We start from the raw sequence: 72,089 nt of genomic DNA, 5'->3' as shown, positions 1-72,089 counted from the left end.
TTGGCATTTGGTGGAGCCCATGAATGGACTATTGGACCCCAAGAAATGTTACCATTCTAAACTGAATGAATGAAAGAAAGAAGCTAAGGAAAATGGTTTAAGAGGGTGATTGAAGGGAGAATGACAGGTTCATTGCATTCATGGATTTGGGTTTTGGGATAGAGAGGATGACAGCTTGAATGGGCCACACAATGCCCACAAAACAAAGCACCAAACTTTCCTTTCCCACAAATCATTTTTACTGTCTTCAAACTGATTCATTTAAACTAATAAAAAATCAACTTAAAAAGTATAAGAAATTTTGATCTTTGACTCAACCCTGTAAAGATATCCCTATTTCAACTACTTCATGAGAAACGGTTTATTGTAGATTTTTTTTTTTAATGTCCACTGTCTTTTTGCAGATTAGAAGGGCAAGTTTGATGAATTGGTTGAGGACAAGGGTGTCAAGATTCTAATTGATCCAAAGGCACTCATGCATGTAATAGGGACTAAAATGGATTTTGTAGATGACAACCTAGCTAGACCAGATCTGGGCTGAATCCTCACATATTTGACCAACTTGCTATCCGGAATCTTCAGAGTTCAGACTTTATAGACTTTATAAGGTACCTTCAAATAAAAGCTAGAAACTTGTTACCTAGAAAATCTTCACTGGCAAACATTTAGCACTGGCACTTTGTCTGAATCTACCATTATGAACAACAAGGTCATTCAATAGACAAAACAAAATGAGCTTTATATTATACGCTAAACAAGTAATTCGATCTCCTCAAAATTTCAAATTTGTGCATACATATCCCAATAAGTAATTGAAATTTTCTTCACTTAAATGGCATTCATGATTTGAAACTGAGCATAAATATAAGAGTACAAGTCAAGCAAATGACAAGACGGCATCGATATCTTCATAAGTAGTTCGTAGATTGCTTTTGTTATTATTTATCAAAGAGATAAAATAATTAAAACATGTCATAAAATGCTAATTAATCAAATAAGAAATTCTAATATTCTATTCCTATGGTAGGCAGATGCCGAAGAAGAAGAAGAAGAAGAAGAAGAAGTGGCCTGAACTATAAAGTCAAACACTGTAGTGTAATACTTTATCACCAACCGGCGACAGCTCACGTCTCTCACGTCTAGAGAGACCTTACGTGATCCAACAACCATAGGATAATGGTGACAGCTCCATGCATTGGATAAGCATCGGAGGATGGTGGCTATCGGACGCTGGACATCAAAAGCAGTCTGAAGAAGATTTCGAAGATGTCTAGAAGTCCAGTTCCCAGTTGTTTTAGTTGTTTTACAAGTTTAAATCTCCTAGTTATTCTACAAGTCTACTAGATGTCTTATAAATAATCCTGTTCTGAGTTAATAGAGAACAATAAGAAATTTTCTTTCGCCACCTTTTCTCTCTCTATCAAGGCTACGCTTAGCCTCTTACGTGAGGCTTCACGAACGAAGCCGCTCTATCGTCCGGTGCTCGTGTTGTTCGCCCAGTCGAGTGCGTCACGCTGCGTCAGGTGGTATCAGAGCGGGAGTTCGCCCAGTCAAATGGCCAACCAAGATGGTAGCAGTCGCAACCCACCCGTGACGGAGATCAGGGGTTACAAGCTGTTTGGAGAGCAATCGAAGAGCAGCACACAGCCACGCGTAACATTGAGCAGCAGTTGGCAAAGATCGCTGGACAACTACGAACTTTGTTACGGAAGGATGTTCTAAGGAATAGGGATAACACGTTGTACCAAGCCGGAGGAGACGACCCCGGTAGACCAATCATCGATCCTATACCCAGGAACCCTATTCTTGATGATGATAGCGACGACGAACTAGAACTTGGCATTGCTCCAGTTATTCCCGGTGATGGCAAAAAGGGTAGGAATTGGCGAAATCCTGGCAATTTTAATCACCGTCGGAATAATGATGAATTTAAACTCAAGGTGGATATTTCTACTTTTAGTGGAGATCTGGATATAGAGGGCCTTCTAGATTGGATCACCGAGGTCGACCGTTTCTTCGAGTACATGGAGATCCCGGAAGAAAGAAGGGTGAAGTTAGTAGCTTTTCAACTTAAGGGAGGAGCATCTGTCTGGTGGAAACGAATGAGGAAGACTCATATCAGAGAAGGAAGAGGTCCAGTTCGAACATGGAGGCGTATGAAGCAATTAATAAGAGGTAGGTTTTTATCTCCTGATTATGAGCAGTATATGTTTAAGTCATATCAACGGTTTGCACAGGGCACAAGAAGCGTGAATGAGTACACCTCAAAATTTCTGAGATTGGCTGAACGGAACCAATTATCAGAAAGTGACAATCAACAGGCAGCCCGTTACCTGAGCAGTTTGAGACCTGCTATCCGAGACAAGATTGGCGTCCAGATGGTTCTGAGTGTGCAGGAAGCAAGGAACTTAGCTTTGAAGGCTGAGTTAATGTTCCAAGAAAGGACCCGAGCCGATTGTCCGTTTACATGGGGTACCTAAGACCATCACGTCGGACCGAGATACGAGGTTCCTAAGTCACTTCTGGATGACCTTGTGGAGACTATTTGACTCATCATTGAATTTCAGCAATACAGCTCATCCGCAGACAGATGGACAGATAGAAGTGGTAAATCGAACTGTAGGTAACTTGATCCGTAGTATTTGCAGAGAGAGGCCGAAGCAGTGGGACTTTGCCATAGCACAAGCAGAGTTTGCCTACAACAACGCAGTTCATAGCTCTATAGGTAGATCCCCGTTTTCTATTGTTTATATGAAGGTGCCTAACCATACGTTGGACTTGGTGAAGCTACCCAGGGTACCCGGCCTTAGTACTTCAGCAGAGCAGTTAGCAGGACAGATCCAGTCAGTACAGGAGGAAGTACAGCAGAAACTACAAAGGACCAATGCAAAGTATAAGCTTGCAGCTGACAAGCATCGCAGGTACCAGGTGTTCGACGTCGGTGATGAAGTCATGGTGTTCTTAAGGAAGGAACGCATACCCGTTGGGAAGCATAGCAAGTTACAGCCTCGGAAATACGGCCCATACAAGATCCTTAAGAAGATCAATGACAATGGTTACGTAGTGGACTTGCCAGATCACATGGGTATTTCCAAAACATTTAATGTTGTTGATCTTCATCGTTATTTACCGGAAGCGACACTTGCATATCCCGATCATGACTTGGGGTCGAGTTCTTTCCAAGTGGGGGAGAATGATGGAGGACCAGCTCACCAACCGGCGACAGCTCACGTCTCTCACGTCTAGAGAGACCTTACGTGATCCAACAACCATAGGATAATGGTGACAGCTCCATGCATTGGATAAGCATTGGAGGATGGTGGCTATCGGACGGTGGACATTAAAAGCAGCCTGAAGAAGATTTCGAAGATGTCTTGAAGTCCAATTCCCAGTTGTTTTAGTTGTTTTACAAGTTTAAATCTCCTAGTTATTCTACAAGTCTACCAAATGTATTATAAATAATCCTGTTCTGAGTTAATAGAGAACAACAAGAAATTTTCCTTCACCACCTTTTCTCTCTCTATCAAGGCTATGCTTAGCCTCTTACGTGAGGCTTCACAAACGAAGCCGCTCTATCGTCCGGTGCTCGTGTTGTTCGCCCGGTCGAGTGCGTCACGCTGCATCAATTAGAGGTTTCATGGTTTTGTATCCAGGAAAACTTTGCTTTACTACGAAATTAATCAAGAAACTTTAGCTGCTCTTTCCATACTACAACTAAGTGCAAGCAACACCTGCGTTCACAATTTAAATGAAGAGAAAGAACATCTATAAAGCAATAAGTACCTAGAGATGAAAGAATCAACACCTTCACAAGTTTGGAGTCAGCACCAAACATATTACTAGAGAAACACCATCTAAGGAAATAATCACTTCTATGGTACACTAAATGGTATCATAGAAGTGGTAACCAATCAACTGGCATTCATCTCAAGAAGAGAGCAACTCTGGAAATCCTATACTTGATATGCAACAATCTAGGCATGTGTCTTATTGTAGGACCCTCCAAGACATAGACAGACACAGAAGCTAGGTATTATGTGGACCACTTAATTCTGAACAGATCACCATAGCTTAGTTATCTAGTTTCCTAAAGATAAGCACAACTTGTTAGGTATGACCCATGTGATGTCTGAAATACATGGCATATCCTGCCAAACTTCTCATAAAGTCTGATTCAAGTTTGAATCTCAGTAACCTAAACTGTCCTAGGGGGTACAGCCAATGCAAAATCCACTGTTCCTAGAAGTTTGGAGTCAATGCAGTTCATATTATCAAAGAAAACTTCAAGTTTATTACATGCCTCTAGTATATAAACAGAAAAGCTTTAAATTATTCTTATAATATAATGCTTGGTAAAATCAAAAAGCTTCCTTGAATCATAGGCTGCTCTATGGTTCAAAAAGCTTTAAGAATGAGGAGAAGGCGTGTCCTAATAAGATGTAATCTTCTGCTTCCTTGAATCATAGGTTGCAGAACAAGGAGCCAAAAAACAAAAAATCTGAGAAGACAAAAACGGTGCCATCTAACAGAAGAAAACCAATAGAGAAAGACCATGTGAAATGTGTAGTTGGATCAAGATCTCGGGATTGGGCAAAATCTACCTCTATAAAGTTGATAAAGCCTGAAAGTGAGCTGACCATCACAAATGTTTGTTTATTGGTTATCAGGACTTGGAAAATGTTTGATTGCTAAATTTTCAAGGCTTTGAAAATTGATCCAATACCAATATTTGCAGTACATTAAGAGTGACTTCTAAAAAGAAGTATGACTGGGAAATTCTCTTTCAAATACAACAGAGTTATATAATGGTGCAGTTCCTGCCAAAACAATAATCTTGGCTTGGGATTATGGCTTTTAGGGAAATGCTCAAGCTTGTCTGGAGCCTACAGTGCCAAACTCATGTATAGCTTATTTAAAGCTCCACTTATGCTTGGTTCAGTTACCATTCAGCAGAACTTGTTTACTGAAGGGGAAAGGATATAAAACCATATCCTAATATATGGTTATATATATCCTTAATGAGATGAGGTTTGAATGAGCCCGTCCCACTCCAGCTCAACTCAGGCTCTTCTAGCAAAAAACTGCCAGGTCTTGGCAAAACATGAAGGAGCTGATCTGGCTAAGGTCATTTTCAGCCCCAGCTTGACTCCCCAGGTTTTTTGGGCCATGGCTTATCTAAGGATGGCCCTTTGCTTGTATAATCAACACTGATGGGTTGGGGACATTGTGCATACAGTAATTGATGGAATGGTCTTGAGTTTTTTTAAAGATCAAATGCATTTCATTGATAGAGAGCATATTGACGGTATTCCTATACTAGAGCTGAGGGCCTGAGAAGAAGAGCCATAATTATCAAAGATAATAATATAGCAAGTGTTATCTGTACATGATGATACTAGCTAACTGGCATATCTTTCAACAATAAAAAGAATTTCTCACTACCCCATAGATGGACATGAGAGCTTTTCATTCATCAAGGGAACAAATTTGCTCTGAAAAAAAATTACAATATGTTTTTTGGCCTAAAGATTAGTGACTAATTCATTCTTAAGAAGTATGGCCCTTTGATATCAGGTTCAAACAGTTTTAGCTGAATAAATGGGCACTTAAATTATTCAGTATTTAATCATGACAAGTTTCATCCTGAAGGGTATAGGTACTAATGAATTTCTGTTCTGTAAACTTATTGCAATTAACAAAGTATGAATTGAAGTTTGACAACCGCATGAAATTGACATTAAACGAGCAATGGAATTCATTTCCAAGCTGTCAAAAAGCAACCCTATGAATCAAGAATCAACCTACAAATATACATGTCTTCCAAGTTTCTTTTTCATTAATTCCACCAATACCTCATTGTGTAGATCCCTGCTGCAAGTTATGTCACTCCAGCACTTATTCTGGTCTGTCAATATGACCCGCAAGCCACCTACAAGAGAACAAGACTTATCATTCCCACTCCTACATATACACAAATGTAGAGAAGAGGGATCAAATAACAGTGTCTAGCGAATGAGATAACAAACTTAGAAATGTGTTTGCCGTTGCCGGTTGGTGTCGTCCATGGAGAACATAAAGAAAATCAAATATGATATCGAATATAGAGAGAGAAGGAGAGAAAGAGAGAGGAGATAGAGATTTACCGGTGGTTAGATGCTGCCGCTGGTTCCGTCCTCACCAGTGGTGTGAAGTTTGAGTAAGAGAGAGAAAGAGACGACTGTGGGAGAGATTCATTCGAGGAGGAAGAACGAACGGAAAGACGTTAAACGTCTTTATTATTTGAAATGAATTTCTTTGTTTGAAATGTGATTTTAATTGTTATTTTTGAAACCAGTTACCTGCGATACCCTATATTCATCAAAACAGGAAGTCGAAGGTGATTGGTCCATCTCATGCGATATGATATGGAAAAGATACTTTTTCCATATCATAGATTTTCCCTTTTTCAAGATCGGTATCTAGATTTTATCATGCAAGCATGCACTGACAAAAATTAATTACACTCGACACATTAAATTTAAATAAGGTGATATCCAATCACGACTTCACGAGGTTTCGATTGGTCATTGGTCAAAGTCTTTCATAGTTTGGTAGAATTTTTCCTTGAAAAAAAATTTTCATTGGACCAGGTGACTTTGACCAATTAAAACCATCCGATTTGTTATCTCCTTTATGATGCCTGTCGGTTGGTTGAAAATGGTGATAGTGGATTGTGGGCTTTAGCATTAACTTCTTAGAAAATGTCACGTGTCTAGATTTCAAGAAAAATGAGAAGGCCATGTGTCTGAATGGTGGGGAGTTGTAGCTTGGTAGTGGATTGTGGGTTTTAATAGAAATTTCTCAAAAATTGCCACATTCCCATGTCTAGCTTTTTACAAAATGAGAATGCCACTTGTTTGAATGGTGGAGACATAGTTTAAAAGCCTTCCCTCAATGGAATTGGGGATAGAGATCGCTTTGGTGGAATGAGGATGGGGATAGGGATTAATAAAGATCCTTGATTGTGGATGGAATTGAGAATAGGGAGTGAAGTCCCTGCCTCAATGAAAGATAACTTTTATTTCCGGGATAGGGAATATCATCTCATTGTCAATCCTAACAATAGATAAGGGGGTTGAGGTTGGTGGTTTTTTTTTTTTTTAATTTGGGGCTAAAAGTTAATAAACATGGATGGGTGCCGAAATATAAGTGGGGATTGTAGACATTTGGTGGAGAACACTTAGGCAGTGTTTGGTTTGAAGGAAAAGGTAGGAAAACCTTTACAAACCTTGTATAGGTTTCCCTGTCTTTCTCTTCCTTTCCCTACCTTTTCCTTCAAACCAAACATTGCCTTAATGCACTCTCTTCTCTTCAACGTTACCCGACCTCCAACCCAAAAGCTGAAATATACTAAAATGTAAATGTTAAGGATCGAGGTTGCTATATGCATCTTCTTGTTGTTGAATACCGATTGGTTGACATCTTTGTCTTAACTTTGATTTTCTTATGAGCAACCTACCTAAGAGCCCATTTCTATACCTTGATCCTTCAACCCTTTCAACATGATCCTTATTATTTAACCTTGGCTTCCAGGAAATTACATGATGGGTCTCTTTTTTAGGTAAATCCTTTTATCTTTTTCTCTTTTGTTTTGAAATTTTGTTTCTTTTTTTAGAAGATGAAAAATGAATTATTATCTCTTTCAATTGGGAAAATTATGCCATATAATTTTTTGTATACTGTTCAATATGTTTTAGTTTTACAGCATCGCTTGTGTTTGGTACCATTAGTTTTTTCTACTTGAAATTTTCTTTTTTTTTTATTTAATCAATACAAATTGGTGAGAGATATGTATTTTTCCAAGACATGTGAGAATTACTTCAGCTAGAATGATTGGACTATTCACCCGCTTGAGCAAGAAACATCAATTTATTATTTCTAGACTCTCACAGACATCTTTAAAGGAATGTCTATTTCAACCATAAATAGCATCAAATAATAGTTGTATGCCAATTTATATTTGATCAACCCAGAACATTTCAGATAGAAACAACAATGATACCAAACACAACCATTATCATATCAATAATAAAATTGTTGATAGAGACTATTGTCAAACTTTATTGACATTTAAAAAGCAAATAGACATTTAAGAGAGAGAGAGAGAGGTATATGTTTGGCATCGATGCTGCAGATGCAGCACCATTTTCTCTGATGTGTGGGTAGGAAGCACCATTTTCTAAGAAAATGGTGTCTTTTTTCTTTGGAATCGTTGCTGCCAGGTAGGACGTTTACTGGAGCAACAGTAATGTTTTCTGTTTGGTACTAATGCTCCAAGAAATGTTTTCAGCATGGGTACCTATCATCTAGTGCCACATCATTGCCACCTCACATCCATGTTGGCAGCAATGGGTTGCAGCTCCAAGAAACACCAAATTTGGTGTTGCTCCAAGCCATGCCTTCCCGATTTCCAAGGCGTGTCTTAGAGCACCATTTCTATGGAAAAATGGTTCTAAATAAACGCCTGTTTCCTAGGGCGCATTTTTCTCCAACGTGGCACTGATGCGGCACCGTTTTCTAGAGCAATGACAATGATGCCAAATAGATGCTATATATATCTTATCTCATACACTAAAAGTCTGAATAGAGTGGGTCACTTTTTTCTCCTTTTTGAATTCTTCTTTTATTAATTCACATTATTTTAGAAATAATCAATCATGATAATAGGTGTAATGTGGGCCGTGTCGGATTGTGTCGAGCTAGCATGACCCACTTTTTTGGGCCGTTTCATGTGGCATGTAGGTCTAGGCTAGTCATGCCTGCCTAGTCTAGAACCCCTCAAATGTTAGGCCCATGATGGTCGATGGCCTACAATATGAGCCCAAGCAGACCCATGCAGTGTTAGGCCGTGTTGTGAACTTGAGCAGGCATGGGTCTTTTTTATTTATTCTATCATTTTTCTTTTTTTTGTGCTATGTAAAAATGACAAAAAATGGAAAAAAATAAAAATTTAAGAAAAAACACTTAACAAAATACGAAATATACAACAAATTAAAAAGCCACTTTCAAATTTTTTATTTCATTTGAATTTAATGAACACAAAGTAAAAATATAAATCGAAAACAAAAATTATAATGAAATTGGAATAAAATATAAAAATGTTATACAATTATTGGAACAAAAATTACAATAATTTAAAAAATGTTATACAATTATTGAGTACACAAAAGAATATTGACTTCATTATTTTCTTTACTTTCAACTCTTCAAGTTCCAACTCCAACATCTCCTTTCTCTTGATTAGTTGATTTACATCATCTGCATTTAGTGAAATATTAGGTGAAGTGTCATGCCCTCCTTGATCTTGTAGTTTATCTTCAGTATCCAGCTAATCTTTCAAGCATATATACATTTATAGGCTTTCATCATTATGCCACTTCTGTTGTCATCTAATACCCTATTACCTGCACTAAAACAAGACTTCATTGGAACTATCAACACCAAAGGGGTTAGTCAAGGACCAAAATTTCATCATGTATCAACCCATATCGATCGATACGTATTGTATGCCTTCCCAATACACACCTACAAGGGGTATTTCGGGTTAGCGAGTGGTTCAGGGGGTAAACCGGCCTTAAATCAGCCCCTTTGAACAAGTTTCAAAAAAATAATAAATAAATAAATAAACAATACCAATACAAGGCTGATACGAGTTGAACCTAGGGGTTAGTAGATCACATACCATGGTGGCAAGAACTGGATAATTTTTTCCATGCTCATTCCACCATAAAATATAACTATTTAATTCCTTAGAGTTAAGGGAATTTGTTAAATTATTCAAACTAGCTCATAAATAAAAATTAAGTTTAGTAAATGAAATGATGATGATGTGATAACTGACTTTTGCCTTTTTTTACTTATTAAGCACCAAACTCTATCTCGTCTACTACTAAAACTAGAGATCTTAGTAATAGAGGTTGTACAAGTTCTTCTATATCCTAATAATTGTTTTATCAAAAATCATCCTAATAATTGAGATTCATACACCCTATACATTTTAAATAATAGATTATCAATTTCTTCATTTTCTGTTCCAAATTCACTTTTTATATTTTTATAATAAGATTCAAGTAAAATGTCTAAATTGTTTTTTCTAATCCTAGGATCAAATATTGTTGCTAAGCAATATAGAGGAGAAATAATTTCTTAATATTTTTAAAGTTTAGTTTCCATTACATCAATAATAATTTGAAATTCAAAATTTTATTTCTATATTTTTGAAAAAAAATCACTAATTATACATAATTGATTAACTAAAACAAAAAGGTTAGATAATAAACATCAGAAAATTCATTAGTTGTATCATAAAAATTAGTAAGAATATCTTTGTATGAAATACAACTCTCTAACATAGAATAGGTGGAATTCGACCTATGTTGAACATCTAATACAAATTTCTATATTTTAAACATATTTTTGAAATAAATATTTAAATTCTTATTTTTTGGTATCATAATTTCTAATATACATAATACAATTTCTAATTTTAGAAATATGATGAGAAATTATATTTAAAGAATCTTTAACACATAAATTTAAGATGTGGCATGCATGAACAAGGATTAGCCAAGGTTTTTAAAACCGAAATGGACAACAAACCATTCAGGAGTTCGGTTCCCAAGTTGAACAATCTAACCGTTAGAACCAAATAGACGGCCCATTTTGACAAAAAAATTAGAAAAATAAAAAACAGCTAAAAACCGTTTGATGGTTTGAATAGTTCGACTGCCCAGGTTAGCGTTATGCTAACCAATTCAATGGTTTTTGGCCAAAAGACGGTTCTGGGGTAAAACAAAACCGATCAGGTGAAAAATCCAGGTTTTTTCAATCCAACCGTCTGGTCCAATCCAGTTTGAAAACATTAGCATTAACTGAACACAATGACTATTCAACGGGCTGTGGAACCAATGATAATGTTTTGCATCAATAATAAAATACATGGGGCCCGCACACAAATATAACTTATTGATGAATCATTATTACTGGTATTATTAAAACTAGTAAAAAACTTCATTTTCAATACTTAATTATGTAAAGTATTTAATATACTTACAACAATTGTTAGACCAATATGTGGCCATTCAAGTTTCGCAAAACAAAAAAATTCTTTTTTATAAAAGTCAATATTCACCAATAAAATTCCTCGTACGACCATTATAACTTATATTATATTTGGAAGTCCAAATATTGTATGTGAGAGCAATTTTAGAATTAAGAGTTTGACAAAGTAGAAATTAAATTTTGTTTGTATGAACAAAAATTTTTTAAAGCATTTGCTCCTAAAAAATTTTTTAAATTTGAGATTTATTGATTGTTGTAAAAATCATTTTAGCCTAGGGTATTTAGCTAGTAAAAATGGTTGCTCAACATGTATAAAATATTTATCTAATTGTGTCTCATTCACGCTCAACTTGTGATTGATTTTTGATTATCTTTATTTTTTAGATAAGTGGCTCAGTACCACCCTTAGTATTATAACTAAAACCACTCTTATACACCTCATGCAAACAATATTTTTTCCCTTTCCCTCAAGGGTTTCTATAGTAATTTCCCATACTTAGCTGAATTTTTTATTTCCCCTAATACTGCAGCTACTGCTATTAGGGATGGCTCTAACAACAACATCAACTATAGAACCATTAGCATCCATCTCGGTGTTGTCGTACTATGACCATACATCCTCAAAATTGAACATGTTCGGAAAGAGATTTTGAGAGGAATTAGCCATTTTTACAAAAAATAGTATTAAAACTCTAAAAAATGAAAATTAATTACAACTTACATAGTCTAGCAGTTCAAAATCCCAACTTGATTTCAATTGATGAAGCTTCAAAGACTTCTAAATTGCTAAGTTGAGATATTTGAGTATACGTTTTTCATGTTAAAACTTGAATAAAGTTGAAAAAAAAAGGCTAGGGATCAAGAGATTAAGAGAGTTTGTGAGAGAATATGAGAGTGTATGATTGTATGAGAGAATATATGAAAGTATGTGGGTATATTGAGAGTATGAGAATTAGTGTGATGAGAATGCGGGAGAGTATTATAGGAGTTGGAATTAATTCAACTGACCAAGATAACCTTAAAATAGTCATTTTATAGTTATTGGTAGGGGTACTTTGGTCTTTTAAAAAGCTAATTATCACTTTACCAAAATGCCTCACAAACTAGCTATTCTATAGCTATTGGGGGTATTATTGTCATTTCCTCCCTAAAGCCAAAATATACAAATACCCTTCCAAACTAGCTATAAATGGAGGTATGTATGTATAAAACCCTCCAAAAAGCAAAAACTAGCCGTTGGAAACCCAACAACTATATTCTTAGTAGGTTAGTAGGGACCATAACGAACTGGCTTCGTGTAGTGTTTTGTCAGTGGGCCGGGTTGCAGGCCATGCCAGTATGACCCACTTTGTTGTGTTATGTTGTGCTAACCTGTATGCCTCAAAATTGAAGCTTGCCATGGCCCAATGGTATAGATTAGCCACGATACAACCCGATTTCTATAGCGATCAAGTTGTGTCACAGCATGCGAGCGACTCAACCCACTTTACAGCTCTAATTACAACCACCGACCATTTGGAAATAATCAATCATGATCAACGTCTAAAGCCTTTTGTCCGCTACTCCCATTTTGCCACACTTTTTCATGGGTGGATATTAAATCTATTTTTGTTACCACTCATTTTTTCATAAATATATTTTGTTACCACTCTTATCATAAGGGATGGCAATTTTTCTCATCACTGCTGAGTACCCGACATGGGGTTAGGGATGGGGAATGAAGTCATTGCCTTACCTTAACCTCGATTATATATACTAAATATAATATATATATATATATGATATTATTTATATTATTTATATTATTTATATATCAAAATATGTTTAAAATATTATTTATATTTTAAAATTTTCTTTTATTTTAATTACATTTATTTTTTCAAAAAAACTTTTAATTTAAAATTTTTTGGGATTTGGGTCCTCGTGGGAAACTATCCTCCGTAGGGGATTGTGGATAGAGGACAAATTTTATCCCCAATGGGGATCAGAATCGGGGATGGGGGTTTTATCTTTAAACCAAGGTCAGGAACGGGGAATATGATCCCCGCCCGGTTTTCATTCCTACTTATCATGCACTTATTTCCTTTTTACACTAAACGTATGAAATCCTTTGTTTTAGTATACATAATCCATTTTGTTTGTATATGCAAGCACGTCCATGCATTGCATGGACTAAACATTTCTATCCATTTAGTGGAATGGTTTTCTTCTTTTTTTTTTTTTTCTTACCTCAATTGCTATTTTTGGCCTTTCTTGTCCAGAAAATGTAAGTCCATGATTACAAAAACTCATGCCAATTAAGGGTGTCAACAGTGTTTGAAAATTCAATTTTGAAATCAAGATTCAATATAATCGAGTTGAATTCAAATAATTTGAATATCATAATCGGTCAAATTTGGATATGAGCTAATTCGATTCAATAAATATCTGAATACAATGAATCATTAATTCTAATATATGATACATAAAATATTTAAACATTTTATGTAATATATATAATATTTAAATTATATATTTTATATAAATAAAATGTTTATTGTATATATTACTTAATTATCCAAAATAATTAATCGATCAAATTCTAATTGAATCCAATATTTAAATATTTAATCAAATTCAAATTTGAACGTTGATTTTCAATATTTATCAGATTTCAGATTTTCTAATTGAGTTCTAATTCAAATATTGCCTATCTCGATTCAATCTTGATCCATTTACCCCATGCCCCACAGCCCATGCATCCCAGCCGTGTATTGTGAACATTCATGATAAGTATGGGAGATGTTCCCAACTTTCCATGCACGCTGAACGGTGAGATGTGCATGTGGGGCTCCAATCTGAACTGCACATAACTAACTATATATGGTCTCTTATATTTGTGAACCCATTCTACCAAGCTCATTAAACCGCAGGTTTCTATATTTCACTCTCTCTGTTTCTCTTGTGTACGTGGGATTGTCACCTACTTTCACTTTTCTCTTATTTTGTAACGAAAACCGAAAGAGAGGAGAGAGGTATTGCTAGTTGCTAGTTGCTAGATGTGGCTTTCAAAGTATTTATGCATTTTGTTTAAGAAAGACATATATAGAAATTTTAAAAATTTCTTAAGGGTAAAAGAGTCTTGTTTTTCAATTTAATGGTTCCCCATGACCGAAGGTGAATTTCTTAAAACTTCAAGGATAATTTAAGTAGGTTCTGAAACTCAGGATTACATTAATTAATTACCAAAAACCTTAATGGTAGTTTAAGTAATTAACCTTATAAAAATTAGGGTAAAAGATTGGAAAGGAGAGGAATGAAATGCATCCAATATAGGGTTTAGGCGGCATTCTTTTTTTTTTTGGATTTTGAAAGGGAGAAAAGTTGGCCAATGGGATTTTGATTCCCATTGACCAAAAAACCCATGTTCTTTTTTCAGATTTATGTGGAGATTGGGGAAAGTTTATTTTAATACCCATCTCTTAGGTGGATAAATAACTTTCCCATTTGACGGAAAGTAACAAATAATTGAATGGGACAAAAATACCCCTTTTAGTTATGGATTTTTATGGTTAAAATGGTCATTTCCTTATTTACATGGGAAATAAAAAGACATGGGTAAATGCACTTACCCAAGTAACTCTTTCCTAGGAAACACTTATCTAGGTAAGTGCATTATCCGGGTAAGTAACTTATCAAAAAGTGCATGGGGCCTAAGTGTTGTCTCATGCCAGTTCGAAGGATATGAAAGAAAATAAGGTAGGAACTTAATCAGATAACATAGAGAGAAAATAGCACTAGTATATATAAAGTTAATGAAACAATCACTTTGATTAATTTCCTTTTAAAATTTTCTTTTTGTATTACAGCAATGGCATATATAAAGTTACACACCTCACACCAATCTCATAGCACTTGCAACTGTACTTCGGCAATATCTCCCCGTACTTGCATGTTATCAGTTATGAGGCAACATTTCCATTACATGGTTGTAACATGCTATGAAGTTGGTACGAGGCACACTATGTGAGAATTAAATCTAATTACCAAGTAGCAAACAAAAGTGATCACAAAAGAGGAGTCCTTTGAGCAGATTTGCATAAGGAGCTTGATTGTGTTGTTCTTATTGGTATTGAGGGGACATAGCTCACTATGACCTCTCTCTCTCCTCTCTATTTACCGAAGCCTTTGCTTTGCATGAAGGTATCAAGTTTGCCTTACAGCTTGAGATTCAATCATTTATCATTGAAAGTGATGCTAAGATAATTATCAATTTTTTGTGTAGAGACTTTGAGAAGATCTAGCCACAGGGCTATTTTTGTATTTTTACTTTTATTTATTATATAACTAATCTTTGTACTCTCCTTCCTTTGTACACTAAGGGCATATTTGTCCTTTTTATCATTTTAATATAAATTTAACTTTTAGGGTGTCAACTGACATTGAGTGTCACGCCCACCAATCTGTTGTGTTCTCTCCTCTTTCTCTCTAACTTTTCGATCTGACTCTAACCTAGTATCAGAGCAGGCCACGATCTGATCTGAAAGTAACCTCTTCATAACCCCTTTCTTCTCTGCTACCTAGAGTACTCCCTAATAGTATTTGGGAGGCTCTCGAGTGGTCTTGAATCCCTTATCTAAGACTGCATTCGATTAGAACTCTATAGACACTTCTTTTGGACTATTGCACCATCAGATTTCTCTTTTTTGTTGGATCTGTAGAGGCATCAAATCAGGATGAAACTTTGGATCTAGTGTTGCCAGAGCAAATCTATTGACTCTAATTGGTTTGGTTTCAATCGGATTTGATTTAGAAGGGTTTTGAGCCACTTGTGAGTTCAACAGGCCCTTACAGTTTCCTTTTCTGGAATTGGCTGAAAGGTACTTCTTTCTTTCCTTTGTTTTGAACCCTATTCTTTGTGGTTTTCTTGCTCTTGTGACTCAATGGCATTAGAAAGGATGGAAGTTCTCCCCATTAAGTTTAATGGTATGAACTATGCACTTTGGAAATTTAATTTTCAATTTCATGTGGAGGCAAAAGGTCTCTAGGGATATCTGAATGGATCTATAGTTAAACCTGATGATTCAAACATTAAGGGTCTTAATAAGTGGGGAATTGATAATGTGAAAATTGCATCAAGGATCCTAAGATTGGTTGAAACTGATATTGCAATTCCTATGAGATGATACAGGACTGCCTATGAGCTGTACGAGTATCTCAAGAAAGTATATCAGCAATCAAACACCTCAAGACAATACCAAATAGAAGTTGAAACTTCTCATATTATCAAGGAGAAAGAAAGGTCTAGGTGTATTATGCTAGGTTTATTAATCTTTGAACAGAGTATGAGCTTGTACACATGGGAAAATATCCATCAGAATGTTGTGTGAAATATATGAAGTGCAGTGCTATGAGTGTAAGGAGTTCGGGCATGTTGTTTCTCATTGCAAGAAAAAGAATACATGCACTTACTGTAAGCAGTTCGGCCATATTATTGTTGAATGCCCTACTCAGACTCAGAAAATCAGTGGATCAAATCAGAAGAAAGGAAGCTACAAGGCTTATTAGATGGGTGTAGATGGATCATATGGAATATCATCCATTACTTCTATGGCTGGCCAAAATGACACTTTAGGTGGCATGTCTGAAGAATGGATTTGACAGCACATGTCCTCAATTATCTCTTCAGCCTTCTCTGCTATTGGTTTGTCTGGTAAGTCACCAACCTATTGTCCCTCACTGAATCATCTCTGGTATATTGACTCAGGAGCCTCTAACCCTATGACAAGGGTCACACTTGGTCAGTGTCCCAAACCCCATCTTCCCAATAAACACATTGCCACTACTAATGGTAAGAAATTAGATATACTTGGACGTGATGATTTGTATTTATCTACTTCTAAGTCATCTATGTTTCATTTACCCAAAACTTCATTTGTACCTAAGGTTACCACTAATTTAATTTTAGTTGGCCAACTTGTAGAGGAAGGTAACAATGTTCATTCACTTCTGATGGTTGTTTGATACAAGACCGAAAAACTAAGGAGGTGAAGGGGAAGGGGCGTAGACTGGGAAGACTATTCACTTTGGAATTTGAGAAGAATAATACTACACCTGCTTCTACTTCGTGTTTGATTTCTACTACTTCTAGTTTTGAATTTGTTAACCGTAATAATGATTGGCATTTGTGGCATAAATGCCTGGGCCATTCATTCTCTAATAAACTTGATCAGTTATTTGCTTATGGTAGTTTACCTGTTTCTATTGTTTCCTTTAAGAATGTGAATGGAGATTGCATCATTTGTGGTTTGTGTAAGAGTCATATTTTACCTTTTCCTTCTCACTCTGAGCATGCAACGTTTCCTTCTTATTTAATACATAGGGATGTCCGGTCATCTGCAATTGTCTCACGACTAAGATATAAGTACTTTGTGAGCTTTATTGATAATTGCACACATTTCACTTGGATTTATTTTCTTTGAAAGAAATCTGAAGTATACACAGTATTTAAACACTTCCACACCTATGTTTTTACCCAATTTGATATGTGTACTACGATCGGATTCAAGGGGAGAGTATATTGATGGGGATTTCCAAAATTATTTAAAACAACATGGAATTCAACTCCAAAAATCCTACCTTAGCACCCCACAACAAAATGGGGTAACAGAAAGGAAGAATGGATATATCTTAAGTGTAGTCAAAACACTTCTACAGGATTCCCATGTACCTTCTTGGTTTTGGGTGGAGGCGGATAGCACTGCTATGTATCTCATAAATCGTCTTCCATCATCTATTTTTAATAACTCTTCTCCTTTTCAATCCCTTTTTCACAAACCCCTAGACATATCCATGCTCAGGGTTTTTGACTATGCTTGTTTTGTCCACCTTCCACCTCATGAACACACAAAGTTAACTACACAAGCAGCTTTATGTGCCTTTATGGGATACAGTTCTAAACATAAAGGGTTCCTTTGTTATGATCCTTTGGTTCGTCGTATTAGAACCTCTCGTAATGTAGTTTTTCTTGAAAGTGTGTCATTCTTTGAACATATTGTAAAATTCCCAGCTCCTTCCATTTCCTTGTTGCATAATTTTGATTCTACATGTATCTCAAACATTCCTTTGTTACCTTTGCAACAACTCTAGACCTACTTCAAGAAGCAACGACCTTATTCAGTTTCAATGCCCCCTGCTCTGCCACTAGTTGCTGATCCAATCACTCCAGCTGCCTCAGTAAGTGTACTTGACCTTCCCCCTAAACTTACTATTCCCACTTTACACCATTCATCTAGAATTTCTCACCCACCTAACCGTTATGATTTTTCACCAGACCATAGCTTTTTTTTTCCATTGTTTTATCTACCACAGACATTCCCAAATCTTACCAGCTGGTTGTAAAAAAACCACATTGGAAAGATGCTGTGGATTCTATGATTCGAGCCCTTATTGAGAATGACACCTAGGACTTGGTCAAAGCTCTACCTAAGACATCTCTCATAAGAAGTAGTTGGGTCTATTCTATAAAACTAAAATCTGATGGAAACCTAGACAACTACAGAGCTAAGCTGGTTGCACAAGGCTACAAACAGGAATATGGGATAGACTATGAGGAGACCTTTGCTCCTATAGCAAGGATGACCACTATACGATTTCTGATGGTTGTATCTGTAGCCAAACAGTGGACAATTCATCATATGGATGTCAAGAATGCTTTTCTCCATAGGGAGTTAAAAAGACAGTCTATATGAAGCTCCTCTTAGATATTGTACAAACCTGCAACTTGTTTGTCGCCTGAAGAAGTCACTTTATGGCCTGAAACAAGCTCCTAGGGCCTGGTTTGAGAAGTTCAGATTTGTCATCACTGATGTTGGTTTTATCCAAAGTCTTTCTGATTATTCTTTATTCATCTTATGGCGAAAGTAGAGAGTAGTGATATTACTCTTCTATGTAAATGACATTCTCATTATAGGGGATGATACAGAAGGAATTGCTAGGCTACAACAATTACTTAGTGAGTCCTTTAAGATGAAGGACTTGGAGACTTTGACATATTTCTTGGGACTTAAAAGTAAGTGGAAACTCTAGAGGCTACTTTGTTAACCAACAAAAGTATATGGCTGGTCTTGTCAAACTGGCAAATCTTAGTGATTCTAAGGTTGTAGATACCCCACTAGAATTGAACTTGAAACTCAGCAAAGATGACGGTTCTCTCCTTGAAGATCCTACCATTTATCGTCAACTAGTGAGCATTTTGATATATCTCACCATGACTCAATCGGATATATCCTATGCAGTACAGATAATAAGCCAGTTTGTGTCTTCCCCAAGACAACCTCATTTATCTACAGTTCATCGAATCATTAGATATGTGCGAAGCACCTTGTCACACGGGATATTCTTCTCTTCTACATCCTCTATTAGCCTTATAGCTTATGTGGATGCTAATTGGGCTAGCTGCCCTGACACTCAACAGTCCACTACTGGCTAGTGTGTATTCTTAGGCATCTCTCTTATCTCGTGGAAGTGCAAGAAACAAGCTATTGTGTCCAAATCTTCTACTAAAGTTGAATACAGGGCTATGTCTTCAGTGTGTAGTGAGATCATATGGTTTGGGGCTCTTCTACTTGAGATACTTCATGAATCACCATCGTCTGTGATCTCCTTCTTGAAGGTACCATATCTCTTCCTCATGTCTCCTCCAAGCTCCAACTAGCAAACTTGTTGACTAAAGCAATGACTCAAGTTTGTCATCTACTTTTACTTTTATTTGTTGTATAACTATTCTTTGTTCTCTCATTACTTTTTGATCTGACTTTGACATTTTGTTGGAGGTAAACACAAACCCTCCATGGAGCATCTTCTCGCTCATTTTTTCTTGCAAGAGTCTTCTTTCCCACCTTCCAAATTCCTAGTAATCTTTACGCCCAGATATTGTAACAAGGCAGCTCACATCCTTGCAAAATTCTCATTACGCTATAAGTATCCTAAAACTTGGTCCATAATCCCGAACTTTCTGATTTTTGCCTTATATTTTGATGTAACTGAGGATTGGATTGGATAAGCCTTCGGGCATTTAAAAAAAAAACCAAGAAAGCCCATTTATGTCTAAATTGACTCCAATAAAATTCATTGCCACTCTTTCTAACAGGAAGAACACTACAAGAAAATAGGTCAAAGGCGGCGGTCTTAATGACTGCCGCTAGAGTGAGGAGGCGGTCTTCTAGAAACTGCCGCTTACATTGCTTTTAGAAGCTGACATGACGGTCTACAGTGATATGTTCGATAGATTTTACAACGGACCAGATTTAAACTGGTTTAATCTTACAACGGACCGGTAGTAGGAGCAACGCCGGAAGGCGAAAAAATTCTTCCTTGCATAGTCTCCTTCTTGTTCGACAAGACAAAAAGTTCTCTACAAAGAGAACCTTGCAGAAAAATTTTGAAGAAGATGACAGAGGAGATTTATTTTTTGGAGAGAAATCTAGAGTTATGCGATTCCAATCCAGCATTCATTCTTTGTTTGAGAAGGGGAAAGATACCAGAAGGGGGAAATTTCTAGGTGATATCCAAGCCACCACCAAACTTGTTCATTCGAGCAGGAGAAGAGGAGGTAACATTCTGACCCTCTTTCTTTCTTCCTCCTCTATCATTCTCTCCATTTTTCTCTTTTTTCTTTTCTTTTTTTTCTCAAGGAATCCCCCATTTCCCTTCATCTTCTTCGTTGGGATGGCAGCCACGAACTGGATTCTACACAGTAACAACGGCAACCTCTTTTTCCTCCGCTTTTCTTGTCAATTTCTTTCCTTCTCCCTCTCTATTCGTATCTCTTTTTCATCGTATTCATATTCACCACCATTTTCGAAAGTCAAATCTTATTTGAATGACGTAATTAGTGAGCCTGATTATGTTTGTTTTGTTTGGGAATCAATCTAAATGCAAGACCTACTATGTTTTCTTAGTTGATGTTTAGCATAAGCATTATATTGTGATGTGGCTTTATCCCTGTGGAATGAATGTGGTAAGATTGATTTGTTGGACTTATTTAGCTTTACAATTTTGGATGATTCCCATGTCAAAAATAAAAAAAAGAAAATAATATCATGAAAAGCAATAAAAGAAAATATATAAGAGAATGAAAGTAGAGAATGATGACTTGAAAATAGGTAGAGCGAAATAGAGGTGATCTTTCCATTTGTAGAATTAGAGTGAAAAGGGGTGATTAGCCATGGAGGATGAAGTAACTCAAAACATAAGAAAAAAGAGAAGAGAAAAAAAATAAAATAAATAATAATAAGATAGAATAATAAATAAATTTGGCAAGAGGAAGTAAAATGGAGAGGCTGATTCTACATATTCCATTGTATTTAGGTGATAAATGAGTAGAATAAGTCATTAAATGAAACAACAATAAAATGAATAATTAAAATAAAAAGATTAAATTAGAACGAAATTATTGATTTATTTACCCTTGCTCTTATCAAAATCTTCATTAATAAGAAACTGAAAATCTAGGCTTAATTACACTATATTATTGGTTCATTTTTAGTCATAATTTATAGTATGGATAATAGCTAGTAATAACAATAGATCCAGAGGACTTGATCAAGGATAGAGACGAAATTTATCAAGTAAATAGTATGAATATAAGACTGTGAGAACTATGATTCTGTAGTCATAATTTATAGTATGCCCAACATGATCCAAGCCTAGATAGTAAAGAATCTAAAGAAAAGATTCAGTTAGGATGAGGCCATAACAAAAAGATAGAAAAAACTACAATTCTGTAGTTGAAAATAAGAATGATGAAACTAAAAGATAACTCAGAATAATGATACATGAAGATGAAATTACTCCATGAAACCTTAGCAACAAAAGAAACAAAAATATCAGACATTTATTATGTCAGTACTCACTCATGGAAAGAAAGTTGTTAAATTTTAAACAAATCAAACAGTTTCAATTCAATCTAACTCTTTTTCTGGTCAGTATGTTTGATAATGAGCATTTTTTATTGGTAAAAATCAAGATTTTATTGATAGATGGAATCGGAAGAAGAGAGAAAAGGAGAAATTACATGGGAAAAAACTCAGGCAAATAATAGCAACCAATCTCCCCAAACACTTACTTGAAAAACTCTTGTATGGTAGGATAGAACCCCAAAATAAAACACTCCTCATTACCCTCCTCTAGCAGCTGAATTAGCCAGGTCATTGGAAGACTCTAAAAGAGTAGGAATCTCTCTCCCCCCCCCCCAAGGTATATGAACAGGGAGATTCGTAGGTGATCTTGGTGATGCAAAGAAAATGAGAGCTGAGAAATGGCATAAGTCAGAAACTGAGAATGATCCTATGACAGAGAACTGAGAAATAAAAAAACAGCCATGAGGGTCAACAGTCCATGTTCTCTAATTAGGACTGGATAAACCCTAGATAAGGAATAACAGATTAGGCAAATCAGCAACAAGAATAGAAAATAAAATAAAATCATTTGGACAAAACCCATTTTTTATACAAGGGGACACTCCTAATTATTAATCAAAAGGTAAAGTATAATAATATTAATGAAAAGGTCCTTTGTACAATGAGAAGCTATACAAAAAGCCATCACGACCTCAAAAGGTCACTCTCAAAAAAATTACAATCAGAATTAACCTCTTTAAAGATAGCAAGAATAGACAACCAATTCCTTACAAAGCCTAAAGCCAAATTTTACTTTGTTTGTGAAAAGTAAAATAGGAAGCAAATGGTGTGGGCATATCCCTTACAATTGAAGTTGTTTTCTCTGGAAGCCTTTGGTTTCATCTTGGCCCAACATTACCATGGATCCCTTTCAGAGGTAAAGGTTGTTGTTCTATTCAGGGGCCTTGAATGTGTTCTTTCATCTTGACCCAACACTACCATTAATGGTTGTACCCTTCACCTTGCCCCTACTAGTCTATTCTTGGGGGGAGGTGGAGAGAGAGAGAGAGAGAGAGAGAGAGAGATTTATTGCAAAGAGCCCTGTCCAGATGCAATTATAGAGATCTGGACCATGGACCATGGGTTAGATGGGAGTAAAATCTTGTGGTAAAACAATGGTGTGATTGCATCAGAGTAAAACCACATGAATTGAAAATGGCATCACTGAATTATTTCAATTCTAATAACACCCACATTCACTGCACTTATTGTCATTTGGTCCCACCAAATGCTGAACCCTCAGCTCAAGCAGATCAAGCAATTGAGTAAGAAGTGGTCCTTGTTATACATGAATTCCCTCCAAGCTATTGAGTAAGAAGTGGGACCATGTGGTTGGGTGGGATAATGTTCTCAAGCTTCAAAATTACACAATGGAAATACCACACTTAGACCTTGTATTGCTTCACGTCTCCTTGCCTACACTTGTTGCATAAGTTGTCTCGAAAAACTTCTGAATTACTTTCACAACACCAAACATGCTTTTAGCTGGTGATGTCATGGAGCCTTCAAAGCTGAAACAGGTTCTAGCTCCTCTGTATTCTGAAATCCATGGCATCAATTACTTCTAGAGGCACCCTTAATGTAATGCTTTTTAGTTTCTACATAAAATTGGAACATATTACACACTTAAAAGGACTTGTTAGAGTATTATTGTGGCAATTTTTAGTTTTATCTTGGTTAATTTTCTTATCAGCTTCGGCTCTATTATGGAAGAACTTGTCAGTTACTATTTCTGTTTTAATTTATTTTCACTTGTCACAAAACTATATGATAGATGGTTTAGATGTTGGTTCTGTTTTGTCTTAATGGAGGTTCTTTCTGCTATCTCTGTGCAAAGACACCCCCTCATGTCAAACAAGAAATGGTGCCAAATATGATTTCATTTATTTCTACTTTTAATTTTTTATTACTTTAATGCTTGTTAGTAAAGTAATAAAAGCCTATTAATTACTAAATAATTTGGATCTGATGTTCTTGTATTTCCATTCTTGATCTAAAGTTGCTGCTTCCCGGTTTTGTTCTTCATCTATGGTCTTTTCTTGTAATTTGGTTATGTTGAACGGATCAAACATGGCCACCTGTAATTTGGTTATGTTGCACCAAGAAGTATATGTTAGATTAGATGGGTGAGAATCTTCCAGATTGATTAATTTTTGTTACCAAATATCTATTAGCTTGAACTCATCTCCTCTCCAGTTTAAAAAGGCCATTACCCATCTTGTTCTTAGCTTATCTGGGTAAAATCTCTTTTTTCTTTCATTAGCACTGAAAAAGAAGCGTATGTTAAACCAGATGGTGAGAATCTTCCAAGCTGATTAATTTTTCTTACCAAATATCCATTAGTTTGAACTCATCTCCTATCTTGTTTAAAAAGGCCATTATGGCATTACCCATGTTGGTCTTAGCTTATTTGGGGTCTTGCGAGTGGCCACACTCAGTCTCAAACATGTGTTCTCACACTTTCCAACACGAGATTTTACCATAAAACAGCACAATGGCTCCTACATTTCTCACCTGTGTAGGGATGCAAATAAGTCAAATTGAATTTGGGTAGCTGCATAACCAAAATTTGATATGAAATACAGGATAAGTGAATTTGAGTTGATACCAATTTTGAGTCAATATCCAGTGGATCTACAAAGTTGCAACTTGTACCTAAAACTGTCCAGGGAATAGTCATCTTATTTGATCCAATTCAATTGGCTAATGAGACCTGTAAAAATTAAAAAGAAAAAAAAAGATGAATCTAGAAAAACTATAGAAGAGAAGACCAGAAGCAAGGATTAGATGGAAAACGACTAATCTTGTTAACATGGGAGGTCTTGAACCTCTTTCAAATATTGACAGCCTATTTTTCCTCACTTTCTTCTTTTTTTTTTCAGGGAAATAGCGGTAAGATCCTATCAACATGTACAGGAATACTGAACTATCAAAAAAAGATTGTTTCTAGATGATTTGGATGAGTTGTACATCCATTTTGGACTTTGGATGAGTTTTGACGTACACCATGGATGATATTGTTAGGGGCTTGGAGGCTTGTAAATGGTAGTCTTGACATAAAGGATGAGGGTTTCAAGAACTGAACCCTAGATTCCTCCACTTACTAATTCCACACTGGTAGCTTTTTCAGGTATGATCAAAGTGAAATTTTGATGGTTTACTCAGGTCCTATTAGTTGGGGAGAGTTAACAAGGGCCAAGCTTCTATACTTGCTCAATGGTCTAAACTGGATTGTTTCATTGGGATATGCTAATCCTGTGGTGGAAGGAGATTCAATAACTGTAACTAGATGGATGAGAAATAGAGGTTTAGGTCCTTAGATTCTAAGACACCATGTTCAGGAAGCTACATCTTTGACACAAACTTAATTTTACCTTGCAAATTCAGTAGAAAGATAGCCTTTCGATAACCCCACATTATTGCTTATATTTTGGGGTTTGAGGTTTTGTCTTACTGGGGGAGAGCGGCAATGGGTATGTCTTTTTTTTCCTACTAATTGGGGGTGGGGGGTATATTGCCCTCATTTTCCTTGGACTCTAAACTATTGTTGTTGTTGTTGTTAGTAGTAGTAGTAGTAGTAGTAGTAGTAGTAGTATTTCAATAAAGTTTCTGATTAGTTATCAATGAAAATATAAAATAAAAAGTACAGACCTATCTGGATATCATGATGGATGATGTGATGAAGGCTCATCAAATCCGTGGCCCTCTGGAGTTGAGAGAGTTTTCAGGGATGGGGACGACAGGGTGCAAGCACTTTATCTTGGCCCAGTAGGTGTGGGAGATGCTGAAGTTATGTCTCTACTTCAAGGTATGAGATTCGCCAAGCAATGGGGATATGAAAACCTTGAGGTAGAGGGAGACTCTAAACTTCTAATAGGATGGTTGCAGACAAAAAAGCTTGGGTGTATGGACCCTTAGACAACATATGAGGGAAATACTTTGCCTAGCAAGGGAAGTGGGAGTAATTTGCAAATGGGTAAGCAGATCAGCCAATTTTATGGTTGACAATTTGGCAAAGCAGGGGACTCTCAAGGAAAGCTTATTTTGGGTTGTATTGTAAGATTTGAGATTTGTATGGAATCAACACTCATGCTCTGAGTGGTTGACAATATTTTGTATTTAACTGTTATTTTAATGAAAGTTACCATTTCAAATTAAAAAGAAAAATGAAGCCTCATCAAATCCATGCTAAAGAGCTAAAAAAAAGAAAAAGAGAAAACATGCATGCTACAATCCTCCTTGCATGAAGAGCAACTTATTTTATTTCTTGGTTTCAAATGTATGGCTAGCAGTGAGTGTCCCATTCATTCTATCTTGTTTCGAGTGTATGGCAATTAGCAGGAGCGCTTGAATCACTACAAAACTGCTTCTTTCAAATGTTAGAGTTTTTCAAAACTCAATTGTTATAATTTCTCAGTAGGTGAAAGGTTAGTCTGTTTATTGATTTGTAATTCCAATCCAACACCGAATCTTGTTCGTTCGAGCAGGAGAAGAGAAGGTAATGTTCTAACCCTCTTTCTTTTAATCATTTTCATGATCAGTGGCGGTGAACAATGAGAACCAGCCAACCATCTTCCTCCTCTTCTTTCTTCGTCCTCTGTCGTTCTCTCCATTTTCTCTCTTTCTTTCTTTTTTTTTTTCTCAACTAATCCCCCATTTCCCTTCATCTTCTTCGTTGGGACAGCAGGATGAACTGGATTTTTTTCAGGTATAATCAACTGCATCTCTCTGTTATGGACGCCTTCCTCGGGAAGACGTACCATCGCCGCCGGCAGCAACCGGCCCCGGGCCCACCACCAGCAGCAGCAAGGATTCAGTGATGCTCATCCTACCCAGTTCGGCAACAGCAGCCTTATCTAGATTAGATTAGCTCATTTTGCTTGTTCTTATCTTATTGTTCTTATCTCTTATCTTATCTTGTTAATAGCTTATCAGATTAGGATTAGCTTAGCTTATCTTATCTTGTTAGTAGCTTATCAGATTAGGATTAGCTTATCTTATCCTTAGCAAGATAAAATTGGAAGTCTCCCTATTCAGCAAGGAGACTCCCTTTGATTAGGACTCTTGTAATCTCCTATTTAAGGAGACCCCATTATTGAATGAGATATCAAATTATTCAGTCAAGAGTGAGTTATGAGAGTTGGTGATCTCTTGGACAAATCACCGAAGGTGCCAAGATAGGTTCATCACGAGCAGGAAGGAACAAGGGAAAACAGGAGGTTTTCCTCGTGGACCGACTTGTGACGATATCCTATTCCCGGGCCCTCAACAACTTGGTATCAGAGCCAAGCATCATGGGAGATCTGGAGCAGCTACCTTCCAGGGTCCACGACCTCGAGCACCAACTCGTGGAGACCAGCTCCGAAGTTCGTGAGATCAAAGGTGAAGTGCGAGAACTGCGACGACTAATGGAGATGTTTCTTTCCAGCAGGGAAAGGAACTCTGGCGGAGGGACAGCAGCTAATGACCGCCGGCCAGATCTGCCAGAGTCTTCCGGCGAACAACAGTCCGTCGGCCATGGAGCAACCATCATCCCCAAGTACAGTAGGCTGGAGTTCCCATCGTACAACGGCAACGGAGACTCCATAGGCTGGCTGTATCGCTGCGAGCAGTTCTTCCGGAATCAACGGACAAATGACCAGGACAAGGTAAGCCTAGCTGCCTTTCATTTAACAGAAGAAGCACAGCTTTGGTTTTATCGGTTAGAGCAAGAAGAACCCGGGCTCAGTTGGCCCCAATTTAAATCCTATTGCCTTCTTCGGTTCGGACCCCCATTGACCAACAACCCACTAGGCGAGCTAATTAACCTTAAACAGACCGGAACAGTTACTGAATACCAGCGACAGTTCCAAACCCTCCTCGCGAGGGCATCCTTTGTGCGACCAGACCAACAAGTCGATATGTTCACAGCAGGGTTAGCAGAACCCCTGCGAGTGGATGTCGAGATGCAGAATCCCTCAAATTTGGTCACAGCCATGAACTTAGCCTGCGCATTTGAGCGCAAGCTGCAGCTCAGCCGCGGAATTTTTAATGTGGGTCGTCCACCGAACTCGTGGGTGCCCCCAAGACCAGCAGCAACGACCCCCTCTTCTGCTACCAGCCGGGAAATGAAGCCTCCCACGACCACCACCTCTAGAGCAGTGACAAGTACAGATAGTAACATGGTCACTCCTCCCATCAAGCGCTTGACCAGGGCAGAAATGGCAGAGCGCCGAGCGAGAGGTCAATGTTTCAACTGTGATGACCTCTACTCGGCAGGACATAGATGCAAGAGGCTTTTTTGCCTTCTCATAGATGAGCAAGAGGAGGAGGAAGGGGAACCCGTCACATTCGAACCAGAGATCTCTCTCCATGCGATCACCGGTATTAAAACCTCTCAGACCATGCAGTTACAGGCACAGATCGCAGGTCAGCCGGTGCGCATTTTCGTCGATTTAGGGAGCACACACAACTTCATAAGTGAACATGCAGCCCTGCAGTTAAAACTACCAATGGAACTCCGGCTGCGACTACAGGTAGCCGTCGCAAATGGTGAAAAAGTTCACAGTCCAGGGATTTGTAAGGACGTCCCAGTACAGGTCAATTCTGAACTAATTCTTGTTGATTTATTTGTACTCTCATTGGATGGGTTCGATATTGTTCTTGGGGTCAAATGGTTAATTACCCTAGGCCCGATTTTGTGGGACTTCAGCGCACTCACCATGACCTTCCACCTGAATGGCAAGCAAGTTTCATGGCATGGTTGTAGGGTTAAAGAAAAGACACCGCAGGTTCATGCACTCCAGACAGAACCGGCAGCCATGGAAAAACTTCTCGCCGAGTTTTCAGATCTGTTCCAGGAACCGAAGGGCCTTCCCCCTTCCCGAGCTTGCGACCATCGTATTCCTTTGGCGGCGGGTTCAGCACCAGTCGTTGTCAGGCCTTATCGCTACCCTCACTTACAGAAGGATGAGATAGAAAAACAATGTACAACGATGCTGAACCAAGGGATCATACGCAAAAGTCACTCCCCCTTCTCTTCGCCGGTTCTGTTGGTGGCGAAGCAGGATGGAACGTGGAGGTTTTGTGTTGACTATAGAGAACTCAATGACCGGACGATCAAAGATAAGTTCCCTATTCCCGTTGTTGACGAACTGCTGGACGAGTTGCATGGTGCCCAGTATTTCTCTAAATTGGACCTCAGGTCCGGATATTTCCAAGTTCGCATGGCTCCTGGTGACGTGAAGAAGACTGCTTTTCGCACCCACCATGGCCACTTCGAATTTTTAGTCATGCCATTCGGACTCTCCAATGCACCATCTACATTTCAGTCACTAATGAACGAGGTATTCCAGCCCCATCTGCGCAAATTTGTTTTAGTTTTCTTTGATGATATCCTCGTTTACAGCAAATCATGGGTAGAGCATGTCCACCATCTGAGGACCGTTTTCGTACTCCTACGCCAACACAGCTTATTCCTGAAACGGTCCAAGTGCTCCTTCGGGGAGCGACAGGTTCTTTACCTCGGCCACATCATCCATGGCAGGGTGTAACAGTTGATAGTTCCAAGATTCAGGCTATAACAGAATGGCCCAAACCTCAATCCGCCAAGGCCTTACGCGGGTTCCTCGGTTTAACGGGTTACTACCGCAAATTTGTACAGAACTATGGAGTGTTGGCAGCCCCGTTAACCAACCTGTTGAAGAGAAACTCCTTCCGGTGGGACGACGCAGCTAATGAAGCTTTTCTATCCCTGCGAAATGCACTGTCTTCAACCCCTGTCCTGCAATTACCTAATTTCGCCCTCGAATTTACAGTCGAGTGCGATGCTTCTGGAGTGGGTATCGGGGCCGTACTACAGCAGCAAGGGCACCCGATCGCTTTCTTCAGCCGCAGATTGGCTGACCGGCATCTGAAGCTTCCAGCCTATGAGCGCGAACTAATCGGCCTTGCCCGAGCCATCCAGCACTGGAGGCCGTATTTGTGGGGGCGGTCGTTCATCGTCAAAACTGATCATTACAGCCTCAAATACCTGTTAGAGCAGCGTCTCACCACTTCCCCTCAGCAGCATTGGGTTAGCAAACTGCTCGGGTTTGACTTCCGGGTGGAATATAAGGCGGGATCCTCTAATCGCGCAGCTGATGCCTTGTCTAGGCGAGAAGAAGACGTGATGGTTCTATGTAGCATTTCCCAACCTCGGATCTCTCTGTTTGACGACATTAAGAAGGCAGCACCACAGTCCCCAAAATGGTCGCTCTTACTGCAGAAGATCCAGACCGGCACGGCCGACCCCGATTGGTCACTTCATGACGGGTTGGTACTGTATAAGGGACGAGTCCATCTTCCAGCAGATTGCCCGTTGATTCCCACCATCATCACCAGCATCCATAACTCCACCCACGAGGGCATTCAAAAAACACTATACCGCGTCCGGACTGATTTCCATTGGCGAGGTATGAAGACTTCTATTCGAGATTTTGTCCAGAATTGCTCCACATGCCAATAGCACAAATGGGAAAACCTACACCCGGCAGGCCTCCTTCAACCCCTTTCCATCCCATCGCAGATCTGGGCCGACATCTCCATGGACTTCATTGAGGGACTTCCCAAGGTAGGGGGCAAATCAGTTCTCTTTGTGGTAGTCGACCACTTCTCTAAATACGCGCACTTCATTCCTCTATCACACCCGTACAGTGCCACTTCGGTTTCCCTCGCCTTCTTTACACATATCTTTCGCTTACATGGGTTGCCGGAATCCATCGTCAGCGATAGAGACCCGGTCTTCACTAGTGCCTTCTAGAAAGAGTTATTTCGACTACACGGCACCACCCTGGCCTACTCATCAGCTTATCGGCCACAAACCGACGGTCAGACGGAAGTGGTTAACCGCACTATCGAGATGTATCTCTGCTGTTTCGTAGGCGATCAACCTCGACGGTGGTTGGAATGGCTTCCTTGGGCCGAGTACTGCTACAACACAGCCTACCATTCCTCCCTCGGCATGACTCCCTTTCGCGTCGTTTACGGCAGGGATCCTCCCCGCTTGCTGTCCTACGAGCCTGGATCTACTCGCTTGGACGCAATCGATCACTCCTTACAGGACCGCGACGCCCTCCTCGCCGACGTCCGCATTCGCTTACAGCAGGCCTAGCTCCGCATGAAGCTCCACTATGATAAGCACCACCGGGAACTATCGTTCAATCCAGGACAATTTGTTTGGTTGAAGCTCCAGCCCTACCGGCAGCGCTCCTTGCGCCACAAGGCTGCCCCGAAGCTGGCCCCTAAGTACTATGGGCCCTACAAGATTCTGCGACGGATTGGCAGTGTGGCCTACCAGCTGGAATTGCCAGAGACTAGCCGAATTCATGATGTCTTCCACATCTCCTTGCTGAAACCATTTACGGGTGTTCCCCCGGACCAAGTTCCCTCCCTGCCACCCTTGAAAGATGGCAAACTGGTCCCCCAGCCTAAAACTGTCACCCGCTCTCGTTTTAATCGTGGAATCCTTGAAGTCTTGGTGGAATGGTCTGATCTACCACCAACAGAAGCCACATGGATCCCATTGGCAGAGTTCCAAGCCACATATCCAGCTTTCGAGCTTGAGGACAAGCTCGTAGTCCAGGAGGGGAGTAATGTTATGGACGCCTTCCTCGGGAAGACGTACCATCGCCGCCGGCAGCAACAGGCCCCGGGCCCACCAGCAGCAGCAGCAAGGATTCAGTGATGCTCATCCTACCCAGTTCGGCAACAGCAGCCTTATCTAGATTAGATTAGCTCATTTTGCTTGTTCTTATCTTATTGTTCTTATCTCTTATCTTATCTTGTTAATAGCTTATCAGATTAGGATTGGCTTAGCTTATTTTATCTTGTTAGTAGCTTATCAAATTAGGATTAGCTTATCTTATCCTTAGCAAGATAAAACTGGAAGTCTCCCTATTCAGCAAGGAGACTCCCTTTGATTAGGACTCTTGTAATCTCCTATTTAAGGAGACCCCATTATTGAATGAGATATCAAATTATTCAGTCAAGAGTGAGTTAGGAGAGTTGGTGATCTCTTGGACAAATCACCGAAGGTGCCAAGATAGGTTCATCACGAGCAGGAAGGAACAAGGGAAAACAGGAGGTTTTCCCCGTGGACCGACCCATGACGAGATCCTATTCCCGGGCCCTCAACACTCTCTCTCTCCCTCTCTCTCTCTCTTTCAGATTCCATTGGGTTTTAAGTGGTACTGATGCATAGATTTCTAGCATAATGAATTTATAAGAATTTAAATTTTGATCTGTAGCTTCTTTTGCCTTTCTTTGTCATTTATCTTGTTTAATATCCAATGCTCATTTGTGGGTTTGTTTGCTATTTTTCAAGTTTAGTAAAAAAAGTGTTGTGGTTTTTGATATGTCTCTGCTCTACTCCAGGAACAAGTAATTGATATGTCTAGTGGTTTATGACATGCCCGTAGATTTTTGTGTTTTGCTGCAGCTGTTGGAATTGACCAACCAAGTACCAATATACCATCCCTCTACTCTGCTCTTCTTTGACTCAATACAAGTTCCTTTTCTCTTAATTCTTCCTTCCAACTGCATCATTGTTAGCCATCGTATTTTAACTACTCCTTCAATTTCAACTGCAAGAGCTTTTATGTTCCTCTCTTTGAATCGTATAAGGTTTCAACTACAGCTTTTTTGCTCCTTCAATCTCTATTTTATATTTTTTCAGTTGAGAATTTGTTGTGTATGGGTGCTGAATGCAATCTCTGGGTGTAAGTTGTATTTAAAAAAAGTTCAACTACAGAGGGAATTTCATGTTGTTGGTCTTTTTTAGGGATGTTGAGTAGTGAAGGCCCAACAATTCTTGAAGTTACTGCCCCAGAGTATTTTTCCTTTTCCTCATTCTGTGAATGCATATTGGAATTGCATCCAAGGATTGCAAGTAAAGTGCAGCTAACAAATTAACTTCATTTTGGTCTTCAACTTTGTTCTCTTCAGAAGTAGCTTTTTTCCCTTGGTGGTGGAAAAATCCCCACATTGTCCATTTCCTATGGTTGGTAATTGCTAAGACTCTAGATCAGGGGCTAGGTTTGAACGTTTGGTGCAGTGAGACACTATCCGTATTGTTTCCTTCACCTATCCAGCTCTTTTTCATAAGTTTTCTTTCTATTTTTGTTCAATCCCACTATTAATACTTATGATACCTTGGTATGAGTTAGTACTTTTTCAATAATAATAAATTATAATAAGAAAGAATTGCAGTACTAAAATTTTCTTTTGTTGTGTTTTCCTGCATTAGTGGGCAGCAATATTGTCAGACTTGGACTAGATAGAAGACTGGAATGTTCACAGGGTCACAGTTTTACCAGTTAATTGAGTGGTTAGCTTATTCAAACCATGAAAACCATCATTTAAGCAGGACCTAAAAGGGTCACTGGGTTATTAGCTGTCCAGTCCAATCCAAGCCTGACAACACTAGTGAGCACCATAGAGATGAAGTGATACAATTTTCTATCCTTGCAAAGATGCTAGAGTTCAAAGATGGAGTAAAATTATAATCAGAGAAGGGAATTAAAAATTTTTGTTATTGAGGTAAGTTGAGAGAGGATTGAAGTTTGAGTCTTGTGCTTCAACTTGATATTGTAACACTAATATTGGGAATTATTTCCCCCTCTTTCTTCTGCTAGGTGCTGCCTCGGTTCTAATTCTCCCAAGTATAGCCAAGTTCTATCACTAGGCATATAGAATGTTTTATTCTACTCCCTCTATTGAACGGGTGCTTATTTGGTGGGCTAGAGTGTTGCAACAGTTATTTTGGAGTTACAGTGACTGATTTCATAAATAATTGGAGAACAATTATATTGTGATAGTCTTTTCTCTTGTATATTACTAATTCACTGTAAATGATATAGAGATACTTTTGAGTAGTTCTTGATACATCTTCTTTTACAACTGAGGGTGCCCCTCCCTTCTCATTCTCATACTATTAACACAATACTTTTCTCTAGCTTAAAAACGAAACAAAACAAAACAAAAAACTGAATAAAACCTTCATATTACAAATGCCCAAGTCAGGACCCTAATAAAAATTAGTTCTATTTGCCTTTCCCTAGAAAGTAAGTCAGCAATGAATTTGTTCTAGGGATCTATCTACATTAGATGTTCAATTTGTACTCCCAACTACAGCTAAGTTCTGTCAACTCCTCAAAACAGAATGTTTCATTGTACTCTCTGTCTAGACAAAGGATCAACTAGGTAATTGATTGATCTTGCTACTTGTATAGAATGTCATGTCCAACATTCTTGCTAGTTTCCTCACTTCACAGATAGTATACCAGTACTACAAAGGTCTCATACTTCCATTTATAAACCAATTCACTACCACCTAGGAATCTCCTACTGGCCTACCATGGTTTGGTTCATATTCTTATGCATAGAAAAATGTTTATGGACTAAACCAATTCTGTTAGATTCAGACTAGATAGATAGGTCATGAGTTGGAGAGTCCAACCATCTGGTTAACAGTTCAACTAGCTTGTTGAATTAGTGACAGTTTAGGTGGGACCATTCTACATAGACTACAGATTGGTAATAAATATAAAGCTTAATCAAACAACAACCTATTTGTTAAACTCTAAATAAAGTAATCTAAAACAATGACACCCATTTGAGGTTATGAATGCTAAAAATTAACAAGTCTGACATGAGAAAGCACTTGGGTGCTGCATGGACACCACATTTAGTATTCAACATCTGTTTTCAGCTTGGTTGTTTCCATGTATTATGAGAAGACAGATTACTATGGAATTGTATGTAAGTGGCAATTCGCTAGAGTTTGTGGAGTAACAGAATGCTAGATTATTTGAAAACAAAGAACAAGGCATGCATGTATGATTGATAGGTTAAGGAAAAGGTAGCTCATTGAGTATTGTTGATTTGGTTCTTTTAAAAAAATTGGTCTAGCATTTTATCAATGAGCAACATAAGTTATGGACTCAAATATGGAAATCTAAATATCTTGGTGATAATTTATTTTTTTTCCTTATTCTATTAGGGCAGATAACTCCTTTTTTTGGAAATCTATGCCCCTAACCTTAGGGAATTATGCCAGGAGGCGGGCTTTCCTGTGAACTCCAATTCATCAATGATGATTAATTAACTCCCCTGGATAAAGAAAAATTGCAACTTTCCCAGAACTCTTTTAATATTACACTTGTTCTGATGCTGCCATTTCTTTATTTTGGAATAATTTGGTTCTAGTTTAATATTTTTCATAACAATTCTACTAGTAACTGACTTTATGACTTAATTAAGTTAAATAAGCCCTGCAAATCTCCATATATTATTAATTCAACAACTTGACTCCTAAACAGTACAATAATTTATTTGTCTATTTGTTTTCTTTACTATGTTGTATTTCATGGTGAACCATGCATTTTGTAAGTCATACTTGTTTCCCAACAATCACATAATATATCCAGAGAGTAAATGAACAAGTGGGCTCGATTGCATTAAGGAAAGATTCTTTAGTTTGAGGGATCATTTTTTCTGCTATCTCTCTAATTTAAAAGTTGGGGTAAACTTGAGCTTGACCCAGTCAGTTCAAGTTCATTGAATTTCATGGCTTATAAACTTGTTTCTTTCTCACTCATTTTTTATTTGACTATCTTGACCAAGTCAAAATCTGCTGCTAACATATGATGGCAAAAGTGGACTAGCTAGTTTGTTAATTATATCCTCACTGGATTCGAAGTTAAGAGGAATTTATGGGTTTTGAATCTCTGTACCCCTAGATAGTTTGTTAATTATATCCTCACTGGATTCGGAGTTAAGAGGAATTTATGGGTTTTGAATCTCTGTACCCTACTAGTTTGTTATATTTTAGAGAAATTTTTTTGCCCAAGTTTGATGTTTCATACTTGGTTTATTTGATAAAATCTTATGATTTCATAGCATTACCCACTTTAATAATTGATTATACCATAATTTGATTGGTAGAAGTTAAAATTTTGAATGTATAGGCTAAAATGTTGGCAAGAAAAAAAAAGGTTATTTCTTTCAACCATGGACCTCTAAGTTATTTCATTGTACTTCTAAATACCTTGCTTGGTGATTATGTTTTGATGATCTAAATTTAATTTATGAATGCCAACCTAACAATGTTGTGACAGGTTAAAATGAACATATTAAAAAAACTTAAAGAAAGGGGGACACGATCACAAGCAAGTAAATCAGGGGCCCGTTCGACCATTACTAACACACACAATATAGATGATACATGGCCACATGTAAGTCAATCGGTGGCCCATCCAACTACTAGGTCAACACCTGATGTAGATGATATTACATCACCAACCTAGTCACTAGAATTGAGAAGGCATGAGGAGTCCTCTAGTGGACAATATGTTGGAGAAGGGTCTTCTCGTACACCATGTAGGTTAAGAGGCCCCACCATGCCACTAGATATATGGAACATGCTTGAAGGGGAACAAATTGAAATATGATCAAATCAATACAACCAACCCAATGATGAAAAAGCAAAGTATTTAGTTAGATTTTTGGGTAGCCTTGCACGAACTCCAAACAAGTTGCCCATAGACATTAACGGTTGGAGAGAAATTCCTACAAAAACAAAGGAAGACATATGGAAACTTATCAATGCATTGAATCCATTGTTTTTTTTTAGACATTTCTCTTATGTAGACATAATGATTGATTTATTATTTTGGTCATAGAAAAAATTCAAGGTGATTAATGGTACAAAAGACTAGATTATGAAGTCATTGGGTAAAAAGTGGAGGGATTGGAAGTCCAATTTGAAGAAAAAGTATTATGACCCAAATCCGGATAGCACATATGCACTACTTGAGCAACGTAAAAATCAGGTTAATATATGATAACTCTGCATTTTGATGCCTTAAGGGCATCATTTCAAGGGTATTTTTGGCCTTAGAATAATCAAAGTGTGTCATTTTCCCATTTAAAATCAATGTTGTGACCTCTGAGGGTGTCTGCAAATTTTGTGGAAAATTGGGAAGTTTTCATGGCAGAAATGCAGTTTTTTGGAAGCTGGTGTGAAGTCCAACTGAGAGAGGGGGTGTTTTTGTGAAAAACTAAGAGCAGGAGGGCGCCTCCTATCTACTAAACCCAGAATGGCGCCCCTCCTACTGTATTAGCATGCTCCCCTCTCTTTAGCAAACCCTAGGGTGCCTTATAACCCATTTTGTTCATTTCTAACAAACCCTATCCGCCCCTAACTGCTAAATTCTCACATTCCATCCCTTTTAATCTCCACCATCCATTCTAGGGCATTCTCTTTTTAGCATTCTAACCCTAGGGAGTCACCTAACTTATAATCTTCACCATTCAACCTTTAGCCATTAAATCTCAACCCTATATAATATTGGGTGCCTTCTCCTTTTCTTTTCAGCCTTAGGATCACCTTGGAACCATCATAACCCTTCATTCTAAACCTTAGGGCACCCATATTTTTGCAAAAACCCACCTGTCGCCCCCCTCTTTCTCTCTAATTCCAGTTATATTCACCATTCTCTATAAAAATGACCCCAGGGGCCCTCGAGAAGGGTTGGTCAATTCATCAAATTCACAATGCTAAGGTTTTTTGAGGAGTTCAAGGATTGTAGAAGGAGAAGACGCCCAATTCTTGTCAGGAGGAGTTCTTGCAAGTTGTTCAACCAATCTGCAACTACCGTCACTGTATCTGATCAACCATTCTTTTCTTTTCTTCATTTTCTTTTCTGTTATTTTTATTTCAGCACTCTTTTAGATTTAATTCCTGTTCGTTTCACTATTTTGTAAATCTGAATTCGTCCAATTCAAGGCTAAAGTGTCTTGAGGGGTTCAAGGGCTGAAGAGTGGAAGGATGCCCAGTTCTTGTCAGGAGGGGTTCCTGCAAGCTGTCCAGACAATCTGCAACTACCACCACTGGATCCAAATTTTTGATCACTTTTATTTATTTCTTTTGTTAATTTCAGTATTCTGTTAATTTTTGAATTTGAGTTATCGTCTTGTTTAATTCCGAACCTTTAAGTTTAGCATTAATAAATTTTATTTTATTATTTTTTGCAATTCCCAATTGTATTCTCTTTCCCGGATCTAAGTACATAACTGTTTTTCCCTTGTTTCTCTGTGGATATGACCCATTCTCACCCATTTACTGCGTTTGTATTTTTTTGAGAATTGGAAAAATTTTATAAATATTAAATTGGTGTTCCAAAGTGATTAACAACACGCTTCCGGTCAAACCAATATACACCAATGGAAAAAATTAGTACAATTTTGGAGATCTGAAAAAGGGATTGTAAGTATCTTAAATATTTAAATATTTTTGTTTTTTATTTGAATGAGTGAAAAGTAAATTAGTTGTATTTTAATATAAGCAAGATCCATAACCAACAAAGCTAATCGCTCCAAACAAATAGTCAACCACACAACAGGAGAAAAGAACTTTGCAAGAGTATGCGAAGAATTGGTAAATATACAACTTTAATATGTTCATTATACTTTTTTCATTCATTCATTTTTTTATATAAAAACAATTACATATTATTTTCATGGTGATAACAAATAGAGAGGGAAGCTGATGTATCATGTGCGGAGGTATTCTTTGCAAACACAAGAAAAATGATGGAACACCTGTAGATCCAAGATTGGGTTCTTTAGTGGTATACTTATTCAAATGTGTATTAAATGGTATGAGTTAACAAGTTGTTTTGAATTACTAATAGGTTTGTATAATATTCAAGGAGTAAATGCAAAATTGCATGTCTCAAGAGGAAGACACTCAAAATAAGGGCAATGAACAAGGACATGAGGATGTCTATGCTCGTGTGATGGGCCAAGAGCGTCATGGCCGAGTGCATGGTATAGGTTTAGGCCCAACTCCATCCAGGTACAGGGGCCCATGGCAGAGCCATGAAGATGCCTTGAACTAATGAAGGTAAAAGAGCAGGTGAAGAGCATTTACAGAAGATGGAAGAACAAATTGCATCAATGCGAGAACGAATGGATGCGATGGAAGCTCAATTACTTAATAGATAGGTATCACCCTTACTTATATTTGTATTTAAATAATTTATACTTGATTGCATAAATATTTGTTTGATAATTTATGTTTCATTAATTCTATGCAAGGATTGAGGTGAATCATTACAATTGCGAAGGAAAGTCCTCTACACATGCTTTTCAAAGTCCCTTCTATCATCAATTTAGCTCCAACATTGAACCACAAGTGTTTTTAGTAAGTGTAATTTGATTTAAATACAAATGAGAAAGTGTAAGGTGTTTGTTGACAAGGAGAATTGTATTTGCAGGAAAATACAAAATGTAATTTATCGACTTTCATGCAAGGAGGAATTGTATCCATTACCAAAGCAACCATTACAAGTTTAGATCCTTAGAATATTGTGGGTGGTGTGCCACTTGGTTATGAATGGACAAAGGTTGTGATCAATGTTCCAATTATAAGTGATGCACCACTAGTGGGTCCATATGAACGCTATAAAACAGTTAGAACCGCTGTTGGTGTTCCGATTGCTTGGAATTCAATCCACGTAATTTTATGTGTCATATCTATCTTTTATAGTTAAAATATTTGAATATAATTGTAAACTTTATATGATATGATTTGTAGGTTCAACCATTATGCTAAGCAGATCTACATCTACTCTTGGTGTCTCTTTAGAAAAGTATGGAATGATTGTAAGTCAAATTTTTCCCTTGGAAACAATGTGATATATAAAAAATGCATAAGGTTTCTAGGGTGTTTATTTTATGTTTTCAAATAGGTTATTTGTTAGAAGGGAATCAAATTGAAAAACAAAAACATATTTTTATTACAGTTTTGGTTACAGTTTTTGGCACTAACAAACAAATATGACAGGAGTGAACTAAAACCCCTAAAGGACTATCTGAAAACAGTTGAAGTGCCTGAACTAAATGACTTATGTTTATGATTGTTGTCTTTTAATGGATAAAATGGTCATATGATAAAATAACTACCAATGATTCAAATTGTTTGAATTTTCGCACCTACACCCATTAAGTGCCAACCCAATCAACAACATTTATTTGGTTGATGCAGATGTAGTCACAAAGTAAGTGGACGAGTGGAGTAAAATGAAAGGTTGGAAACTTGAACCCCTCCAAACATTAATCCCTATTGTCTTTTTAATGTTTTGAGGAATAAAATAAAAGATTTTTCTTCCAGTTGGTGAAGAGAATCAATATTCACTTCATTTGAGGAGTACAACCCAATATTTGTTTTGATTGCTCTCCTATGCATGGTTCTTTTAGGTTAATATTAAGTTTTCTTCAGTTTGTCTATTGTATGTATAGTTTAATATAGTTCCATTTGATCCACATAATGCTCACTTTCAATCCATTTCTTGGCTTATCAACTCAGCTTTAGCAAACTTTATCCTTATGGGTTCTAGAAATGAAGTCCATTTACTAGTGGATTTTTAATGCATATCATGCATTTCTGTAGGGAACATGATCTTATTGTGGTTAAATCTATCATGCTTAACTATGGTTCTTTCTTGATATGGTTAAATTGTAACTCTCTATTTGGAAACATCTTATTGCACCTAACTTCATTGATTTGGATCCTAGTGCATGCTTGCTAATTGTGATATTCTTTTAAAGTTATATTGAAACCAGAAGTAGTGTTATCATAAGTTTTAACAGAAAAAGTGGTTGGTGTATTTTGGTCTTGAAGATTTTACTTCTAGCAAATATCTTCGATAGTTGCCATATGTACACCAATTACTACACAAGGTTATTTTTTATGAAAATGATGACTCATTTGTTAATGTATTAGTGTTTATAGTTGAAGCTGGCTACAATTCTAATGAAAAGTTGCTTTCTAAAGCTTTCATTAATTTCTTTTTGAGGATTTCAATGGATCCATAATGGGCCAAAGGACTAATGAAAATTCATTATTTGTGCAATAATACCTATTTCAAATGTATGTGATAAGAGTCTGCACAAGTATTCCACCTCTACCTCCCCTAACACAAAAATGGAGTTTAGTTCTACAATTGGATCTTATTTTCCTATTTCTATCATGAGTATTGTCTAACCTTCATTTGTTGTCTGCTCTAAGATGGTGTATTGTAATGTTGCTTTTCTGCATCTCTGGAATATTAGGGTAGTCGAAAGAGGCTGAAAAAGAGGGAGAAGACTACCCTTTATTTTCTCCTTATCACAGTGGAAAAGTTTGTCTAGACCTGTTTATTATGAGGATAAATGTACTATCATAGCTTTCATTCTCCTTCTTTACAAAGTTTTCCAACATGTTCCATTATTCTATTTGAACTGTCCCACTTTGAATGGAAGGGGAAGGTATCAAGAAGTCAACAATGTCAATGATCTGTTGGAACATCATGAACTTTGAACGAGGGTTGGGATTAATAATTGGTGTCAGGAGAGTTATAGTAATAGGCTAACTTGTCGATCGTGCATAGTTCAAAGGAATCACCATTATAGATCTCAAACGCTTCATATTGTGGCCTATATTTTGGGTATTGGGTATTGGGAATTCGAGCTTTCATGTCTTTTGTTTTTAGATCTTCAACCATAGGCATGTGTAAGTTCTATTGGGTATTGGACCCAACTCCATAATGCTATAGTGCTTTGTGGGCTCGAACTCAGAGCAAGACAAGGCATCATAACCCAACTCCATTAGGGCCTTTGGATTCAACATGGCCTGAATTCACTCAAAATCCATTTGATGCTTTATGTGGCTAAAAGCACTGGAACCTAATATATCATTTTAGCTTGTTCACATTTCCTTGCATGATTGTTTTGTAATCAAACCTTACAAATTTGAAGAACTGATTTTTGAGTTTATTCTAGGAGTAATTTCCATTTAATTTTCTTTCCTTGTGTGATAAATAGAGATTTGATGAAGCAGAGCTGATTTTGAAGCCAAATTCATCCTAATCCAATATGATTAATAATTGTATTTGACAGTATTACTATATTTATACCATATATTTGTATAAAGTTTAACTACTCAGTTTAGGAGTACAAATATAGATATGTAGAGGGCGTAACCTTATATTTTGTATAAATTTGTACTATACACATGGAAATAGTACAAATACAAATAAGTAGAGTGCAAAACCTTGTCTTTTATATGTATTTGCATTGTACTAATTTGTATTTGTACTCCTTCGAAGCAAAATTTTGTATTTTGTATGTATTTGCATTGCACATATTTGTATTTGTACTCCTTCCTAACTGATCCCGAATTGTTTCACAAGTAACGGGGGATGTTAGAACTGGTATGTGTCATTAGGGGTATTCTTATAATTTTCTCAAGTTCAAAGAAAAGGTGATTAAGAATCCTAGTTCATTTCAAGATTCATTATGTTAGGGCATTCTAGTAAGTTCACTTTTGTTGTATAACATGCACCACTACCCTAAAAGTAAGGCTGCAACTTGGGCTAGGTTGTGTTATAGTTGACCCCTTGGGCATCCCGACCCAACATGAACCCAACTCTATAGTATGTGTCATATATAAATATATGTTATATATATATAATATATATATATATATATTGATTTTTTTTAGATGTACGATAGTTGTATAGCCCTCACTAAATACTATCATGTCTTTCTTTTAAGATAATCACTTCACTTAATCCTAAATTAAAGACTAAAACCTTAATAACATATTTTATGTTTTTTGAATATTTTATTCTTAATCTCCTCTCTAATGTTTGGCGCCTATAAAAGATATATCATAAGTCATAACTCATAGTAAACTAGTCATTTTAAACGCTTAATTTTTTCGATTTTGTACTAAAAGAACCAATAAAAACATCAACAAACAAATGTTAATAAAACATAGGATTAATATATATATATATATAGTGAAAAGTGAGTTAAGATTTGAGATTAAATAGTTTTATGAGATTTTAAGGGATGGGAAGAAAGTTGGGTTGGGCCCAACCCGAGCCCAGCCTAACCCGAAGTCAATTTTGGGTTAGGTTAGGGTTAAGGTTGGGGTTGAGGGTTTAGAACAAAGGGTTGGGCTAGAGTTGGCCTCAACCCGACCCAAATTACAGCCCTATCTAAAAGAGTGGCCATGGGTAATTGAATGAGTGGTTTGCTCTCATTATGTACAACTTAAAACTAGGACCACCTAGAAGCCAAATTTGGGAGTGTACACGATCATATTCCTAACAAGTACTGCTGAAATAGACGCACTTACTAAAAGTACATTCTTTACTTGCAACTAAGATCCTTTCCGGGTTGAGAATGACAAGTTGTGGTTTTAAAATCATACGCTTTTATGATATTTAGGGTTAAAAATTTTCTGAGCTCTATTCTCCACTAATCCCCTTTAGCATCCAATTAAAATAAGAAAGGCTGACATAAATAGACTAGACTGTCCTAATTTTCATTAGGTTAAAATAAAACAATAATTTGCTCTCCACAGGGAGTCCAAACATATTATATTCTAATGTAATATGGCATTCCCCCATTTGTGGGAATGACTATTCCCTACCCTCCCTTGTCCCTTGGGAATGAAATCTCATTCTTGCTGATTCTAATTCTCACTTCCATTCCTGTTTGAGCCAAACAAACTATGGGAATAGACCATTCCAATTCCAATTCCAATTTCGATTATGGTTGTGAACCAAACGAACCCAAATGTACAACTGAATTTAACTTTTATTTTGCTTAAATTAATAATCCGGAATATATCTGCTTATATATTAATAATCTTGTCTCTTACTGTCATTTTCACTCTCTTCACAGCCTAGGAGGGCTAAGGAAAGAAAAAACCATGGCATGTGTCCAGTGTTGTTGTGGAAAACATTAATGTGCAAAATGCTTTATATGGAGTTAGGATACTCAAATTTTGAAAAACTACATATTTGTATTTGTATTGTTTCCATGTGTACAATACAAGTTTATAAAAATATAAGGCTTTGCACTCTACGTATCTATATTTGTACTCTTAAACTAAGTCTTGAGTGCAAAATTAGATGCGACTCCAATTTGATTAAGAATTGTATTTGATATCTCATTTACTTTACATTATCTAACAATTTATATGCTATGATTCGCAGGTTAAACCATTATGTTAAGTGGATTTGCATTAGAAGATGTTTTACATTATTCAAGAAGATTTTTTTAAATGCCTTGTACTTTTTTATATGCCAATTGGATATTGTATTTAAGCAATTTGTTTTGGATATTATAATAACTAATAATTTAATTAAAAGTTTTTTAGTTTTAATTTACATTTTTATTTAAATTGATTTTTATGTATAATCTACCATGAGATTTGTATTTAACAAGTACCAAAAATGTTGAAATCAAATTGATATAAATAATAAAAAATTAGAAAACACAAAGTCGACGGTCATACAACCGCCACCTTAGACATAAAAAAGACCTAAGGCCGCAGTCCAAAGAGATCAAACCCGGTGGTCCAAACCACCACCTAAAAATAGAATCAACATTTCGATGGACCTAAGGCGGCGATCCAAAGAGATCTAATCCGGTGGTCCAAACCGCCACCTAAAAACAAAAGCAACATTTCGATGAACCTAAGGCAGCGGTCCAACGAGATCTAAGCCAGCGGTTCAAACTACCACCTAAAAACGGAAGCAACATTTTGACCGATCTAAGGCGGTGGTTTAAAGAGATCTAAGTCGGTGGTCCAGACTGCCACCTAAAAATGGAAGCAATGCCTAAGGTGGTGGTCCAAAGAGATTTAAGCCAGCGGTTCAGATCGCCACCTAAAAACGGAAGAAACGTTTCAATTGGCCAAAGACTGCCACCTTTATTAACTCTGAGCTGGCGGTTCATATCGCCACCTAAAAACAAAAGAAACGTTTCAATTGGGCTAAGGTGGCGGTTAAGACCACCACCTTTTTTAACTTTGAGTTGGTGGTTTTGACATACCGCCACTTTAGGAATGATTGAACCATGTCGGACCGGTCCTCAAAGGCAGCGGTCTTTTCTATCTAAGCTAACAGTCTTGACCTAGGCCAGCAGTGGTTTAGGGGGCGGACTCATGACCGCCGCCTTACCTTTGAGGCGACGGTCTAAAGGACTAAGTCAACGGTCCTAAGACCATTGCCTTTGATGTCCAGTCCAAAATCAATTTGGACATATTGGATGGACCAACAAGACATATTGGATTGGACCAATCAAGTCTAAAATATTTATTATATTGGATTGGACCTGGTCCGTCCATAATAAATTAATATTGGATTGGGTTGGATTAAGCCAATAGGTGGTCCATTGATATAAGATAAGAATATAGGTGTCAATGGGTCGGGTTTGGGTTGAAACCAATCTAAATTAAAATGAATTTGAACAGATTGGATGGTCCAGACATTTAATTGGACCAATCCAAAATGGTCCAAAATATTCATTGGATTGGATTGGACCTAGTCCATTTGCAGTGGACTCGCATTGGACTAGATCGGATTTGACCAAATCCAGTCCAATTGACACCCTTATAGAGATACCAATTAGACTAGAGGAGGTTAACAACAATCCAACACCAATCCTAAATATAAAGTTTTTGGAGACAAAAATCTCGCCACACTATTACATTTTGGAGATAAAAACACCATTTTTTTCCATAAGAACACTTTATTTAGTAGAAAAAAGAATTTTATTGAAGGAGTAATGGATGATCATAATCATTGGAAATCCTCTCATGAAGATATTGCTAAGATTTTTGTAGATTACTTTTTGGATCTTTATTCAACTCAGGATCCATAGGAAATTGAAGATTTACCATAATGATTTAATACGATTATTACTAAAGAGGACAATAACATGCTTATGAATTTTCCTACTAATGATGATGTTAAATCAATCCTATTTAGCATAGGAAGCCTAAAAGCTCCTGGGCCAAATGGAATGCCAGCCTTAGTTTATAAGGAATGTTGGGATGTGATGGGGTCAGATATAGTACAAGTGGTTCAAGAGTTCTTTAGAAATAAGAAACTTTTAAGGAGGTCAAATCACACTTTCATCTGTCTCCTCCCTAAAAAAATAGATTGCACAAAAGTCCAAGGCTACTGACTTATTAGTTTCTGTAATGTCATTTACAAAGTGATAGCTAAACTGATAGCATTTCGACTACATACTCTCCTAGATAAATGTATTGCCCCAAATCAAGTAGCTTTTGTGCCGAGTTAACATATGTTTGACAATTCCATTCTAATCCAAAAAAGTCTTTCACTATTTAAAGCACAAAAAAAGAGGTATAGGCTTTATTGCTCTAAAGTTAGACATATCAAAAACCTATGACCGTCTTGAATGAAGTTTTCTTTTAAAAATCCTATCTCTTCTTGGATTTTTAGAGGATTTTTGTTAGATCATCAAAGAGTGCCTTTCCTCAGTTTCCTTTTTCATACTAATTAATGGTACTTTAGAAGGACACTTTTGCCCCTCTAGAGGACTTAGATAGGGAGATCCTTTATCTCCCTATTTATTTATTCTAGCAATGGAAGGTTTATCTCTTCTTCTTTTTCAAGTGGAATATGAAGGAAAGTTACAAGGCATTTCAATAACCCATTATTCCCCAAAAATCTCTCACTTGTTTTTCGTTGATGATGTCATGCTTTTCCTCCAAGCTCATAGGGAAGAATTAGATAACCTAACCCAAATTCTTCTTAAATTTCAACAAGCCTCTAGTCAAATGATTAACTTGGAAAAATCTAATGTCTTTTGTAGCAAAAATATCCATCCAATACATCAACGCATGATCAAGTGGAAATTACATATAGGTCCTCTAAATAAAAATTCTAAATATTTAGGCCTTCCTCTTTTTTGGTCACGTAATAAGCATGATAAAATCAACTATATTCTTGAAAATATGAAGGCCAAATTAAACAATTGGAGAGCCTCAGCAATTATCCAGGCTAAGAAAAAAATTTTGATCCAATCAGTGCTTCAAGCTATCCCTATTCACTCTATGAGTATTACTAAAATTCCCTAAAAAACTATAGATCAGATGGATAAAATTATTAGAGATTTCTAATGGGGTGTATCTTCTTCTTGTAAACATCCTTATCGTTGGTGTTCTTGGAATACCCTCATTTTACCCAAGTTTTGTGGAGGATTAGGTTTTAAGAATTTAAATCTAATAAATCATGCCCTACTAAAAAAAGTAGCCTGGAAATAGTTAAATGAACAACACAAGTTTTGGGCCCAGTTATGGAAATCAAAATATCTTAAAAATCATAACATTATTCCCTATTCAATGGCCTCTATTGGGTCCATCTATTGGAAAGTTGTCTGTCTAAAGATTATGGAATTAGCCTCTGAAGTTGGTTATCTTGTGAATGAAAATTCAGATTTTATTGTCCATCGAGTTCCCTGGATTCAAATAAATTACCGGTTTCAATGAATACCCTTTCCTATAGCCCCTCAGTTTAGGAATATGAATATATCTTCCCTCATTTCTCTAGCATAGTGGAATACTAATTTAATTCATTCTCTATTTTCAAATGAGGAATCTAGGAATATCTTGAAAACACCTACCTTTCCCTCCAACAATGAGGTAAGTTGGATCTAGACTTGTCACTATTCTAGAAAATACACTGTCAAGGAGGAATACAAAAGCAAACAAAGAATTCTCCTTCCAAACATTTTTGATGATCTTAAGCTTTGTTTATCTAAAATATGGCGTATTACTATTCCTCTCCATTATCAATGTTTGTTCTAGAGAATTATTAACAATTTTATTCCAATAAAGTCTTCTATATTTGTGGATCTTCAGACAAATTCTGTGTATTATGCAATGAGGAAGAAGAATCTATCACTCATCTTTTTATCCATTGTCAATTTGCTCAAGCCATTTATTTGTAAATCCTTGGAACCTAAGATTACACAATATCTTTTCAAGATTCTTGGATCTCATGCCTAAAAAATTTATATAACCAACTCTCTAATAATCAACTTTTTCTTAAAATCTTAAGTTGGATAGCTATTGCTTGCTGCTATATATGGCATGCCAGGAACGAAAAATGTTTTAGGAACAAGCAATTTTTGCCACAGAAGATCCTCACTATTGTTAACCAAAATTTTCAACAGCCCATGGAGTTTTGTCATGAATCAAATCCAAATAGTTTTTTCCCTGAGAACCATAGAATACAATTATCCATTTCCAATGCTACTGAGCTAATTATATTCATTGATGTAGGGAAATCTCATATTCTTTTTTCAGTTTTGGCATTATTATATTAACTACAAATTTAACTTCCATCAAAGTTCTTGGAGGAAGAACTTCACAATCTACTTCTATTGACCAAGCTGAATTATTTGCAATCATGTAGGTCTTAATAGAACTACAAAGTTGAAGTCAAAAGAATATTTGCATTTGCTCAGATGCAAAACAAATTGTTCAAGCTTTACAGAAGACTATTGATCTTTCTTGGTTCTGCCACTGGTTTTTGTTGAGAACCAGGAACTTAATTTTCAATATGAACCTTAAATATTACTTTCCCAATAGGCAAAAACTCATCCATAGTCTTATTTTGAATTTCGAGATTAACCTAATGGGATTCCTACAGTTGAGAACTTTGTAGATATTTTCTCTGTTTAATATATTTTGTTTAACTTTCAAAAAAAAAAAAAGCCAAACTTATGTCAAATAATCCAATTTATCAACTCAAGCCTAACCAAATTCCCATTTAACCTCTACGAAGTCCCCTCTATGAGATCTATTCAGTGGTCAAATTTGATATTTTGATATTTGCCACATCACGAGGCCCATTCCAAAAATAACAAATTAACAAATTAACAACCAACGAGGGTTGTAGTTGTAGAGTAGAGTAACTAGGATCCAGTCCATAAGAAGAGTAACCCATTCCCCGTCCATAGACCTAGCAATTGGGTTGGGCAGATCGGGTTCGAGTTGGGTCCAGATGCTTTGGGTTGATATTGGGTCAGGATGAATTTTGTGTTGTGTTGGTAAATGCTATACCTTCCCTAAATGTTTGGGTTAAGGTTGACCCATGGGCAAGGTTCAAAGTATCGACACGTATTAACCCGTATCGAACGATACATATCGTTTCGGGAGTTCCTAGATATGCCCCTATAGAGGGTGTATCAGGGTTCTGACCAGTTTCAGGGGGTGGAGGAGCCTTGAACCGGTTTTGAAAAAAAAATAAAAAAACATAAAAAAACAATATTGATATAGCCCGATACGCCCCTATCGACGTATCAGGCGTATCAATATTTTGAACCTTGCCCATGGATCAATTCAGGTTATCCCTAAAAATGATTGGGATTTTAAAAAATAAAGTATCATTAAAGGAATTAATATTAAAGATCCAAATATAAAATAAAAAATTTAAACATTCAATAATTTAAAACGTAATATTAAAGAGTAAAGACTATATAATAAAGATTAAATAGTGAAAACTTCTCTCAATTAAACGTACCAATAAAATCAACCAATTGATCCATGACCAACCCAGCCCAGTTTTTTTCAGGTTGGATCGGTCAGGTCATTCCCCATTTGTCGCTGAGATGTTATGTGGATAGACGTCGGCCGAGTTCTTGTGGGAAGGGAGATCTGTTTTTTCGGTTAATGTCACATGATCAATGGACCATGGTCCACCTGAAAGTAAAAGACTTGCGGTTGGGGTCGTGTCAACTGACGCATGCTGTGACGCTTTACTTTCTGAAAACACAGACCGATCTTTATTTTTTATTCATGAGAGATATTCCGAATACACGGCTGAAGGGCTGTTAGAACGGTGTAATCACAATCTGTGAGCATTAAATCCGATTTCTAACACCCAGAGAGATGGAGCAATATATACTATGTATGGTCCTCGTGGAAGCAAAACCTGCTTTCTGACGTTGATAATGATAGGCCCCACTACAGATTTCCATCAAACGACCCAAATGAACAAATATCTTATATCTATCTCGGGTTTAAGATGTACAAAATACATGCGATAGACACTGTAGTAAAATTAAGCGCAAGGGCCAAGGGGACGGAGTTGATGAGATGTTCTCTGTGTACGGCTGAGATAAACGTGGGCAGGAGATCTGAAGTCCTTCGCCCTTCGTTGCTTTTTCTTTTACAAAAAGGCGCCTCTCTAATCTTTATTCAGTAATCCTGTGACTGAAACCTGTGATTCTTCTTCGTTCTTCTTCCCCCGCTCTCACTTTCTATCTCAAATCTCAACTGCAGCAAAGTAGTGGACGAAGGGAAGAAAGATGAGGACGTCGGTGTTGAGATCGGTGGCCGAAGCTGCCCTTAGAAACAGAAGCTCTTCATCTTCCTCTCATCTCCTTCGCCGATGCTATTCATCCGAATCGGCCCCCGAGCGCAAGGTCGCGATCTTGGGTGCCGCCGGTGGGATCGGCCAGCCCCTCGCTCTCCTCATGAAGCTCAATCCCCTCGTCTCTAAGCTTTCCCTCTATGATATCGCCGGGACTCCTGGTGTCGCCGCCGATGTCAGCCACATCAACACCAGATCTGAGGTTGCTGGCTTCATGGGCGAGGACCAGCTCGGCCAGGCTTTGGAGGGATCTGACATCGTCATCATTCCGGCCGGTGTTCCTAGGAAACCTGGCATGACCCGTGATGATCTCTTCAATATTAATGCCGGCATCGTCAAGTCTCTCTGCACTGCCATCGCTAAGTACTGCCCTAATGTGAGCTTCTTCTTTTCCTTCTTTTGTACACCGCGTTCTTTGTTATAAGTCTCTCTCTCTCTCTCTCTTTCTCTCTCTCTCTCTAATTCGTATAAATTTGATGGAACAGGCACTGGTTAACATGATTAGCAACCCTGTGAACTCAACGGTGCCGATTGCTGCCGAGGTTTTCAAGAAGGCGGGAACTTACGATGAGAAGAAGCTTTTTGGAGTCACTACCCTTGACGTTGTTAGGGCTAAGACCTTCTACGCCGGAAAGGCAAAGGTTCCCGTTTCCGGTAAGCTTCCCTGGGAGAAAAAAAGTGTCCTTTTAGTTCTTCTTGTCGTTTCAAAGGGCTTACTTAAAGTTTTTTGGATGTAGAAATAACTGTTCTTGGTTCGTTTTTAAAGCATTTTTCTTTTCTGATTTGCAGAGGTCAATGTCCCTGTCGTTGGTGGTCACGCTGGGATTACTATTCTCCCTCTTTTCTCTCAGGTACTTCCATTTTTACTGTTTGGGTCTGTGTGTTTGTGTTTTAGAGGAAGTTGTCGTGTTCTAGTAACATTAGATATTAAAAATAATAGGCGACGCCAAAATCCAACTTGGCGGATGATGAGATTGCGGCTCTTACTAAAAGAACACAAGATGGGGGAACGGAGGTCGTGGAAGCAAAGGCTGGAAAGGGCTCTGCAACATTGTCAATGGCGTAAGTCATGGATTGAAAATATCGGTGGATGTTACCTTGTTTCATATTTTTCGTGTTTGGGATGCATGAAATAATTAGTATGGTCTGGCTGGTTGTGCTATTCCTTATAATATAGACATTGAACTTTGGTATCGGAATTGAATTTGGGACCTATTTAGGCATTTGGTAAAATTAGTAATATTCTTTGCATCCAAAGACTTGTAGTGTGTATTCGGGTAATCTAACAAACATTATCATCAACTGAACTTAATCTGGAATTTCACTTCAGTGTCATGTTATATGGGCTTTCAGCTACTTCTGTGGCAAAACAAATTTTATTGCTATTTCTGAATTCTTAGTTTTTCCTTGCAAGGATTTTGAACAAGTTCTTATATAGGAATCCTATTCTGGTTGCCACATTCAGGCTTGTGTTCTTTCTTCTTACCTCAATATGATTCATTTGAGCTATTGATGTTTGTGGATTTGACTATGATACCCGGAAAACTTTTAACCAATCAACTAGCATCATAAAAGTGGTAACCAATCAGGTGGTTTTCTTCAAAATTCATGGGGGTTTTGATTGGTTAAAGCTCTTCCCCAATATCATACCTTTCTGGCATCTTAGATTTGCCCTGATGTTTGCTTTGATTTGTTGGAGATTTGAGAGGTAGGATAAACTTAACTTGAACAAAGGAACCATGAATAAATTAAGTATTAGTATTCGTATTCTGTATGAATATGAATGACTCATTCCGATTTCAGCTTTTTGATTAGGCGGAATGGGATTTTGATTCCCATTATTGGCAGAATGGCATTCCCCTATTTGAGGGAATGGCCATTATGGCCTCTGCCGTGGGAATGAGAATCTCATTCCAGCTGACAAAAAAAAGCAAGTGACTTAAAAACCACCAAACCCTATTTTTTCTTGATAACAGCCCTCCTTGGGAGTCGTGCATATCTTATGAAATTCGATTTAGATTCCTGTCTGAACCAAACAGGTGGAGGGAACAGCCAATTTTGATTTTGATTCATGGGGATTTCAATTCCAATTCTGATTCTGATTCCAACTGCAAACCAAACAGACCCTTAAACTTGCCTAATTTATGTAATCCAGTGTTTCCTTTATGGTGAAGATTTGAAATTGTTCACATAATATCCAAATGTCAACTAATTTTTGTCATCCCCCAAAAGTTGCTTGCATTGCTCATGAATTATCTGTTTGCTCTCATGCTTTCTTGAAATTGTAAAATTCACTTGGCTGACAAACTTATGTTATGTGAGGAATTGACTTTTGTCTCGTACATATTATTCAACCAATATTTTATACCTTTTGCATTCTCAACCCGTGGTGCTATCTGATTGAATTGAACCTTTTCTATTCTGTATATCATTCGTATTTTATAAACTTTCTTCATTTTCTGCATGCTACATCTGCCTTATCTATCCATTGGTAAGTTAGAAAATTACATACACTGTCTGAGAATAAGCCATCTTGTTTCTGCAGCTATGCTGGAGCCGTTTTTGCTGATGCTTGCTTGAAGGGACTTAATGGGGTTCCAGATGTTGTAGAGTGTTCCTTTGTGCAATCAAACGTCACTGAACTGACTTTCTTTGCTTCTAAGGTGATTGAATTGATTTATCCTTTGTTTTTCAAATAGCTTTGTAGGGCTGTTATATGGACATTCAGACACGTCCGGGAGTCTGTCTTGGCAAGATGAAGAAACAAGGACTCGTGCAGAGCTAGCTGTCAATGGGTCTGGTCTGATTCAAATCATTATTGACCAAATCCTGACACAAAGTAACTGTGCAGAACCAGTTACAAACAATATCCTATAGGGTCTGCAATTGGGATTACCTGGTCTGACCCAGTATGACCTGATTATAATTGGTAGCCATACTTTTAACCTGCAAGTAGATACTAATACTAAACTTAATTATTTGTTAAATTAACACATTTGGACATCATAATATGGTTGTTATTATAACTTTATAAGTATGTTATATACATATATGTGATTATATGATTATATACATATAGTTTGATTTGGGTTCTAATTGGTTTGGAGCAATCTAAGCCGTTCCTGGCCCAATTAAACTCGTGACACATAATGCAGAACCAGACTCTACATAATTGGGTTGGTTGGTTTTGGTCTGTAATGTCTGCCTGATCCATTGACAGCCGTAGACTCATGGACACACCTATGGAAAAGTATAAACTAATAAAATAATCCATATTTTATTGAGTTTTAATGTTATTCTTTAGTAAAAGGTCTCCAAGATTATTGTTGTTACTTGCTGACATTTAATAGGAAAAATGTCATTCTTTCTGTACATTAGCTGTTCATTTATGTTGAATATGTAGAAAAAGAAAAATGTCACATAGAAGCATCCTTTGAGAACATCATTACGTGGACACTTTATTTAGGAGAGTCTGTACAAAATGGCTTTGTGGAACACATCATTTTCTTATTTCATATGATGATTTTAAGTTTTCTAATTTACTTCTAATCGTTGTTTCTTTTTTGGGTAATGGGGCTATGCAACAGGGGTATAGTTATTTGAATCTGGGACTCGATCCTCCTCAACCTGGGTGAAGGTAGGAGCTGGGACTCGATCCTAGGAGTCCACTACAACCATCTGTAGACTTTGATGTCTGAATCATTGTTGGTTTTAGTTAAAAGTTGCATGTTAAATGAAATTAGAAGTTATGGAGAAGTGATGTCTTTTCTTTTGCTTTTGGCAAGGGAGGTTGGGGGAGGGGAATGAGCTCTCACATTATAGACAGTTGCTTTGATTGTTGAATATGTACTTATCTTTTATTTTTCTTTTATTTTGTTTGGAGAAGAAAACAGATTATATAATAACTAAAGAAACACAAGGACACAACAAACCATGAAGCATAGAAACAACCATGTGACTGCCTTGTTACTTGAAACCCCATTGCTACGGCAGTATGATCTGCACTGTTATCTTCTACCAACGGAAGAGAGATGACAGTTTTATAATGCATGGGTGATATCTTAATGTTGCGATGTGGTGATGTGAGATCCTAATTTTTAGCTTCTGTTTATAAATTGTGTGATACAAATTTGTGCTCAATGCTTACAGGTGAGGCTTGGAAAGAATGGTGTGGAGGAAGTTCTTGGATTGGGTCCCCTCTCTGATTACGAGAAACAAGGCCTGGAAAGCCTAAAGCCTGAACTAAAAGCATCAATTGAGAAGGGAATCAAGTTTGCCAGTGCAAATTAGTTGAAAGTAATGCATGCACAAGCCGTGAAAGTAATACAATTTTGCAGTCAACTGTATTACATTGTTTACCCCATTCATGTTTTCCATTGTTAACATTTTGCTCCGTCTACCGGAACTGGGAGTCTGGGACTGGGACTGGGACTGGGACTGGGACTGGTTCTCCCGCATTTCGCTGTCATCATCGTTGCAGTTGGGAATTTGGAATTGCTGAGTTGGTATTAGATGCCTTAAGGGCCTGCCATAGGAAGAAACATTTTCTAATAAACATTAATATACTTCTATTTAAATTTCTTGCTGTAGTGTAGGTGGCTTTCATTCTTTGTCTGAAGTCTGAACCCTGAAATGATCGTTTATTTGTTTTACTGGTAACATATCTTTGAGAAACCCGACTCTCCCATAGCCATAGGTCCCCTTGTCAAGGACTAATGACTGCAACATCTTCGGTTGGAATCCGGATTTAGACCTCACAAAATTTATCCTCACAAGAGTTGCAGCAGTGCATTTGGAACATCTCCCCGGGAATGAAATAAAATAAGATGTTCCAAATGCAAGTGCTGATCTCTGTGTAGTCTGGCTCTAGGTCTAGGCGAATCAATCCCTGGATCAAGTGATCAACAAAACACTGTAGCAAAGTGGTTTGGCCTTGGCACCCCCAAGTACCCCCAACTAGACAAATGACTGGATTGAAGCACAAATTCAAGACTTGATCAAGTAGGCGTCTAGGTTGACGAAATCCAACTTCTACATGGACCTCCAATGAAAAATTAAATATGACTCTAGGGCAGTTACGGCAGATGCAAGTGCTCTCTTCTTCCTCCCCTCTCCTCTGAAGTCTGAACATAGAGACACAAATCTATCCCAGGAAACTCCAACCCATCATTCTGGCACTTGAGCACTCCAGCGTTCGTTTACACTTTACAGTTCACTTGCAACAACCATTGAATGGTCGGATGGTTGTTGGTTGCTGCTGCCTGTCAATTATTCCATCTTTTTTCCAATTTCTGGAATAAAATTAAAACCAAACCATTGTATTCGTATTTACAGGCCAGACAGGTTGCGCATTTCTCTGGTTCTCCAGTTCTGAAATTGCATACTGTAGTCTATAGATCACTGCAGTTGCAGCAATGCCAACAAATTAAATGGCAGGGAATCAAGTATATTGGGGTCTCACTCATTGGAACAAATGCTACCATCCTTTGGGTGGGTCTACGGTCTACTACTGCTACCCCTTGTCACTAATCCCATCCACACTAGTTTTGTATTCTGTTGGACGAAGTGCCTCTTTTCACCGTTTTCTCTTGCCCGGCATTAAGCTGTTGTACACTTGCTTGTTTGTAGAAAACATGGAGAAGAATAGCAAGACTTGCTAATCAAATACTAACATTTAGCTGAGAAAAGAGAACCTTTTTTCATGCCATTGAGCAGAGGGGTAGTAGAGGGAGACGAAAAACAACACTCAGGCTTTTTTTTTTTTTTGTGTGTAAATTACTGAAACCTCCCCTTAAGTTTCTGGTTGTTGTTGCAACCTCCACTGAAGTTTGGTAATTGTCATTACCTCCCCTGAACCTTTTGACAGTTGCAAATAGACCCCCTCTATTGGAAACAAGGTTCAAAGTATCAGAAACGCAAGGTGTCGAGATACGCTTTGGAAACATATAGATATGGATGAAAAATCAAGATATGCTTGGATATACTAGAAAATAAAAAAAAAATCTTTAAAAATATGAATAACAATAAAAATGAGTTTTATGTGATTATAACTAATTTATTTAAACATGAAAACCATTATTTAATGATTTATACAAAGTATCAGACTATCAGGATATAATTAGTAACCGTTGAAAAATAATAAAAGAACTAAAATGTATATGTGTGTATATATGCTAATATTTATTAGTTAATATTTTTAAGTCATTTATTAGTTAATATTTATTATATATAGATTTAGATAATATTTATTATGTATACAAGTTAATATATACCTTAATTTTTAATAAATAAATATAATCTGTATTCATCTTATTATTATATAAATATTAATAATCAAATTTTAGCATTTGTTGGGAAACATCCACCAAGGCAAGAAAGATTACTTTAATATAAAAAAAAATATGTTGTTTTAATAAGAAATTAAGGTTGGCATAATGGTTAATTAATTATTGTTGCAAGCAAATGACTTGGGTTCTTAATTTTTTACCTTCGATTTGCGCTTTTTAATAAGTTATTTGACTTAAATAACATTTAATGACATATTAATTGCCGTAATTAAAGGTAATTCAAATGAGCATTTAATTAAATAATATTAGCATTTAGTGACGTTTCAGACTTTAAGGCTTAATTAAAATTGATATTAATAAGAGAGAGAAGAGATAAATTAAATTTAAATTTAAAATTGAGAGGGAAATTAAATTCGGCCGATATGAGGCTGATACATACCCAAAACGGTCTAATACAAGGTCGATACGAATGAAAACATACGAAACCATCTAATTATATATGTTTTGTGTATCGTAACTCTTCCAAAACGATACGTATCGGCCCGTATCGGCCGATACATTGCGAAATTTAAAACCTTGGCTAGAAATCTATACTATATATAAAAGTGTGAATGTGAAACTTCGGACTAAAATTAACCTCTATTTATTTGTTTGAAAAAGGGTATAAAAGGATTTTATTATAACTTTAATGCCAGCTTTAATGGCTATTAAAATGCCTATATTTGTGTATTTAATCCATTTCTAGTTATAAGAGTTAAAAATGTAACTTCAATTATTAGTTTATTACTTTCCACCTCATTTAATCCCCTCTTATTAAGTTTTATACTTAAGGTATTAAATCTTATTTTCTATTTTTAAATTATTTTTCACTAATAAATGCTACTAATTAGATCTATGTCAATATTTTTAACAATATAAACCCATATACTTTAAAATTGACTAAAAACCAAAACCAATTTTTATCCAAGTGGTGGCTAAGCAATTCAACCATTTGAATCAAATTGATCAACCTACGAAGTCATAGTTAGGTAATAAACTTTTTAAAATAGAAATAAATATAGAAAATTATAAAAGAAAATGTAGAAAAAATAGGCACACTTATGATATTTTTATTAATTAAATTAAAAAATAGGCATAATAAACATGAATTATTTTTATTGATAATGAAAATGAAATACATAATTTAGTACTGGCCAAAAATAAAATATAATAATTAATAATAAATAGTTCAACTTTTGGATTAAATGTGTTAACCTTTAATGCCATAAATAAATAATAAAATATAAAAGTACATAAATATAAAAAGCATTGAGGCACATGTATAATATCATGTATTTATCATATTAAACAAAAAGTAAGTGTGATATATCCAAATTATTTTTACACACAAAAATACAAAAAAAAATGTAGAAAAAATTGAACATGTCTATAATTCTATATTTACACTACTATTAAAAATATGAATAAAATTGTAAAACTTTCTTTTGACTAAAATACTCAATTTTGAATTTAGTCCCTATTTAATTGTAAAGTTTAAATTGTAAATTGAACTACTACTTTTCACCTCATTTAATTCCCTCTATTTAAATCTTATATTTTTCTGATAAATGAACTAAAGAAAGAAAAAGATAGACCAAAAAGATAAAACATTATAAAAAGAATAGCCTAACTAAGCAGGTGGGCCTGTCAATGATACCTGAAACTTTACAACTCGATCCAATTATCACATTTGGATGAGGTGTTTATGTAATCAGATTTGGATTTTCCAATCTACATTTGTTTAATAATTAAAAATATAAAAATATAAAAATAAAATAAAAATACATAAAATTTATAGAAAATTTTGTATATACTATTACTATCATTATTATCATCTAGAATCGCCACATGCAAAGCACGTGCACGCTTACTAGTCTTATAAAAAGAGGCACTAAAATGTCTAAAATACCCATGCAATTACTTCTAACAAAAATGTTTGTTTTCCAAATATTTTCTTTGTATGAATCACTATCCAAACCCTTTCAATCTCTTTTCTGAAATTGATTTATTTTCCTAATCTGCTCTTCATATCAATCACTCAAAAGTAAACTGCAACTTTAAATTCTCTTCTCTTTTAATGTTCATAAACTTTATACTGCTTTCTTTTCAGTAAAAACAATATTTCCTGATTAGAATCTGATCCGATCTGAAGACCTGAACAGGGGAGATCCAAATCCGACAAAATAGGATCGGATCTCGGATCAGGTAAGAATCTGATCCATTGCACCCCTAGTTGAAGGGCTTTGTAATGCTTTCTCATGTCGAACTGCATTTACTATATGCATCACCTGAGTTGGCACCATGTGGCTAGGCATTACTTGGGCATTAAATGAGGTGTGCTGTGTATGTGTCATGAGTTGGTGGTATTAGGTCGGCTTCGCTAGGCCCGATCGATTTGACTAGGTTGATTGGGCTTAGGTGAGCTTGGCTAGGCAGGCTTAGCAAGGCTAGGTTAGTTTGGCCAAGTTGTCTGGGCTTGTGTGAGCTTGACTAGGTTGGTTCAACAAGGTTGATTGGGCCTAGGTGAGCTTGGCTAGGTCGGCTTGGTTCGATCGAGTTGATTGGGCTTATGTGAGCTCGACTAGGTTGGTTAGACCAAGCCAGGTCGACTTGGCTCTTGGCCTTCTAAGGTAATGGGAGGTCAATTGGCCACTCTGCCCCTCAGCCTTAGTGTCACGCGACCATTTTTGACTGGTGGTCGGTTTTGGCTATATTAGTACTTATGTGATAAACATTCACCAAACATTGCAAGACAATAAGTAATTAAAATAAGTATAAGTTGTTTGAGAAAAAACTTCCCCAAACACTATTAGTACTTAAAAACAAGTAGTGCTTTTCCCTTCTTTTCCCTACCTTTTCCTTCAAAACAAACACAACCTTATTGAATAAGTATTTGTCTGAACAAACACTTATTTCCCAAACATATGTAGTAATGGTGTTTGGTGGTTCAGTTCACCTTGTTTGAACCTTAGACTCTCAACAATTCAAAACATCAAACAAACCCAGGCCGAAGAGTTAAGCCCTAAGATTAGAGGATCTATCTCCCGACATTAGGTATGTTTCATGCATTATTTTTATTTTATTTTTTCACCCTCTCGTCTTTTTCTTCCAAGTAATTATCTCTATTTTGTTATTCAAAATTAAGCTGGTTTCATGGCATTGGAGTGCAAAGATTTTCCAATTCTAATTCTAATGCAACCCAGACCATTATACATTTATATGCCTAGTTTGTTTGCATTGTGAATTTAATTACACCAGTGTAAAGTATCTAAATCAAATGGTAGGGGGGTCTGAGAAAACGAAACTGATTTATCTATACATCACAAGTAACTGTTCTAGAAATATTGAACTTTTTAATGAAACCTTGGAATCCAAGTTGAACCCAGGATTTGTAGTTTGAATTTAAGGATATTCAACTTGCTAAGTATCGTCACATTTAAAAGAAGAAGTGATAATAACTTTTATCCCCCAAAGGATATTGATGAGGGATAATTTGGCCCTCCAGTGATGTCGTGTCATGTGGCACCTCTGAACCATTGTATAACACCTTGGTGCCACATCGGCAGTGATACATCCTTACCAAGTCAGTCGGAATCACTTTGTATTCACCTCGAATCCACCTCGGATGCACCTTGGATCCACCTCGGATGAACCTCAGATACATTTCAGATGCTCCTCAGATGTACCTTGGATACACCTTGGATGCACCTTGGCACCTTGGCTAGGAACTGAGGAAGGCATGGCCTTATGTGATGTATGCACCTTGGCAGAGCAGACTGGCGACCTCCGCAGGATCAGACTAGGGACCTTGGCAAGAGGGGCAACCTCCCTTCGAGACAAACATAGCTCACTCTGGTGTGGTGGGTTCTAACCCACTTTTCCACTATTTTCTCTCAGATCTGAGTTTGGAAAAGAGGCAGACATAGCTCACCAACGACAATCACTTTTCCACTATATATATATAGTTCTATACTATTCCTAGCAACGATTTTTTTATGAAAATGTTAAAATCCAATTTATGCAAGTATAAATTGTGGTTAATTTTCTAATATTTGGTTATGATTTTAGTTATTATTATTATTAGAAGAAGAAGAAGAAAAAGAAGAAGAAATTATTCTTTCAATTATTTATTGTATTTCCATATATAAAATAAATGTTTAATATTGCAATGTGTGTGACACGTAGGCTCATGTGTGTTTTGAGGGTAAGAATTGTCATTTTCATCAAAATGGTTTCATATAATATTCATAAAATAATATATATATATATATATATATATATATCAATTAAGTAAAGATATTCATTTGTTTAGTTAAAAATGTTAAAAATGTAAAAAAATTAAAAAGTATCACATTAAAAAGAACACAATTTAATATACAATAAATATAACTATGACAAAAAATGTATAAGAAAATTAAAAATAAGTTTAATTTGTTGCATACATATAAATAAACTATGAAATATGTAAACTAAATAAATGGATAATGTTATTTAGATGAATTATGACCATAAAACGTGGTAAAAAAAATAAAATGTCAAAAACATATGATTAATTTTAAGACAAGTAGGTATGAATATAAATATAAAAATGCTATAAAATAAATAAATTGTATCCGTTATGCATAAATTATAAATAATTTTAGCATGTGTATATATATTAATTAATTTAGACAAAGAAGGATATAAACTACAAAATAAAATAAATAAAATTTAAAATGAATATATATGTAATGAAGAGAAAAATTGTAAATTGTTTATAAAATGAAGTAAATTGTATGTATAATATAGATAGGCATGCATACATACATATATTGTATTTATATACATAAAATTCTCGGCATTTAGCGTTTTAAAACCTTGATCCAAAATCATTTTTTTTTATTTTTCAAAAAGATCAAATTTCTTTTTTATGATTGCTGCCAAACAAGTAATAAATTATATCCGACTGGAGGCCGGAGGGCGACTTTTTCATGAGATGAAGGACCCGCAGGCCGCAGCGGTAGGTGAGACGAAGACATCTTGGTTATCTACCGGACCACCACCAACTCCGGCATAAACATAGCCATGAAAAGCCGAGAGGCTAATAGCCAAAGGCAGTAGTAGTTGAGGATCAGAAGCCAAAGGGGGTAGTCGATTGCTCCAGAAACGGTTGTTAAATCGCCATACTCTCTACCCCTCACCAACCTCGTTCAAAGATCAAAGGTCTTCCTTCTATTTCTTTTTCTATTAATCCAGAAAATACTTATTAGGGTAATTGTATTTATTTATATTCTTTTATTTTTCATATAAATAATAAAAAAAGCTATTATTATAATTAAAAGAGTTAATTTTGTCCCATTTATCGGATAAGTAATATCTAAAAAAAAAATTTACGTAAACCCCACGTAAATATAAAAAAAGAATATGAATATCTTAATGAAAATCGAAACCCCAATCACCAACTTTCCCCTCTGAAATTCCAAACAAAGAACCGCCCAATCAAGCATGGTTTTAGGCTTTTATAAGCAAGGATGAAAGTTTCTTTTGATGGATTAGAAGTAATTAACAATTGACCAATGTTTGCTTCACGGGCATGGAGTCTGACGGAGCTTTCATTAAAAAATAACAATTGGGTTGCTGAAACTGAAAGACTTTTAGCTTATTTTGAACATTATAAGTAACTCTTGAGCTGTTCAAGGTTCTCTGTCTCTCTTTCATGGCTCGGTCTGCTCCCATTTCCATATGGAAGATCCTTCTGGTCGCCGTTTTCCTTGCATTGGCTAGTACTAATCAAGTGTTGAGCTGCTACACCTCCATCTTCAGCTTCGGTGACTCGCTCGCCGACACCGGGAACTTGCTCATCCTTCAAGCTCAAGAACATAAACCTTACTCCCGTATCAGCCGAGTCCCATATGGAGAGACATACTTTCATCGTCCCACCGGTCGATCTTCTAACGGCCGTTTAGTTATCGATTTCATCGGTATATAACGAATTGATTAACTTGTGTTGGTTTATTTCTTAATTTCTTATTATGCTATTGTAATTAATATTTAATAATAGAGGTGGTGTTGATGATGCAGCTCAATCTCTTGGACTTCCATTCATACCACCATTTCTTCAACGCAATAACAGCCAACCTGTTCAACAAGGACTTAATTTCGCAGTTGTAGGAGCTACAGCTCTTGATGACAGCTTCTTGCGAGAGAGAGGTATCTTTAATCCAGACAGCAACAATTCTTTGGGAATTCAATTCCAGTGGTTCAAGCAAGTCTTGCCTTCTCTCTGCGACCCATCAACAAGTAAGTCATCATCAAATATTCTTTCCTTTCTCAACGACACCATAATTTGTTTTGTGATTAGTCAGTCGATCGATCGAGTTAGTAGCTAGTAATTAATGGGTTTCCATTGATATGGGGTTAAAATTTCCAACCGGCTGGCCTGATTGAAACGGGTTGGGATTTGGGAAATGGGAATAGACAGATCCGTAGTCAGACTCAGTACAACCCTGAGAAGACCATGCAGCTATAGGCTTGCTAGGTCCATGAGGAATTTCAAAATTGAATCTCCCCCCAGCTTTAATTTTAATCCAAATTGGGCACTTGGGATTCAAAAACCAGGTGGGCTTGGCGAGGTCGGATAAAAAATTGTCACTGCCGCTAGATTGTGAGGTACTGGGTCAGACATATTAGCTTCAAGACCAACAATGGAATTCTCACTTTGTAAAGACCTAAACTTGGGGCTCTGCAATTTAATTGGTGTTGGAGAAAATATCGGATCTGATCTGATAAGAATGACTCCTCTGAGAGAAATCAATCAGGTCCGGTATTTTCTCCTATAATTGGTGACCAACCATCTTTCCCAAATAAGTGGGCTGATGATGGATGAGCCTTCTGCAACCAAGAACAAAGGAAAAATATAGTAGGTGAGTAGGGTAGATGTGGAAGACGATAATGTATATTTTAATGTCTCTACTTTTTAATTTTTTATACACGGCAGAGGACACTATTTGCCAAATTTGTTAGGTAATGTTGATATATATTGGTTCACAGATTGCCGTGAACTACTAGCGAGATCTCTGGTTCTCGCCGGAGAGATAGGAGGGAATGATTTCAATCATGCATTCTTTGAAGGAAAAAGCTTTCACGATATACGACCTTTGGTTCCTCTGGTCATTAATGCCGTCACTTCCACCGTCCAAGTGAGTTGACTCCATTAATTTTATATATATAGAAATAGAACCCCATTTCATTAATTCTACCAAAAAAAACAAAAAACTCCTTTGGGCGGTCACAGATGTTGATCGAGCAAGGTGCAGTAACGCTGCTGGTCCCCGGAAACCTCCCCATTGGATGCTCGGCGGCCTACCTGACTCAGTTCCAAAGCCCAAACAAGGATGACTACGACCCTGAAACCGGGTGTCTGAAGTGGCTAAACGAATTCGCCCAGAAGTTCAACGACCATCTTGTGAAAGAGCTGGATGGGATGCGAGAGCTATATCCTCATGCCACCATCATCTATGCCGACTATTACAATGCCGCCATGCGTATATATCGATCTCCCAGCCAATACGGTCTGTGTTCTACTCTGCTCCTGCTTCCTCCTCCTCCTAGCTACTGGCTACTGGGTTGTTAATGGTGGGGTTCATGATATGTTATTGCAGGATTTACAAACGGGGCTCTCACAGCATGCTGTGGAGGGGGAGGTCCATACAACTACGACCGGACAGCCATGTGTGGCGATGCTGGTTCGAGGACTTGCGAGGACCCATCATCGTATGTGAGCTGGGATGGTATTCACCTAACCGAAGCAGCCTACAGATTGATTGCCGAGGGTTTAATCAGAGGACCATATGCTGTTCCCAGCATCAAACATTCATGTGCATCACTACCTCAGATTCCCTTTGCTGATACTAGAAGGAGGAGATGAATCAGAAGACTACGATAAATCTATGATGCCCAGATTTGACCAATCAAAACCCACCTGTGATTTTTTATAAGGAACAATCAGGTCAAATAAATATAAATCCTCCTTTGTATGGTGAATAAATGTAAATAAAGGAACCATCCATGTAAATCCTGGTTTGCTTTTTCTTCAGATTTGACCTTTGTTTTGTTTGTTTGCAATAAGTAAAATAATATGGTCCTGATTTATACGAAGAGAAACGAGGCGAGGGATGAGAGTTGAGAGTTCAGATCTGCTCTCAATAAGCACTTCCAAATCTCCCAACTGGCAATTACAGTCGCACATTAATTATTAGGAACATCTCCCTTGTTCCAGATGTGCGGCTGCGTTGGCCTGTTGGGATAGGGTTGGAGGATCTTCTTAATGTGCGGCTGCAGTGTCCTGTTGCGGCAGTGTTATTGGGAGCATTTTGTTGGTAGCTTATTCCTACTTGAGGGAGAATTATAAAGGTTGTTTATTTGGTGTGCAAATTTCGTCCCAATGCAAGGTCCCCAACGCACATTACCAACAACCATTGCACATACATTGGAAAGATCTTGTCATGATTGGGAAATTATCTTGTGGGGGCTGATTTGAAATCAACCCCCCCTCATGAAGGACAAGGGAGATGTTCGGTTGTTGGGATCACACATGAATTGATTTATTTGGGGGATTAAGGTATAAAGCATATTAATGTAGTCAGACTCAAATTAAGATAGAAGAAAAGTGGTGCAAAATTTACATCAAGTTATAAATTAAAGAGGTTGATTGTGAATTTTGCAAATTGATTTCGTCCGGCACAAATTTACATGGCAAAAAAAACGTAGCTATATATAGAGTTAGGCTTTCCATTGATACACGTAAGGGGCAAGGTTCAAAATTTTGATAGTATTGTGATGTATTGGTCGATACATATTGTATCGTAGGGGTTCGGGTGTAGTAGGCACGTTAATAAGTGAGCATCTAATAGTTGTGTGGCACCTGTCCCAGTTAATGCACCTTTCATCCAAATGTTTTTATTTCATTAGACATGAATTATCTATTATTTTATTATTTTTATCAAAATAATTAAAAATAAAAAAAACAATGAAAAAGGAAAACCTAAACTTGAAGGGAGTTGGAACTCATTGGACTCTCTCCAACCTTCTGCCATTTAGGTTTCTCTCTCTGGTTCTATCCTTCAACAACTACAACAAGTGACGACCAACCTCCATATTCCTTTTGACTATTCTGTTAGACATGACAAAAATATTTTACCTACTTATTAAACACATGAAAATGAAAAGAAAGCATCAGTTTAACAAAAAGAAAGTAATTATAATAATAAAAAATAGTAAATAATATAGGCTACTATGGGAATGTTTTTTCTTGATCATTTTATTTGAGAATTATAAATTCAAGTACACGATTTAATAAGTTTGATATAAAATAAAAATTGGTTTTATCTTAATGTTAGATATGTTGAGGTAGAGGTGTAAAACGGGTGGCCCACGCAAAGTGCGGGCCATGTCGTGCTGGCCCACAGGCCAACTTGGGCCATGCTGCCTTCCCCTGAAATAACTTGGGGGGTTGGCCCGGCATGGCCCATGGCCCAATCCCATGCAAGCTCGTGTCGTGCAATAGACTAGCCCGACTCATGGTTCAAGACTTGGCCAAGGCCGGGCCGTGGACTGAGCCAAAGCTATTTTTGCTTATTTATTTAAAAAATTGGAAAAAACTTAAAATTTTAATTTTATATGAATTTTGATGTATGCAATTGCTTATATATACAATAATTAAATAAATTAGTATAATAAAATTGAAAATAATTATTTATTTTATTAATATATTATATACTATATATTATTATATAATTATATAATATATTATGTATTATATATATAAATAATATATATGGGTTGTGTCACGGGCTAGGTCGTGTTGACACACGGGCCATAGAAGGCATAGTCCACTCGGCTGTGCTATACCGGCCCGGTTGGGCAGGTGGACCTAAAACCCCAGGCCTAGCATTGCATACACGATCGTGTCGGGCCTGGCATGGCCTGCGTACCACCGTGTCGTGCCATGCAAAGCCGGTCCAAAGTCGCGGCCTGGCCCAATTTACACCTCTACATTGAGGAAGAATGACAAATTGGAGAATTCAATCTAGGCATAAAAAATATTTTCTAAAATTGTAACATGTAATGCTTTATAACAATATTAATTCTCTAAAATTAGAGCATTCACCAAAAATAAAAAGATTTTAAGTAAATTACTAGTTTTTGCAGAAATTGTTTATTTTAGGATACTTTATAATTAGCATAGATGAATTTTAATGCCTATGGTATTTGTCTTGTCATTTTTGTTTATTGAGAAAGACAAACTATTATAGTTTTGACAAAAAAAGACATAATTAGTTATGACAAAAAAGACATAATTACTTTTAATAAGGAGAATCAATTTTTTAGGAATATGCATAAACTATTCTGACAAATTGATAGAGTTAATACAGGTGTTTCTGACTTACAAATTTACAATAATTGGTGTAGTTTCATTGCCATTTTGCTCACTAAAAAGCAACATCCGTAGCAGAAGTTCATAACCCTCTTTATAATTTCAAATACAACAAATGAGGAAGAAGATGGCTAGGAAAAGCTATGATATGAGAGAACTCAGTTGTAGTTGTTGAAGGTCGGAATCAGAGAGAGAAATCTAAATGGCAAAAAGGTTGGAGAGAGTCCAATGAGTTCCAACATGTTTAGGTTTTCCTTTTTCATTGTTTTTTTTTATTTTTAATTATTTTGACAAAGATAATAAAATAATAGATAATTCCTGTCTAATGGAGTAAAAATGTTTGGATGAAAGGCACATTAACTGGGACAGGTGCCACACAGTTATTAGGTGCTCACTCATTGTGCTTAGTTAACGTGCCTACTACCTCTGGACCCTACGATGACTTCCTGCTACTACTTCTATTGTTATTGGAGGAAGGTCGTAAGTCGGTGAAAGGTTCATCAGTGAAGTTGTTATAATCTAAATAGCTGTCGTGGTTTCTCTTCCACAAGTAAAAATATGTATGGAGTAAAATATTGAAATACAAGAATCATTTTCTTCTTTGTTCATCTTTTTCGTCTATCATGTATTAGAGCATTAACTACCAAATCTGAGAACTATGTTTCTGTGTTTTCTTTCTTTCTTGCGATCCTGGCAATGTCGCCACTACCAAGTTGGATTGCCATTCTTGTTTGAATCATCTCCATTCCTTTATTCCAAGATTGCAATGTAGAGATCCTCTATTCCAAGATCGTTTGGAATTCCGCTATGGCAAGAGAAATTGATAAGACTCCTCCCTACTACATACATCCATCAGAGAAAACTGATGAAGGATGATTTGACTCGACCTATGAAATGGCGACACGTGGACGCCGACTCAGCGTAAGCGACAGCTAAACATCGTGTTCCGATACGGTTAAGTGATAGGCCCATAAAGCAGCCCGCTACGTGGTAGCGAGGTAAAGGAGGGGCTCGCCACAATGCGAGCTCCGAGTTGCCCGAGCTACCTCAAGGGATATTCCGAGGCAAACTTTAACTTACAATTTAAAAAAGCCAGCTCGCCCGAGCTCCCGAACAATGCAAATCATCCGAGGACCAATTCTACTAAGGGTACTTCTGAAGTATTCAAAGCTCGTTGCAGAATAGCTCGCGAATGGGCCGCACAAGCTTTCCTCAGGAAGCTTCTAGTTAATAAGCCGTACATGTCAGACTGGGCCACGTCCCTAACTGACGGCGCAGTCCCTGTCCTTTCGACAGTTTGCGCCCACGTCTCTCAATAGGCGAAGGCATGCCTGTCACTTTGGGGATGTGTCACTCGCCCGAGTAAGGAGTACGTCCCACGGCCACCTACGCAACCCTAGCAGGTAACGGGTGTGACAGGGACCCAGTGGCGGTTATGCCCGATCTCTCAAGAGCACTCCTATAAGAGCCCTCCAGGGCAGAAGAGAAAGACTCTCCTGAGACCTCTAATCTCAGGAATATAGTGATAAAGCACGACCTCCACTCTTAGCTTTCGTTTTCTCTCTTTTCTCCCCATACACAGTACTAACTTAAGCATCGGAGTATTCCCATCGGGCTAATCCCAGGGAATCCTTCCTTTCATCTTCTCAGGTGCCGGTCGTTGCCAGCAAAGAGCCAGTTGGTCGCCAGCTAAGAGTGCTCGAATCACGCCACATCATTTGGTGCCGTCTGCGGTAAATGCTTCAAAAGGGCTTCCCCTTTAAATTCTCAGTGACTTCTTCTTCCTAAAACACAACTCAGCGCTCATGGCTTCCCCTAGCAACGTCGGATGAAGCATGGAAATGGGTAACTCCAGGGAGCAACCCCAGTCTCCTACTGTCTGTATCGGTCAGTTCACCATCCCCCTCTCAGCGGACGGAAATCCCAGCTTGAACGTGCCTCTCACAACAACACCTGCTATCGCCCCACTCCCCGCTACAGTCAGAACAACGTTCACTGAACCCTCGGTTGTGCCCCCAACTGCCCCAACCTCAGCTTCAACAGCCTCAACTCCGGCCTCAGCACCTGGCCCTGCATCAAGCCAGATCTCGCCGCCAGAGCGAGCACTCCGGCCGAGGAGAAGTCCCCCAAAATCCCCCAAAAAACCAGACCTCCCCCTCGACAGACGGGAGAGACTAGCTACCCCGATTCCGCTGCGGGTGGACGGGTCGGGGGGACCCTGGCTAGGCAGGTCAACGTCGCCTCGACAATCGAAGTTCAGAACACCAATCCTTGGAAATCAGTTCGAGATCCTGGCAGCAGACTCTAAGCAGGCCCTTTCTGTCCGTAGCCATCACCAGCAGACCAGGCTACTTCCGGCGCAAACCATTCTGGACAGCGCGGAGGTGAGCAGCACTAACGCCGAGCCCACCAAGAAGCAGAGACGCCGCCGCCGAGCCCGCCGATCTGTCACCCGCGATTTGCCCGACCTCATGGGCAAAGAAGAGGTAGGCTCGACCGAAGCTAAGGCTCCCCTCCTCTCGGTTCCGTCCCCCCTGTCCTCCGAACTCTTGGCGGTCCCAATGCCCAAGGATTTCAAGCTTCCCCATCTTGACAAGTATGACGGGTCGTTCGACCCAAATGATCATGTAGACGCCTTTCAGTCACAGAAGCACCTGGCGCGAGCCAGTGAGTCATAAATGTGCATGGCCTTCTCCACTACCTTCAGGGGAGCAGCACGCACGTGGTACCGGATCTTGGTGCCTGGATCGATAAGAAGCTGGGTGCAGTTCGCACAAGCCTTCACGTCCCACTTTGTCACCAGCAAGCGGTGCCCGCGGACTGAAGAAAGAATCTTCAACGTAGCCTAAAGAGAAGGAGAGTCCATCCAAAGTTATATCAAGCGGTTCAACGACGCTTGTATGCAGATACTGCGCCTGGACCCTGTCGTACGCCTAGCAGCGGCCAAGAAAGGCATAAAGCACAAGGAGTTCAAGTGGCACATGGTCGTCAACCAACCCGCGACCATAACCGAGTTCCTAAAGCTTGCGGATAAGTTCATAGCCACTGAAGAGGAGATCAACCAAAAGGGCGAGGGCACACCCGAAAAAAGGAAGAGAGAAGGGGAACCTCCCAGTCAAGAGGACACCCGAAGAAAAAAGGAAATAGTTCGGGGTGCAAAGCCGGGTCAGTTGTTCCGGGCTCCTGCACCAGACCGGGTAGAATACACTCCACTGAACGTGAAGCGGGCCGAAATTCTGATGGCAATCAAGGACACCCCGTACGTGAAGTGGTTGCCCCGTCTGAGGGGAAATCCCAATGAAAGAAATAAGAGTTTGTATTGCAGTTTTCATAAGGACCACGGTCACAATACCGAGAGTTGTAAAAACCTCCGCGACGAGATAGAGGAGCTCATCCGTCGCGGATATTTGAGAAACTTTGTACAAAATAATAATAATAATAATAATAATAATAATAATAATAATAATAATAATAATAATAATAATAACAGTAATAGAACAGGTCGGCAAGGGGAGCACGGTAAAGACGCCCCCAAGTCCAGTAGCAAGCCGGTCGAACAATCGCAGAGGTAGCCTCTAGAGGAGAGGCCAATTCGGGGGACCATTCACATGATAGTGGGAGGTTCAATCGTTGCGAGTTGCACTTCGGCGGCAGCTCGGATGTCGGTTCGTGAGGTCACCCGGGAGGAGCAGAACCCCCCGAAGCGACTGAGAACGGAAGAGCCAATTTTCTTCACAGAGGACGATGCGCGAGGAGTCCATTACCCCCACGACGACGCGCTCGTAATAAAGCTGAGAATCAACGACTTTGAGGTTAGGTGTATACTCGTCGACTCAGGCAGCTCAGCCGACATACTCTTCAAAGCTGCATTTGACCAGCTCCAGTTGCAGAGAAGCGACCTGAAGCCGGCAGACACTCCTTTGGTAGGCTTCAGCGGAGAAGAAGTCCGGCCCCTTGGGAAAATAACAGTACCTGTAGAGATCGGCACATGGCCTTGCGTGGTCAGGTTCGAACACAACTTCCTAGTGGTAGCGACCCCCTCTCCCTACAGCGCCATAGTAGGTCGACCCATCACCCACATCCTACGGGCAGTGGTCTCCACCTACCACTTGGCTATGAAGTTCCCAACAGACTTCGGTGGGGGTAGCGTGGGGCGACCAGCTCGAGTCCCGCAAGTGCTACGTTGCCGCCCTAAAGGGGAAAACCAAGGTGGCTGATAATCTTGAACTGGAACGACCCACGGAGCAAGGTGAAGAACGAGCTGCGCCCACGGAAGAAAGTCGCGGTCCCGACCTCAATAGCAGACCCAGCTCGGATGCTCCAGATTGGCGCTTCCGTCCAGGAGCCCCTACGATCCGAACTGGAAAGATTTTTATTTCAAAACTTAGATATTTTTGCATGGTCCACGGCAGAAATGCCCGACATAGACCCCGAACTCATAACTCACAAGTTGAACACTGATCCTGTAGTTAAGCCCATTAGACAGAAGAAACGCAACCTAGCCCCGGAACGGTGGAAAGCGGTCGACGAGGAAGTCGAGAAGCTCCTCGCCGCGGACTTCATAAGAGAAGTCCAATACCCGAGCTGGGTAGCCAACCCCGTCCTGGTAAAGAAGGCCAACGGCAAGTGGCGCATGTGCGTTGACTACACCGACCTGAACCGGGCTTGCCCGAAAGACTGCTTCCCACTCCCCCGAATTGACCGTTTGGTGGACGCGACCTCAGGGCATGAGTTGCTAAGTTTCTTGGATGCCTATTCGGGCTATAACCAGATCAAGATGGACCCGGCAAACGAAGAAAAGACTACCTTCATCACGGAGTTCGGCCTATACTGCTACAAGGTTATGCCCTTTGGGTTGAAAAACGCAGGGGCAACCTTTCAAAGGCTTGTAAATAAATTATTTGCACCGTTAATCGACAGAAAAGTAGAATGCTATGTGGGAGACATGGTTGTCAAAACTCAATTATCACATGAATTAATACAAGACTTGCATTTTGTTTTTGAAATTTTGCGTAAGTTTAATATGAGATTGAATCCAAAC

At 37.7% G+C, this 72,089-nt stretch overlaps 3 protein-coding genes and 1 long non-coding RNA gene across 10 annotated transcripts in view; 3 read left to right on the top strand and 1 right to left on the bottom strand.

The window, feature by feature from the left end:
• Positions 1–6,314, bottom strand: part of LOC148802976 (uncharacterized) — a 7,411-nt gene extending 1,097 nt beyond the window's left edge. Inside the window, exons 1-2 of the long non-coding RNA XR_016081310.1 lie at positions 6,144–6,314; positions 5,853–5,929 (exon numbers count right to left, since the gene is read on the bottom strand). This is a non-coding gene — a long non-coding RNA (uncharacterized LOC148802976). The remainder of the gene's footprint in view (positions 1–5,852; positions 5,930–6,143) is intronic.
• Positions 6,315–20,081: 13,767 nt separating this feature from the next.
• On the top strand, positions 20,082–44,280 carry LOC104612122 (uncharacterized). Of its 7 annotated transcripts, none has more exons than XR_016081298.1 (4): positions 20,082–20,692; positions 24,923–25,170; positions 38,753–39,065; positions 39,159–44,280. XR_016081298.1 is itself a non-coding variant. In XM_088896524.1 (4 exons), exon 1 carries the CDS (start codon positions 27,335–27,337, stop codon positions 29,570–29,572), a length of 2,238 nt encoding a protein of 745 aa, XP_088752650.1. In that variant the 5' UTR covers positions 25,177–27,334; the 3' UTR covers positions 29,573–39,065; positions 39,159–39,725; positions 40,108–40,149; positions 44,111–44,280. The 7 variants fall into 7 exon arrangements, 3 of the variants coding, with proteins under 3 accessions (XP_088752650.1, XP_088752651.1, XP_088752649.1); XR_016081297.1 differs by lacking the exon at positions 24,923–25,170 and having other exon boundaries at positions 20,139–20,692; positions 38,771–39,065; positions 39,159–39,264; positions 39,338–44,280; XM_088896524.1 differs by lacking the exons at positions 20,082–20,692; positions 24,923–25,170 and having other exon boundaries at positions 25,177–39,065; positions 39,159–39,725; positions 40,108–40,149; positions 44,111–44,280.
• Positions 44,281–50,078: 5,798 nt separating this feature from the next.
• Positions 50,079–54,885, top strand: LOC104612123 (malate dehydrogenase, mitochondrial). The gene is made up of 6 exons (XM_010279439.3): positions 50,079–50,684; positions 50,794–50,962; positions 51,098–51,159; positions 51,249–51,370; positions 52,854–52,971; positions 54,458–54,885. The coding sequence occupies exons 1-6, from the start codon at positions 50,244–50,246 to the stop codon at positions 54,596–54,598; spliced, it is 1,053 nt and encodes a 350-aa protein (XP_010277741.1). The 5' UTR covers positions 50,079–50,243; the 3' UTR covers positions 54,599–54,885.
• Positions 54,886–61,723: 6,838 nt separating this feature from the next.
• On the top strand, positions 61,724–64,708 carry LOC104612124 (GDSL esterase/lipase At1g28610-like). The gene is made up of 6 exons (XM_010279440.3): positions 61,724–61,836; positions 62,312–62,594; positions 62,695–62,913; positions 63,664–63,812; positions 63,908–64,184; positions 64,275–64,708. Exons 2-6 carry the CDS (start codon positions 62,330–62,332, stop codon positions 64,538–64,540), a joined length of 1,176 nt encoding a protein of 391 aa, XP_010277742.1. The 5' UTR covers positions 61,724–61,836; positions 62,312–62,329; the 3' UTR covers positions 64,541–64,708.
• Positions 64,709–72,089: the final 7,381 nt, after the last annotated feature.

Source organism: Nelumbo nucifera, chromosome 1, assembly GCF_055504915.1.
Source record: "Nelumbo nucifera cultivar China Antique chromosome 1, China Antique-T2T, whole genome shotgun sequence".
Classification (NCBI taxonomy): domain Eukaryota; kingdom Viridiplantae; phylum Streptophyta; class Magnoliopsida; order Proteales; family Nelumbonaceae; genus Nelumbo; species Nelumbo nucifera.
Note: the sequence above shows the minus strand (reverse complement) of the source record. Positions and strands in the feature narration are given on the sequence as shown.

Coding starts and splice junctions, on each gene's coding strand:
- LOC104612123 (XM_010279439.3), top strand. CDS start 50,244: ATGAGGACGTCGGTGTTGAGATCGGTGGCCGAAGCTGCCCTTAGAAAC. Junction 50,685..50,793: donor TCGCTAAGTACTGCCCTAAT/GTGAGCTTCTTC, acceptor TTGATGGAACAG/GCACTGGTTAACATGATTAG. Junction 51,371..52,853: donor TCTGCAACATTGTCAATGGC/GTAAGTCATGGA, acceptor TTGTTTCTGCAG/CTATGCTGGAGCCGTTTTTG.
- LOC104612122 (XM_088896525.1), top strand. CDS start 27,335: ATGGGAGATCTGGAGCAGCTACCTTCCAGGGTCCACGACCTCGAGCAC.
- LOC104612124 (XM_010279440.3), top strand. CDS start 62,330: ATGGCTCGGTCTGCTCCCATTTCCATATGGAAGATCCTTCTGGTCGCC. Junction 63,813..63,907: donor CCGTCACTTCCACCGTCCAA/GTGAGTTGACTC, acceptor GGGCGGTCACAG/ATGTTGATCGAGCAAGGTGC. Junction 64,185..64,274: donor TCGATCTCCCAGCCAATACG/GTCTGTGTTCTA, acceptor ATGTTATTGCAG/GATTTACAAACGGGGCTCTC.